The following is a 59836-nucleotide window of genomic DNA, read 5'->3' on the forward strand; positions in this document are numbered from 1 at the left end:
CTCCATTTATGGTAGCCGCACGATAATTATGCTATTATATATTAAATATTAGAACTTCAATATGTTAAAGAATAATAACACCATTATTAAATCAGAATTGGAAATAATATCATCGTCAATGATCGAACAGCGGTGAGAACGTTCGAAAAGGTTGAACGAAACAAAGGCACGGAGAGTATATTTGAAAGAGTGGTTTGGAGAAAACAAACGAAACCGTACAGACATATTATCACAGTCATTAGCGTGGACCGAGGAGATTAGTATGAAGTAGATTAGAAAGGTAAATAGAAGATCCTGAGGCAAGCACTTTCCACGCGAGTCAGTGCAAATGCTAAAATCCGTCTTCCATTTCAGAATGCATCAGCAGATCTCGATAATCCCGATTCCGAAATCCATTGTATCGATGACGTAACGCAAACAGTTGCAAAGAATCTGATACCGTTAAAGATAAACGAGCTTTGTTAGCGAACAGATATATGTTATGCGTGTACCATCGTCCACGTCATGATTGGCTATGATTGCGCTAACGACCATTACCGTGAATGAAGCCTAATAGTTCCTGAAAAGAAGCACGTGCAGATTATAGCAAGTAAAAGCACAGTTCCAGCTTCATATTTACGTGATATCACATCACCTCGCGCCGCCAAGCAATCGTCTTCCGCGATTGTTACTTGGATAATAACACAACATCGGGAACGCGACAAAGAAAGATTCGTCAACCGCAATTTTCAACGTATATTAGGTAATCATACAAGAATATTGTTAAAATTGAGTCCGCTGCAACCCTCTCTGTTCTTAAAACTCTATTTATTATATCCGAATAAAGTATCACTAGGTTTAATTGAGCACGTGCCTATATACTCAATGGAATAATTTCACTCGATGCCCGACCGACTATAGATTAAATGCCTTGGGTACATAAATAATGGAGCGTGAATGGTAAACATCTAACCGTTCCCTCGATTCTTCGTAACTAAATATGTGTCTCTTTGTCCCGGGGAGGATTAGTCCTCGGGCGTCACAAATATGTACATGCATCATATGAATTATAAGTTATATGTAATATACACCTTTGTACATTTAGAAAATACGTGTTACTCGTTTACGGTGGTTCTGACGGAGTGAAGTTCCAATCAGCACTCCATACACTTGTGCCTGTATTTTACAGGCCGAGAGTTCCGATTAAAACGAGCGTATAGGGGTCTTCCACGAGAGCGTGGAAGAATCCTGCACCATTGTCGATTACATTACAAGGGGAGGGTTTGTGGGGAGATAAAGTCAGCTATTGCTTCTGAACGCGTTCACCGCCACGTTACCTTACCACATAATTCCTCCTAACAACAAAATATTCTATTATTCACAGATCTATTTCGTGGTTTACACTTCTTTCCTTTAAAAATAATGATATTTATTCAACAACAAACATTGAGAATACGACGGAGTAAACTTTCTTCAATCACCAACATGGCGGGGAACGTGTTCAATCGGTTATATAAAATACAACGACCAAACTGGTGCAAACTAAATTCATTAAAGAGATTATAATCGTTTAATTAACTGTTCACAGTCTCGTAAGTTTAGCGTGTTTCAACGGAAATGTCAAAATCCAGACGTTTTCCCCCTAACCCTCGAAATACTGAGCGTTCACACCTCGATCTTGAGATCTGTTTTCCCGATTCCGTCGAAATTCTCTTCAAAGCGTTCGTATTATCTATATTATCGTTTTCATTGGGTCCTAAAAGTTTATTGTTATCGTTTGAAAATATTCTCGTGTCCCCTGCATTTCAACTCCACTTTTTCCTTCCCCGCGGCGTTTTCTCCACCCAGAAATGATATGTTCGGCCATCGGAAACGTGTAGGCCGTCGAACGAACGGATATATTGGTCGGTATTAATTAATCGATCCCTGGTTCCGTGTCTCGAGCAAGACTTTCCCTCGCGAATAATGCAAAGTTCGCGAAATCTTACGTAAATTTTCCGTTTCGGATCTCGGACGAAACGAGAGCGCGGAAAGCATTCGAAGTGTCACGCGATCTTATTAAAGGCCCCGTGTTCCCGCGACAAGTGGAGATCTCGAGGATTGAGAATCGCTGCCTCGGGGTGGAGCTCCCGTTTAATTGCGTGGATACGGATAATTTCGGGACAAGTTTTAAATGAATCCGTGGGAGCGGGAAAAGCTGGTGTGCACACTGTGTGCGCCCGCTTACGTAAATCGCAATGAAAAGGAAAACCGCCACCGAGTCGACTATGCGATTTAGAAAACAAAAAAAATAAATAAAAGGAAAACATCGTCGTGACCTGGATGTATTCCCCGTAAACGCGACACGCGAAGGTAACGGAAAGAAACGCAAAGAAAAGAAAAACCATAAATTCCAGAAACAATTTTTAATTCGTACAGAAACAGGCCTCTATCGGACATTGTTAAATCGAATGTCGTGTCCGAGTTAGAAAATTCAAATGCAAACTGACGTTCCAACCGTCGCCGTCGGCAACATCCTGCAGACACGTCGGGGATTAAAGTGTTTCATTTGCTCGGAACAGCCGAGGATTACCCCGTCACTTCGCGACCCGGTGCGTTTATCTTCGCTCTCCTTGTCACAAAAAGGAATAATTCACGACACATCGCAAAGTGAATCGGGCGTTCTATATTATTATACGTCAGATACCATTCAACGCCGCCCACAACTGTAGGTCCCGTGCACTTTGTTTATCACACAGAGGGCCACGAAATCGAACTCTATGGAATCTGGATCCAGATAATCGGAGGAAAGGAGCGATAAGTATACTTTCAAGCATCAGCCTGTTGAACGGGACTGCCCGAAAAGGGACATCGATAAGGGTAACTCGTTCGACCATGGATATCAGGGCTAATTTTTAAAAGGGACTGCTTGGTAGAGCGTCAAACTAGGTAGTCGACGAACCTTTGCCCTTTCCTTCCGACGATCTCGATCGAGATACGACCCCGCCTCGATCGAGTCTTGCGACGGAAGAATACGCGTCTTGGTATAATGATGGGGCAATATCTGATCAGATTTCGAATGTAGAAATATAACCGATTAAGAGTATTCTCGCGCCACTTTTTCTGCTGGCTGAAATTTCATTTCCCTTCCCAGGGGCGGTTGACTTGTTTTTTTTTTATCGGATATCGCTTTGTTTTATTTGTTTTTACATCATTGGTCGCTGTGTTGTTTATCCATATTCGTCGTGGTGAGTGCAAACAAAAATGGAACCGTTGCGTCAGTAGCCATTATTGAAATAACTAACTGAACGCAACGTATGCGTCGCCAGCAGTGAAAGTGTTCAGAAACTGGAAACCGGCAATCTTGAATAACCCGTTATGTTTGCCTCGATTGTAACAGAGATCATCGGATAAAATCGAAAGTAGGTATTCGAAACAGTTGATTTTTTACGACAGTAAAACTCCCATCACTAGTTCCGCAATATTCATCGTCGACGAACGATCGCCGTCTTCGTGCGCGGCACGTTCCACGACATAGTTATCACATCTTTCTTATCACGGAGGATGAAAAAATAAAACTTTCTTTTTCGTAAACGTAACTCCGTGCACGGAGCTCGCCCCCTCCGAAGGGTTAATTGCTCGCCTTCGAGGGCGACGCGCGCACGTCATCGTCCGTTAGCCATGAGACGCCTCGTTTCCGAGGATAACATCGTTATCCAGGGACGTTCATCGAAGAGGATGTGGTAACATATTCTCTCTGTAGCAACACCTCGTAATCACGAGCTGTGCATCCTCTGACATCGTGGTTCGTAAAATTTCTCGCGGCCAAAAATATCACATAAAGATAAAGTGTAGACGCAGAAACGATATCAAATAGGAGGAGCTAAACGGTCGGAAGACAGGGTAGCAAAATGCTACCGAACAGAACGATAAAAAATTAACAATTATACTCTGTTCAACCGGACGTGAATTAACAAAGTAATAATGGCTCAAGAAGCGTACAAGGGTTGACGGGGTGAGGAAAGATCAATTTACTAAAAAGCTTTCATGATATATAAAATGGTCAGAGGACAATCCCATGTGACTCGGTAACATTCCCCTCGCGGAAACCGTAATCACCCGATTGAACGTGAGACGTTTCATCGGACAACACGCTACGCCCCGTACCTTCCTCCCAGCATCCCTGGTTGCTCGATGCTCGTCGCCGTGTCGTCACGTTTCCAAAGGCCGAATCTCGTCGACGCGTCGTGTCCGTTCGACGTTGCGTCGCCGTACAACGTGGATGAAAACCGCGGGAACTAGAGCGCCTTCAGCAGGGCGATCATCCCGATCAGCCAGACCGCGCCCTGTTCCGCGATCCTCGACGATCCCGCGGCGATTATCAGATCCGGCCCGGTCCAGTCCGCGTCCGTCCCGTCCAGGCACTCGAACTCGCAGCAACGCTCGCCGACCCGAAACCTCTTGCATTTCTGTGACAGAAGGATCGATTGACCGGTCAATTGCCATTCAACGGGGCTTCAACGCCGGGAATCCAGGCCGCGTGGAATAGAATAGAACGGTTGGAAAGATGATGGAAGATACCATCGGCAAACGGGAGGGGTTGGGGGACGGATGAAACGGATCTGGATGGCGGGAACCACCGATGACGGCTGGTTAGATTTCTTTTTCATCTGGAAACCAGCCCCCGCTGACGGAATGGTAATGTCTGGGAAGGGAATTGGGTTGAATCGTTTTTAATAGGTTCCTCGGAGAATTCCGTGGCGGCTATTAAGGGCCTCCAAGATGGTAAACCTGCGGCTGCTCTTGACATTAGAGTCTGAGTTAGGTATTTAACGGATAGGTAGTTCCTTTAGTTTTGTAAATTGGGTATGGTAGACCGAGCGGTTATCTGGGAGATTTGTTTCTTAAATGGTTATACGTGTTTTTGACGGGCCGAATGGTTAAAGGAACGTTGCTTTTCCTCAAGAGAGAAGCTCGAGTAAAAAGACCATATACACACACCGACACCTAAGGGTGCATACACTTGGCTCGAAGCCTGCGCTTCGCTTTACGCTACCGCCGTATTCAGACGGATCTGCTGGTTTATCCGTGTGCAACATGAAGAAATAAAAATGAACAGAACATAGTCAAACCGTCGTTTCTGTTGTGTGCTTCCTATTTTCAACAATGCATGTCCCTGTTTCCTGCCCCCCAAAAAAAAAGACTCCTCCTCTCTTGATGCTGCAGTCCGACGCGGCGATTCGCCCGCAGTGGCCTCGTATCTTATTGCACGCTTAATCGGCGGGCAACTGCGCGAAATTATTTACGACCGAGACGTCTACGAGCACGGGTATACAAAATAAAAGTATGAATAGCCCGATGTATTGTCCCGAAATATGTACATACTTCGCTGCCAGGAAGTCTCGAGCAGATTCGAGTTATCCATCGCTCGAAGGAACGGGCACGGTGTATCAGACTTAATGGATCACGAATGAAATGTAGCTTGAAACGTTCCGCTTCGTGTAACGGTAAGACGGTGAAGAATAAGAATCATTCAAATCAACATGTTTGATTGAAGAAATGGAAGATATCCAAGAGAAGAAACTCGAATTACCGCATTATTGCAGAACATCCTTAAAATCCATCCTTTAAACACCCCGACCTTCAATTCATTCTTTAAGAGGTTCGATATGTATGTTGTATCTCGTTATTTTGTAGTCGAAAATATGGATACTAAACGGATACTAAACAGACCTATGTAGGATACTACACTGCTCCACGGAACCCTCCATTTTCAAAAGATGTTATTTGCTCCTTTGTTGGGTATGTAGTTCCCGATCCCACACCTATTGTTTTTCTTTTTTTTTTTAATATAAACTACTAACTTAAATTAATTATCAGAAGCTGTTAAGTTGAATGAGATTCTCGAAAACTCGGTGTCAAAATTACACCCCAATCGTCGTCGTTCGAGAGTCAAAGGAAAGCTAGAATCACTCGATCGATATAGGGATTCGAAGACTGTTGAAAATATAACTGGCAATTAGTAGAATGAACGGGAACGATCGACGCAAGATTTTCCTAATTGATCAACAACGCGTTCAGAAGTGCCGCAGAGCGCGCGTTCCGCGAGCAACGAGGATTTATATCGGATACGGGGCGCAATACCGCGTTCTATTTTCGGTTCGAAACTGGCACGAAGATGTAAGAATATGGTTCAGCGAAATCAACCGCGGCGTGGGTACGTATATCGTGCAGGTATCGCGAGTAGACTGCGTCGTCGGCGGGCACGCAACTGCCAGTTTAGTCGTTTTCTTGTAAACGGGTGAAAGATATTGTAACTGCGCGGCGGCGGGATTAGCATAAAAGTCGTCGCATGCGAGAACACAGGCGGGTCTGGTTGGCCTGAATATCGGGGGAACGGGAACGACTACGTGATTCGAGGCGTTTAGGCGGATGTTAACTATTCCTAGCTACCGAGATACGAACTGACGCCACGCTGATCCTGCTTCCTGCTCAACGGCGAAAATCCCCGTTGAGAAATACCACTGGCACGCTGAGAAGAATGCCTAAAGGTCTATCAGAGAAAACAGCTATATAGCGTGCACACGAGCCTCTCCGAGAACCAAACCGATCGATTCTACGTTTTATCTTAATATTTTTAATACACTGATTTTTAACATTAGAATCACAGAAATCGTCAAAATGACGGATTTTAAATTCCTTGTTTTACAATTACTGAAATGGTAAAGGTCCTCACTTGTTGACTTTTTATTTATTGTACATTTTAGATTACAGTAAATCCTGGATCAGTTGAATAGAACTTGTAATTTTTAATCTCATACGATTCCTATTTCCTGTTTTGTAGCAATCATTTAGAAATAAACGTTTAAGATAAATGCATTATCTAACGAACAAGGCTACGCTTTGTACGGAACAAACATTCCGTTTGCATATAGTATACGCCGTCACTAAGTGCCCACGTGTCTACCATATCGATCTCGCATGGTTTTCCACGCAAACACGGGAATTGCGCCGTGAAATGAAATTTTCACCCTGGGCATACTAACGTCGTCGCTCAACCACGGCGATTGTTCAGAAACGCCGAGCAGGGAAGTGGTAAAGTCTCTCGGTACACGTGTAATCCTATCAAGAACGAGATTTCATCGATTAGGCTCACGAGTTGAAAACCCGTGAGTTGTACGAGCCATTAAGTAGAATTTTCCGACGTGATCCTTCGTTTCAACGGCAAATACATTTTCCATGACCTTACTCGAGTGACTCGCCCATTTTTCACGAAACTTATTTGCGTTATCGATCATACGGTGCTTCATAAAAAAAAAAGAAGATAAATGCTGCACAGCGTGCTATAATTCGAATAACTTTCGAATGCATTAATCTGTATTTTATCAGAATTTGTTGGCCATTCTGTTGGGAATTTGCGAGTAACTTTCGAACAGGCGAACGAGCTTTCAGCCGTCAAACTACGCGACAAAAAAGCTCCGAAAATATTCCCCGCTTCTATCAAAAATAATTTCACGGGTGATGGGGCAGACGGATTCTGTCATGCTCGGTGAACAAGGTTGGAAGGATCAATTTCATGCAAATGTTGTGACGCTTCGCGTGGTCGCCGACGGAAGCACAGAAAATACAACCAGACTACCGACAGGGGAAAAATCACGTTATAGGGCTTGACGATGTCACATTAAGTGAAAATTCAATAAAGCGATTACTAACAGCATTACACCGTCCCGACGGCAATCGTGTTACCGCGATTCCGTAAATAAGTTAGATGTCTGTTTACGGAAACATCGGGTGGAAACACGGCAACCCTATCGACCACGGAAGTACCATTAATTGGCCCTAGAACGGAGAAATCCGTCGGCCGTGACGGCTGTCCACCTTTCAACCGATCGAGTTCGTGACTGTAATCGGCTAATCGTTCACAAATGTTCGAGTAAAACCTTATTTTTTCACATCACGCTACACCGTCTGATATTTCACGAAGCTTGAAGGGCAAAGATAAGAGAACTGAATGTATTTATCACTCGAAATAATTCGTTAATTCTCGTATTAAATAGAAGCTGCACCAATGCAACACTCATAAAAGTGCATCAAATTTGGTTACCGATTAATATCTAACGTTTTCAGTTGAGAAAGTCAAATATCTACTCCCTCCAGAAATGAATAAAAAAAATTGAAAAATGTAAAAAATAGGTCTGTTGAATATCTTTATTTAATTAAAGGGTTAATCATTCGTATCGAGTGTTCGTATTGTAAATTTCCTACGTGTTATTCGTGCTTATATAGGTGACTAGAAATTGTCTTCAGTGATACGAAACTGATTTTCTCGAAAACAAAATCGATTACAATAAAGCTATGGTCTGAATTTTATTCTCTTATTTTAGTCCGAGAAATCGTCCTATTATCGTGTGCACCGCCGTATCGGTTTCCTCGAACTTCCATTCGTCAAAATGACATTTAACGGTTCTCACATTTCACGGTTTCGCTAAAACGGCGACCATTTCCTGAAAAAGAAATTGACCGACCGGGTTCCTCGCATGCGGCGTTTATTAAAAACTATCTTCGATCGCGAGGTCCGTTTATCAGAGATAAAGCGTCTGGAAGGTTTCGTGCCGACCGTGGTTCCTAACCCCGATCGTAACTCGTATAATTACCGGGAATGTCGTGTTTCCGGCTGCGAAAATGGAAACGACGCGTTTCACGGTGGATGTTTGCAAATGAGCCCGCCGTTCTTCGTGCTATTCTAAAATTTCAATAATCTCGAGAACCATGTCTGCGTATTTACTGGCGTCGCGTTCCTTTCTCGATGTTGGCTCTGATTTATGAATATAAAAATGAAATTTATTATGACTAAGTTTTAACTTCCGAACACAAAAAGCTTTCAGAGGCGAAGCTTGAACACTGAACGCAGGAACACGAAGTTTAAAACTTCCAACGTTGAAAAGGTCGGGAAATCCAACAAATTTGATTTGTTAATAAATCATGATTAATCGTGCAGAAAGTTCGTAAAGTTTTTACAAGTGCTTAATTACAACGAAATAAAAGGTTTCACGAAAATCGTTCGTTAACCGATTTTAAGTCATTAGGATTATCAAATTTCGCGGTTGTTACCTGTATACTACGACACATAAATAAATATCGTCTGCTTCCCTTATAAAAATCCTGCTATTTGTCTATGTCGCTTTTCTTTTTTTTTCACCGATCAATTGAAACTAATTGGACACCCTGCACGTGTATTCTCATAGTAAACGATTGGAGTTCGATTCGACTGCGTAAAATACGGACGAGAAAATTGGAATGTAAAATCCACGCGTCAGAACGCCACTTTAGATGGAGACATTGATTGCGAGATTACGTATAGGTATTGATTTCAAAGGAAACCACTACAGTCGCGAGCCGAGGAATTTTCATAAAAAAGCCCGCTACCCCTTTACGTCAAAGCCGGTGAACGACTGTTTCATTAATTTCTAAGTACCGATAATTATTACCGTGTTTTTTTCCCCCTAACGAAGACTTTTTTCTCTCGTTTCAACGTTGCAATTTTCTGTTTGTCGCTCGTATTCGTTTAACATCCGGTTCACTTGCACCCGTGAAAGCTCTCAGTTATTGAATTATTAGCGGAAACGAACTACCCCGTTCTCCGTTCATAAATATCGCATAAGGACTCTCGCAGAAATTGCGTGTGTACCGATAGAAGTCGGTGTATTAGGCGATCAAGAGGAATTATCCGAAACGGAAAAGGTCGAATCATCGTCGCCAGCGTAATTCGAAGACGTTCTTTGCGATAATAGAATTTCCTGCGAACGATACAATTGATTCAAGGGAAGAAACTTTAACCACCGTTTCGACTCCTTGGCGGTAGAAACAAAAATATTTAACGAAAAACAGGGGGGAAAGATCTTACTCTACGAGAGTATTTTCTTCGTCCGTTACGAGAGAGGCGAACGATAAAATACTACTTCACATTGTTTCGTTGGGCAGCAACTAAACTGTTTGGACTACCGAAGCGTCAGAAGAAACAAGCCTCTGTAATAAGGGTTCTGGATAACCATCGAGAAAGAAAACTCATTATTCTTCCTGCCTGGACAATATTATTCCAACGTTCCCTCGGATTAATCCCTTACATTGGAAATACTTTGCCCGCTATCCGACATAGGCAAAAGTTCTCGCGGTAAATGCAACCTTCCCAACGAACGGTAATTAATTTCGGGAACAAACTTTAATCACAACTCGCAGTCTTTCCCCGATAAAATAGATTCGCTGGAAACGAATGACGCAAAGACAAAAAAAAAAGCATCGACCCGCAATGAATACCCCCGTTAAACGGATGACACTCATTATTTTATCCCCGACTCTTTGAACCCCCACGCTTAATAACATCGGAGAGCTACGGATAATACGCGTAATGGCCGTTAATTGCGATTCTCCAGGCAGACCTTTCTCATTAAACAACAACAAAAATTAATATTCGAAACCACGCGCATAGACATTTCATCTGTCCGCCATCTTGGAATTTCGTGAATAGATTTAAAGTCGACTGGGACGTCCTGCACAGAATCGAATTCGACCTAATAATCAAAAAGTTCGTCCAAAAGCATCGTCGAAGGGTGTCGAAGCCTCTAAAAGAGGTTCGCGCGATGATTTCGGCGAGTCGACGAATTCAAAGAAGCCTCGCTCCGTTCTGCAATCACCGGCGGAAAACACGTTGGGTCGAGTGGACCCTCTAATTCGTGGTTTAATTAAATTATCTGGCAATTTCACGGGCCGCGAGCTCAGAAACGTCAACCATTCAAAAGGCAAGATGTTCTCGCCGCCCCTTCTTCCTGCTCGACAGAGTGCCGAGTAATTGACCCGTTAATACGGTGATATTTTTACGACAATTCGACAACGACAGCGCGCGTGCTCGCACACACCCCTCTGAACCGGGGGACCCTCGAGGATTCGGAATTTCATCCGCGAAAGCGAGCTCATTAAAATCATTTACACCAGTCGCATCCGTGTCGCGTAATCGATTCCGCACGCTTCGATGCGACGCAATTCCCTCACGCTTCGAATAACATTCCACCCTTTTCTCTCTCGCTCTCTCTGATTTTTTCGTTCCGATCCATATATGCAGCCCCATTCATTTGTTCCGGGCGTATTTCAACGGATAATAAGCGACCGGAGCGGTGAGAGAATCTCGAAATCGGATGACTTTTTTTTCCCTTCGTTATCGGACGATAGGATCGAATAATTCCCGTCCGAACGAAGGACTTTTCGACGGCCATCTGTTAAAAGAGTATTCGACAGGAGGATGTTAACGGTATTTTTTTTTTTCATCGTAGTAATAGATACGAGGTCTGATCAAAAAATTCCAGGACTGTTTAAATTGCGCGCCAACGAAAGGTCGGAGCGTGGTGAAATTGTTTTAAATGTTAGTCCTAACCTTCCTGAGGACGACCGAGTTTGCAAAATTTCGATAATCTTCTTGGGTGAAAATCTACAGCTGTTTCAGTGAAACAAGATATTTGCGTTCAGCGATTTTAAGATGAATGAAAAAGAAGAACAACGCATTTGTGTGCAATTTTGTGTGAAATTGAAAAAAATAATCACGGAAACTTTTCAAATGTTACGGGAGGCTTTCGGGTACGACGTCGAGACCAAGACCCAATCATCACAGTGGACGTCAAAATCTTCTCCGAGACCCAAAAAAGCTCGCCAGGTGAGATCGAATGTGAAAGTCATGCTCACAGTTTTCTTTGACTGGAAGGGTGTTGTCTATCACGAATTTCTTCCGCAAGGTGAGACGATTAATCGTTTTCGTTACCGCGAAACCCTGAGAAACTTGCGCGAGGCAGTGAGGAGGAAAAGACCTGAACTCTGGCAAAGCAGGGAATGGCTTTTGCATCACGACAATGCACCCGCTCATTCGGCCCTGCTCATTCATGATTTTTGCACAAAAAACAGCATGACAGTCTTACCCCAGCCCCCCTAATCTCCCGATCTGGCCCCTGCGGACTTTTTCCTGTTTCCAAAGCTTAAGTACCCGCTGAAAGGAAAGAGATTTCACATGATTGACGAAATACAAGAAAAATCGCTGATGGAACTAAACAGCATTTCAGAAGAAGCGTTTTCCCGATGCTTCCAGCAATGGAAACAGCGATGGGAAAAATGTATAGCTTGCCATGGGGAGTACTTTGAAGGGGACAGTGTTGAATAACTTGTACGAATTTTCAATAAATTTATAAAAAATAAGTCCTGGAATTTTTTGATCAGACCTCGTACGTCATTTTTAATACGTTGCATCGATTTATTCCCGCGATCGCGTTTTCACGGGAATTGTTCTGATCGGATGGAAAACCGCGAAATCTTTTATTCAATCCTCGAGTTTACAGAACGCGGCTGACACGCAAGATAACAGTGACTTAATGGAATATCATAGGAAGGTGGATGTAAATTATAAATGGTTAACCCAGTTCTAGTCGGAGGTACAATCGATCGGTTTAATAACGTCGGCACTCCAATTATTATAAAATATTTCCCTGAATGGTATTTTTGTACGTAGAGATACATGTGTACCATTGATGATTCGCGGAATTAGAACAACTTCGATGAATCCGTGAGAACTGATCCTAGCGTAAGTTAATTCGATCAATGATTTCTATCGTCTATTAAATTTGGTGAACGTCATAACGATCATTCTGTGGAGATTCTACGGAGCCAAACAAAGACATTCGTTTGGTTAAATAAGTTTCGGTAGTCAGCGTGTAAACAGCATCAACAAGTAGTATTGAATGAAAACCCTCTTGGCCCTCAAAAAATAGACAATCGTTAGGCCCGTACTAGTTAAATAAAGTCGTTGTAAGTTCGAGTTAAAATTAACCCAGGTGTCAAACAGTTTGACTGTTAAAGTTCCGTTTGTAATGGAATCCAAAGTTTCTGTCAAGTTGTCGCTCGAAACCGATAAAAACACTTGGAAGGCGCTGTCGACAAACCGATACCGATTCCGACGGGAATACTCACATAGGGTGGCGTGCAGTAGATGGCTTGACACCACATTGGCTCCGAATGGTAGCAGACGCACAGACTGCAAACCGCAGGTCCTGGTACATAAAGGAGGCCGTGTCGAACGGTTCCACCTTGAAAGTCCGTACAGTTCTCCTCCAAGGCGCCTGAAACGATCGTCGACAACTGTACTAAGACCGTCAATGACCATGCGCGTGGCTTAATTGCATTCTGGACAACACAAGGTATATAACAATAGATTTCGTATTCCTCTGCACGTTATTCAAAATGTCACGTAGTAATAAAATTGTTGACGCATAATCGAATTTCCCATCGACGTTATCATCCTCCAAAAATGGAGAAGATTCAGTGGAAGATCTGAATCTATTTTCAACCGAGACGTCGGAATAACTAACCAGCCTACAAATGCCACCAACCCATTGAAATTGATTTGAACTTCTACCTTCCAATATGAACGAATGATTGACACGGGAATTATCACCGTAATACATGCTTCATCCTCGTAAAACATTCCCGTTGTTCGATACATCAGACGGAATGTTAGTCCGATAAATCAATTAATCATCGATGAGGATTAACTTGTTTCCATCAACGCTAAGTCGATTACCAATCGCACCGCTGTGGAACACACGTCGATTCACATGTTCGAGTTAATTATCGAATGAAATACAAGACACATATACTGTTTCAACTTATGTCTGATGCTTCCTACGGAAACCGTAATAGTATTCTCGGTACATTGCTATGGTAGGTGTTCGATGTGCCCCTTATCGGCATGCAGGATCTTCAGGCCTAGATTGAATCGCATCGCATGCATTGTCCACGCATTCTCGCAGTTCCTCGAACGTCTCTGTGCGCTTTCAACAGAAGGTCGAACAAGCACGTTTATAACGGCTCCTCAACATTCATCCCCACCAAATTAATACCTGCTAATTGTACTATCGCTTCGTATCTACCAGGACTATCCTCTTTAAAATCAACAATCCGAAACATCCTTACTCTCGAGTATTCTAGAAACACCAGACGACACGCCAGTTCTGGTAAACTAGGTGAAAACTCTTGAAATCTGAATCTTAAGGTCTGAATTACACAGTGTTCTCTATAATAGGGTAACATAGTTATAATCATTATTAGGTTAAGTACCAATGTATTTTTATATCTATCTGAATTCTATTCTTATACGTTTAAAATGAAAATCTCCATAACGTTTTAAATCAAATATCTCACCCGTATGAATTAAATTAAATTATCTTTATTTGCCCGAAGAGAACCAATCGAAAGCTCGTATCAAACGGTCCGCAAGTTTAAATCGCTGTTGATCGGTACTCGTGGTAATCATCCTACTTACTTGTCCTCGATGGTAGAAGTAGAACGGCGAACAGGCAGAAAATCCAAGCTAGGAACCTCGAGTGGAAGCTCGAAGATCTCTTCATGGTCCTCGGTTGGTCGTTTAGGCGATGCCAAAGGTGGCGATTTATTCGCTGCCGTGCCTGCGGTGAATCGACGTGAACTGACTACTCCAGCAACCTCCGTCGACGCAGTGTGCCAAGGAGCATGGTATCTGCCCGACAGAAATCAGAATAATCGCGTATATTTTCCACGCCGTTCGGATCAATTTCGCGTGGGACTCCTCTGATTGATCCTAACGCGGGATAATTGTCCTACGTCGCCGACGACCTTAACCGCTTGATTGCCCGCAAAATGACACGCATTATCGCCAAGACTCTTTCGAGATTAATCCCGTCATCTTTGATTGCGCATAATTCCTCGCGATCTAACGGAAACAGTGACCCAAAACCGTCGAAAACATTATCACGCGTTTAGGGGGCGATGTTTGAATCATCTTACGACATCTAGTGTCCCGATTAAGAAACGATTTGACAGGTACAGAAATTACGTTTCACCCTCTTCAAATGTTGTATCACTAGACTACGAACTTTTATGTAAAATGTTATTGTCTAAAGTAATTCATAAACACAAAAACCTACGTAGGAATTTTTATCTTTCGTTAAATATGTTATTGGATTCGGAGTAAAATAGAAAACTCGTTACACTTGATGAAAGTCTCGTTCTATACTATTTCTCAAAGAGCCCTGTAAGCTATAAATTCATAAAATCCGCAGTCTATATATCGCCGTGCCCGAAGGAATAATTCGTACGTATAAATATCAAGTACAATAATCCCAAGAGGCCACCTGGGAGTCAATAACGGAGAAAAAATATTATTTAAGGGATGATACGATACAACAAGGGTGAATAAAACTTCACGGAGCATTTTACGGATTAATTATCGCGAAATGTTTCCCGCGTGTATCTGCCGAAAAGAAAAAGAAGAAAACAAAAACTTAAGACGATGTTCGTGCCGCTTGTCGAGGATTTTTCAGGGGACGTTCAACAAAAACTCCAGCATCCCCGAGGAAAAACATTCGAAACGGAATTAAATGAAGCTCGCCAGAGTTCCATCGTTCCCCGAAACACTTGAAGGAAACGGTAAGTAACAAAATGCAGAGTAGTCCGGAGATAAACACAGAAATTCCACCAGCTACGGTTACCGAGCACAAAGGTTTCCGGCGTAAATCGCCCGCAGGAACTCGTTTTCTCCCGTCGAAGCGTTCCTGTCGAGGATCGCGACACGGGCTGGTTCATATTACGGGAATTTTCCTCCAACCTTCGGGAGGATTTAAACTTTTCCCTCCAATCTTCAGCCGGCTACTTTTCTACCTCAATCGCGACAATAATAGAAACGAAATTCAATTGTGGTGCAATCGTTTCTTGGACTTTCACCAGCCCATACCTCATCCAACGGGACGAGTCAGTAACATTAAATAAAGAAAGGAATAACAAACTGATTGCTCAACAATTTCGTCACCTTAATCTCGATCGAAACTTTTTTAGAGCTTACGACGCGTGGTATACTTTGAAAAGGAGTGCTTTCAGGTGGTCCTCGCGCAAGCACACCGCGAAAAAGGGGTGGATTTCACGCGTGCCCTCGAGATCTCTCGTTCCGCTATTTTTCGAGGCGGAAAACCGTTTCCGCGACAACGAGAACGCCCGGAAATAGGGGTGCTGCTGCTGGTGATTCTGTTGCGCGACGACGCGATTACGGACCGGTTCCCGAGAATCAAACTCATTAGGAAGCCTCGGGACATTTCTACATTCTCTTCAGCTCGCCAAGGAAACCACGTATACATGGCCACGATAATTTCTGGTAAAACCCTTTCAACCGCTTTAACTGTTTTAACCCGTTCCCCTATAACATCGAGTCAAACTCGTGTTGACGATTTGAAAATCGATTCAGCAAAGAAGAATATTATTCGGTTCTCTTTGAGTCGAAGTGAAGTACCACGTTGCTGGTATTGATATTTAACATTTACAGTAAATATGCAGTTGTGTTGAGTACAGAATTCTTGTTCAGAACAATGTACATAATCCGAGAGACTGCAGACGTCAAGAGAATCAGGAGATTAATATTAATTACACGTAGTTGCACGGTGAAGTGAGTACAGAAATAATCGAAACTAGATTGGAATAAAGTATAATGTGTATAAGAAATAATTAAGTTGTTTAAAATAACGTGTAAATATGAAGCACAGCTTAGAACTGTGTTACTTTATTAGAGCTTGTAAATCTACAACTTATGTAGTTATGTTGTTGTCAATCCAACGGTCTTACATAATTAAGATGAATATCTATAGAAAAGGAGGAATCACTAGTTTCAAATCCCATTTTTAATACCCTACGGATGCCGAAACACGACGAGCTTACATGTACGTCCCGCAGCTGTTACGTTGGCGGTTTACATAACGCGATGAATCCTCTAGTTCCTCGAGAATTCCTGTAAAATTGCGGATAATACGATTGCACGATGGTAATATACTGGAATAAACTACTAACACAGATTTTTGTTCGACGAACTTCCTAGATCTGCGAACGATTTCGACTCTTTTGACCTACGAAATGATAGGCTACCGGGAAACGAGAATTAAGTGACATATTTTTCATAGATTTAACGAGACGAAAAACGGTGTTAAATTGAACGAAACATAGAGGACAGGAATGTCTGTATACCGTGCGCGCGTTATTAACGAGAAGGTCTATTCTAATATTTATATATGTTATTTTCAGCGCTCACACATCGACTTTCCCGCGGAATGGTCGATCAGCAACCTCGTTTTATTTTTATCATCGTGTGAATTGCACCGTAGAGGGTACACTTCTTGTAGAAAGTGTTCCAATATTAATGGCGAAAGACACGATTATCCACGATTCTAGAAAATGGACTTCTGGAGCATCTCTGGTATTGATGGCGATACATTTGAATTGGTACCCAGAGTATATTATGGGTATCGATACTTGCAATTAAATCAGAAGTAATAAAATCCATAAATGAAAATAAATCATTTATTCAAGCAGCTATTTACTAAGGCAGATTCTCCGGACATAATGTGGAAAAGAAATCGACCAATCGCAAGCATTTTGGGAAGCTCGTGATTGGTCCATTTTCCTTACGACCTGTTACGTTGCCTCAAATGCACCGATTGCATCGAAATTTCCATACTTATGAGTCAAGTATCGATACTAAAATATATTATCACATAAAATATCGATACAAATTTGAAAAGTATCGATATTCATATAATGTGACGACATCCGTATAATGTGGAAATGAAATCGACCAATCGCAAGCATTTTGGGAAGCTCGTGATTGGTCCATTTTCTTTACGACCTGTTACGTTGCCTCAAATCCACCGATTGCATCGAAATTTCAATACTTATGGGTTAAGTATCGATACTAGAATATATTATCACATAAAATATCGATACAAAATTGAAAAGTATCGATATTCATAATACCGATACTGTATCGCCAATCACTAATCTCTGGTTCACCCCCAAAACTTAATATTCCCCCCCAAAGCGTGCTCGACACAACCATTCGAAATAAAGAAAACGATCGACTTGCATTTCAACCGTACGACAAACGAAGCGATTACATTGCTATTGTTAATAAATCATTCAATAATATAGCGAACTGCCTATCACATGAAAGACAACAACCCCGTCGAAGTCGGTGGCGACGTCCGCGAACAAGCACTCGAGTTCCCCACGGAATAGAAAACTTGCTCGAAGTTCGCCAACGACCGTCGATCCATCGTCTGATTAAAAAACGGAATTACAGGCGGCCACGGGGACGCGTTTTCATCGGGAACGACCCGGCCTTTGAACTTACAAGGGCGATTCCAAGTCCTATACACACGGCCTACACGGTGTGTGTCGAGCTGCAGGTAGGCTCGCGTGATTGCCGTCGTACTACTCCATTATTCACGCGTCACACATTCACCAGGTAAACGCGTTCACAATCGACTGACGTTTCAGCCGGTGCTGGCTTCGAAACGCAATCATACTGGCTCGCGTAATAAGTTGCATTGAGAAATACGTGGTATCCTGTAACTGACGATATACTACGAAAAGAAATGATGAGATATGTATACTTGATATGGGAGAGGATAACAGTAGGATTTGTTTCCAGAACCCAATCCCTGATCAGTTTGGTAGATACCGTGTAATAAATTTTTTCCAAAGAATTACTAAGTAATTATTAACGCGAGCAAACTAGACTTCCACTAGGGGAAAAAGTGGCGTAGGGGAGGGTCTCCTATCACTTGGTATCGGGAATGACTGAAATTTATGTGAAATTAACACTCGATTTAACATTTATTTCAGTACTTGAAATAAATTTCGTGGTAGAAGGCCTTTCTTCTACGCCACTTTTTCCCCTAGCGGAAGCCGAGTTTACTCGCAAATATACAGTTTGATAACTCATAGAGAGATATATGATTTAGGTGATCAGAAATCGCTCCCTTTGCAATCCCTAGAAAATTATCGTTTCATGGTAATAATCGAGTGACTCTGGACGCTAATAACTGACCGTCTTATAAAACAATCGGTAAAAATCATTGGCGCGATACATATTCGATGCCAGAAACTGTATACACATCCATTCCCTGTGGTAAGCTGCGTCGTACACTTTTCTTACCCCCGGCAGAGCCTCGGAAACGAAATTCTTAACCCAAATAATCGACCTTAATACGGAAATTCTGAGTGGCTGACGTCAATGCCGATACTATCAGTTGCGCGTCTATTCCGAAATGATTGCAGTGACGGAAACCCCTCGTTAATGAAATTAATTAGAAGCGTAACAGCGTCGCGACATGAAGGTGAGCCGACGATTATTAATAACGTTTCGTCGAGTATCGCAGCACGTTCGGGAATTTAGAGACCGAGTCGAATCCAATTACCGTTTCTAAGCTTTCGTGCATCGTAGCTACGCTCAGGTTCGATGTATACAATTTACCGTCGGGCACGCAGGGGAGGCGCGAAGTCCGGAAAAACAAACGCTAATTAATTCGGGACGTTAATACTAGTAATTAACTAGCTTGCACGTCACGTTAATTGCTCGCCGCGAAGAGTGCCGTTGAAACCGTATTCCAATAATGATTTCGTAACTTAACGAGGGACTTCGGATGGAAATTGATGAAGACTGCCTTATGCTTCTTTTGTTCGAACACGTTGGCAAGTGAACAACACATACTATATTACATGTATCCGTGATACTTGAAGGGGTGAGAATTTCTAACGACCGACGCGTCTGATGAGTGTTAAATTACATCACTGAATCGTGGCTGTGGCTCAGTGACCAGAGTCAATCGTTTAAAGACCTTAGCACAGTTCGAGAACAGCCGACGCTCCGAAAATTTGATTTTACGTGCAAAGTTGCACTTGAACTTAAAAACACCGAAACTTAAAAAAATAGTGTGCTTCTGAAAACCTGACAAACGTAACATTATTCAATTTAAGAGAGAAAAAATTTGGCAGAGTTTTTGATTTACTTCACCTATACTGTTTTTTTTAATTAACTAAATCTACACGTGTGGGTCTGTAGATACTGAAGGAGATTAAGATAAATCTTGTACGCTTTGAAAAATAGATTATCAGTAGGGGAATGCATTATTTATGAACATGTAGTTGAAAGTCTGTTTAAAGATTTATCAATGTTGCGAATTACTTCCCGCTTTTTTAACAGCTATTGCTGCAACACTCTTCCGTGTGGAATCTAGGACACTGTAAAAGTGATTCGTTGAACTTCGTTAGGTTGTCTAGCGCGGAATACGGCAGTATGTTGTGAGAATAGTTTAGAATCACTCTATATATCAGTCGCCTCTCTCCCTCCCCGACTCCAGAAACTTTCATCGCAGATGCAGCGAATTAACCCGAACGCATCGAATCTGTCGCACGCGCTTCAACGCCTACCATTCAAACCGACCTGAACTAGCTGTAAATAGAATAAAGATAAACCCAAAGAAAATCGAAAACGCATAAAAAAATCTTCAACAACGCGGCTTAAAAATCAATGGGAAAAATTTACGTGGATAAATACCTACAAGAATACACGGTGCTCTAATGATTACTGTGTCAGACTGAAAGTCATAAAAATAAAGAGAAAAATGTTCACCCTCGTAGCATTGGAAATTTTAAAGAAATTACGATAAAAAGTTTGATTTTTCGGATGATTTAATATACGAACAGATACATCTACTAACAGAACTATCCTAAGAAGGAATAATAAAATTCCAATAACTTGGTAACTGTTGATTTCTAGACCCACGTTCACCAACACTGTCGTCCTAGCCACACGGTTCTATAAGTTCCATACAACTTTACATTATACACTCCTATTTCAACGGTATCGAATAGACGTACACTAAACATTAACGATCAACAAACTACAGCCTCAACCCCATTTTAACCTAAAGCCCCAAGGAGTTCCGTCAGTCCCCCCCCCCTTTATAAATATTAGAAACAGTACATACGTTCACAGTTGAATAACACGAGACTCGAGATCCCAGAATCAATCGAAAGAGTTCCAGCGTCAAAATAACGAAAGAAAAAAATTAATAAATTACCTCTAATGTGCATCACGCTGTTCCCTCCTTCGTACCTCGTGTCTCGGAGTCCATGTGTCCCAGAGACACTAGTCCCACGAACGAGCGTTTTCGCGCGGAAAAGCGAAAAGTCTGCGAAAGGTGTTTCGTTTCTGAAAGAAACCAGTCGCGAAAATCAACGGTCGATCGGATATGATTCCGTGTGATCGGTAACCAGTTGCCCACGAGGGTACTCGCGAGTGTTCACAGGGAAACGAAAGAGAGAAGGAACCTCGGCTCGGACTCGACGGGCTCGATGGCCAAACAGCGACTGACTGAACTCTGTCGCAGTGTGAGGCCACTCGGGCCGCGTTCGCGGGTCGATCGAACACGTTCTGCGCCTCTCCTCGGCACCGGCGTCAAAGCCACCCTCGACGGACGCAACGCAACCGGTGCAGCCGATGCACCTGCAGCGGGACCGTTTCCCCGTTGAAACACCAAATGTCACCCGTGTCTTCGCGCTACCTGCTCCCTCCCTGCGATCAACAGAGGAGCTGTTCTCATGCGAACCGATCGAAAATCGATCTTTAACAACTTGGATCGGCGAATGGAACTTGGAGGGATCACGAATGCAGAAGGTAAATGGTACCTATTGGGGGACGTTTCACACCTGACGGATCTAGACCGTCGTGAACATTGTTAAGCCTTTGGGTACCGATTTATTTGAAGAAAATTTCGCGTGAACATATGGAGGATGTATGTACGCGGAAACGATAATTTTCCGCTAACCAGAGTTGTGCACAATTTATTTGAATAATTGAAAGTGAAAAGCACCAGTCTCTAAGATTGTCTCCATAACAGTTAATGAAATTAAGGAATTGTTTGTCAAGTGTCCACTCATTCAAGAGGAAATGTTATTTTATTATAAAAATTAGAATTTCCACGTTTAATTAATTGAAATTGATGATGAAATTTTCTTTATCTTTTCATTGAGTTTGCCCGTTTCTGCCGCTAAAGTACTAAGAAAACGACGAAGGCGTCGGACAAACGAATCCACTGGTGGTAACAAAAGCGTTCTTAAAAGAAAGTAATACTCACCCATCGAATCATGGAACGAGAACTCTGATGGACCCATCGTTTCTTACGTCCTCTCTGACTGAGTATACCGTATGGAGATCATCTATCTTCGCGTTCGTTTTCCGTGATATCGTACATTCACAGAAAAGCCCGAGGGGAACCGGGAGCCTCGTAACGTGCAACGGTGAAGAGTATCCGGGGGCTAGTTGCTTCGACAAAGACAAGTTTAAAAGACCCAAGGACGATGGATCCGTAAAAACAACAGAAAGAATGCGTTAGCTTTGATGTCGAACTAAAAAAATATGAAAAACCCACCCCCTCCCTCCCATTGGACAATATTTATCAAGATTTACGTTTTCTCAAGACTTTCCTAAGAAACGTGGGAATTACACGATCGCTGAACAATCACTGGAAAACTGTTCCACCTCTTTTAGTTATTTGAACGATCCTTTTAATTTTTATTCCAACGAAACGTGTCGTTTCGCTGATAAAAAAATCATCTTGATAGCTCGAATTTAACGATATTACGGAGAGAAAAAACGATCCTTTCGAAATTGCGTTTATTGCCAATCCACTGCTCCCTTTCAATTCCTATATTCAATTCGAGTGGGCTTTCTGAAGCATCGAGAGAACTCGTTAGAATATATATCCAGGAAATTTCGACGCGTCCAGACAACGCTGGAAAAAGGATCTAACGAGGACAAAGTACTCTAAATGAAAAAGAGAAACAGAGACAGGCGGACATATTGGAACATCGTCAACATTGTCATATATCAACGAGTTAAGTAACCCTTCAATACACAAGATACTCGATACATATGAAGGTATTGAACTAGATCAAAATCTAGAGTAGTAGCACCAAATACATATGAGGTGATAGGGTCCGGGTACACTCAACAAGGCGGGAATCTGTCGTCGATACGTTTTTATTATGCGTCGGTCGAGTTAGAAACGGCTCGAGCCATTCCCTAATTCCCTTCCGCGGAATTCGCCCTATTACGCAGCGCTCGCCACACATATATGTATATTAATCTGAAAATTCAATGAATATATTTCCCACACTTACAAGGTTTTTTTTAAAAATAAGTTAAAGGTACAGAGAAAGAGTATCGATGAGATATAAATCGCACTCCTACATAAAACTGCGATTTAGATTATTGTCCGTGGACTTATAGCTGTATTGTTTCTCTGACTACTGGAGAAGATTGTAACGATTTCAGAAGTCCTGTGAAGTTTAAACATCCTAGTAAATTCATTAATGAATTTCTAAAGAAATATAAATTGGATTGGAGAATAATCACGTCCATTCAAAGTCGAATCATAGTGTCTTTTTTGAAAATAAAATTTAAGGATATATAATATAAGGCCTGACCAAATATGTGTACATTAACAGGTTGAATGCCACGGGGGTCACCGGTGACCGACGTGCCCGGATTGAAGAAAAAATAAGAAAGGTAGACAAAAGACAACACTTATAATTTCTTATTATTATCATCGTTGATGTAGTGGTCTGAAGAAATGAATGCAGTATAAAACATTTGAAAATAGTTTTATTTATACATTTAATATAGTTTTATTATGCGCGCACGTTACGATGTGTCGTATTAAAACATTCTAAACAAAGGAAGGGTGAACCAGCACAGTCTTTACAATATGTCACGACTTTTTTGGTACAGTTTTTTGCAATTATTCTTCCTAGCTTCTTTGAATTTTTTTGATAACAAATTTTGCAAAATCTTCGCGCCGTTCGAGCTTTTCCCGGCATTGCTTTTAATTCATGTCGTGGTTTTTTCAGCAACCTTTCATGTGGAGAAATGGAAACTTCAGCTTCATGATCACGACTGATTGTTAACAGTCTCAAAAATAATAAAATCGTAACAGTATTACTGTACAATGCGAAGACACTATTTGAGATAAATGACAATCGCGCGAAATCGTACTCCAGCGCCACGGGGGTCACCGGTGACCCCCGCCGAAATTAACATGCCAATCATGTTTATACGTTGTAAATTATCTATTGTAGATAATATTTCAACATTATATGTATCGCTAAATAGAAAGTTCATCGTGGCGCCACGGACAATCCCGGTAAAATTGGCGTGGCATTCAACCTGTTAATTATAGAGTTTTTATTTCCTGAAAATCCATAGAGAATCTTTCTACGAAACAAAGATACTGAAAACGAATTAGAAATGTAAATTTTCACGGTGTGTCACGTTTCACTTCTTTTTCACATCCTGTGAACTCTCTTCCCTTTGCACGATTCACGATTGCTACCTAATATTGCCATAGCAACGGATCGGTCCTGTTTTGTTTCAAACAAGCGTTCCAGCAAGGTCGGCAGCGGAACGGTTTCTTCGACACTTCGAACGCTAAATAACGATATTTCGTTTATTCATCGAAAGCAAAGTCTACTTTAAGCACCATGAACGGGCTCCATAATCTGCTTGAAAAGGTAATTCATGTTACTTGTTCTTCTCTCTTAGACTATGTAAATACATCGAATTGAGTACATTAACAATGACCGAACGAATGATGTGGGTCAATTGAAACAAAGAAATTAACACAGAGACAAATATTAAGGTAAACGAAATGTTACGTTATTGCGATCGTAACATTTTTTCTATTGTATCAGAAAAACTTAAAGTCTAATTTCAATCGTAGACTGAATTAAACTATCATCAGTTACGGTTTTTTGTAAGCTCTTTCGTTGGTGGAACATACTGAAATAATTAATTAACATCTTTATTGTAAGAATTAAACGAATTATCTATCAAGATACTACAACTTGTTACTTCTGTGTAAGGAGGAGAAACGTGTACGAGATCGGCGTCGACATCTTCTTCACCTCATATCTTCTTATCTGGAGAATAATGGGTGAGCCTGCCAAAGTTTTAATTCCTCTTTCGGAAGTGTGTACCACCTCCCGTACGTTCTCTTTTTTCTTATACCGACTATAAAACTACCGATCGAAAGAAATATGAATTCGTAAAGTACAAGATTGGTCCATTAATGCTGCTATTAAATAAATAATAAGTAACGCTAAAACAAGTATAACAAATAACAATAATACTACTAAGCATTTCGAACCAAACACGATCGTAATAATATTGATCAGATATATATATATACACACACGCATATATTTAAGGAAGAATTTACTGTTTACAGATACATAAAGTCTTCCGATGTGCTTGCACTTGAAGCACAGCTGTCCGACAACATTCAAGTCTGCGACAATATGGATCTGGAAATGATTCTGACCGAATACGACAACTATTACAACTTGAAATTCAATAAACATCCTATCCTTTGTAAAAAGGCCGAAACGACTGTGTCCGCAAACTCGATGTAAGCAAATGTTTATTATAACAAAAAAAATTTCATGAAATTATTTCCGTTATTCGAAAATATTCTCCGTTTTTTAATCATTAGGCTGTGTTAGCTATCTTTTATCTCCTTTTAACCCTTCTCGGACGAGTATGCATACGAGAGTCAACAAATGTAATTACTAGACTGCGGATATTTATTGCTAATTAGATTTCTCTAGTCTAATTTATAGAAACTGTAATTGAATAAAAGTTTCTTTACTTTATGTATTATTCTACCAGATTCCAAACAATATGAAAACCTTAAACTTTATCAAACTCTCAACTAGAATGAACTCCACACAATCGTGTATGCTATAAATGCACAAAAACTGCAGTCTAGTAATTACTTGCTATCGTAGGTGCGACTTCCGATTGTCAAAGTGAAAATATGATATTCCTTATTTGACGACGATTGTCTGCAAAGTGCCACTAGCGACAGTGCAAACAATGTCCGAAAATACCAGTACTGAGAACAATTTTACAGTACATATCAAGATATTACGGTTAAGTGTCTTCTTTATTTTATTACCTAAACATTCAATTTTCCAGGGAGAAGAAGGCGAAGGCAACTCGTTCGCTTAAGCAGAATGAAAATAAAAACGCGAATAAAAGGGAACCGGACAAAGAGAAGAAGGGGGAAAATATTAATGACATAAACCTAGCAGTGACAGTGAAGCCCGTATTTTCCAGCGGACCCGAGAACCAACCCGCAGCCATAATGGATGGACCGGAACCAGCTTCAGGATCAAAGACATCCGTGTCCATCGACGATCTTTATCCGGAGGATTCCGAGTTTCGAAAGATAGCTGAAACAATCTCGAAAGTAGGTAAAAGGGAGAAAATTATTTATGACGAGATGCAAATTGTCAGCACAGTGGGCCATTTTTATTCGGGCAATTGAATACAAGTCGGCAGCCACTCGGCTACCATCGCTTACAATATTTGACGTCGGTACCCTACGTGCAAATATCGTAACGTTCTGGTACACCTAAGTGTCTGAGCAGGTAGCATAAATCAGACATTATGCGTTTCTGGACACATATATTTCAAATTATACACATAAATATATAAGTTCAAATGTTTCTCGCGGATACACGAGTCTCAGTTTAGAATTGTCGATACCGAATCGTAGAATCACTGATTACATTTCTATACAGGAAATCGTGATGAAAAACTTGAACGTTCATTGGGACGACATAAAGGGACTGGCAGATTGCAAAGTCGCCATTAAGGAGGCAATCGTCTATCCCATAAAATATCCGATATTCTTCCGTGATAAATTTACCGCTTGGAAAGGAATTTTACTATACGGAGCACCTGGCACAGGTAAAACATAGTCGACCATCTCTTTTTTTTTTTTGCGTTTAAAAAATTATAAATAACACATTCACGGTGAATCCTCGTGTCTAGGTAAGACCATGTTGGCGAAGGCGACCGCAACTGAATGCAATTGCACTTTTTTCAACATATCAGCTAGTTCGTTGGTTAGTAAATGGCGAGGGGACTCCGAGAAATATCTTCGTGTAAGTAGACGTGTTCGTTTTATCATTAACTTCCCATAAACTACCGAGAATTTACTCTGTATACTGAATTATACAAAGTGTAAATGATGCTCAGCATTATTCTGCGTTTTTATTATTTCTTCTGGATAGAATAATCATTTTTCGTGTTTGCAAAAAATATGAATTTAAAAATATTCATTCTGAAGAGTTCCAATTGTTCGAATAGACTCTTTTCGATGTTGCCTACCAACGATCGCCAGCGATTATCTTCATCGACGAGATAGATTGGATAGCCACAGATACGGAAAATGGTCCATTATCCGAACCAGCTAGAAGATTTCGAGCAGAATTGCTCGCCAGACTGGATGGATTAATATCCGATGAAAATGCAAATGTCGTGTTATTAGCTGCGACTAACTCTCCTTGGTACGTAACATAAAAAGAACAGACTTCTATGAAAAGCAATCTGACAATGAAATTTTTAAGTTTTTACAAGCCATTTACCCAATTAGTGATTAGGATAGGAAGCTATATTATTTATACACCTGCTATTAACCGCAGCATAATTAACGACCATACATTTTTTTCTACTAGGATCATCGACGCCGCATTACTGAGACGCCTGGAGAAACATATATACGTACCGTTACCCAATAAACAAACTCGACTTGATATGCTCAATACCTACGCCTGCGTAGACTTAGCAAATTCACAAGACTTACACAACATGAATGTAAATTTAAACCATTATTCTGGTTCTGATATAAAAATGCTTTGCAAGCAAGCATGGATATTACAAGTGACCCCAACTATTGAACGTCTTGAAAATAAGGAAATATCCATATTAGACGTCCCATATGAAATAGCGAGCATCGATCACTTAGAGAAGGCGCTCGAATTAGTGAAACCTACGATTAAAAATAAAGATGATTACTTAGCTTGGATAGCAGGAAAGAAGGAAAACAAGCAACGAAAGTAACACAATAGAGCTATGAACGAAAATTATATTTTAAATAAAAAACCATTATACAATCAGCAGTTTTTCCTTTTCTCTTGATTATTTCTCACTTGTTTTAAACCATGATAATAACCTGCAGAGAAAACTGAATGGATCAATTGTACATGTAAGTAATACAAAAAACATATAAAGTTATTACCTGTATGAAAGCCACTGATATACCATGACATTAACATACTTGACAATGCATCTGCATCATTGTCTGGAAGCCTGAAATATTTTTTAACTGAAATTGCATATACTTTTCTAATTACGATTTAAAATTAAAAAACTTTCAATATGATATTTACTGAAAATTGCTAGGAAAAAATTGGCTACTTACTTTGCCATTAGTTGTGGTGGCAATGGAGGAGCAGGTGGCATAATGTCTACTGCTGAAGTAAAAGATGGCCCAGGCATAAAGTGTTGCTTATATGCTTTTGCATCCTCAGTTTCGTATTCCATTTTTTCCCCATTATACTTTTTAGAATGGTCACTACTGGCAACATACGTCTTTTCTGTCTCCACACTTTCTTCATTAAGTTTTTGTGCAATAGCATCTTTTTGTTGCGCTATCTGACTTTGTAAACCTTCAGATTCTAACAAAAAATATAACCCCACTTTCTCTGTATTACCATACCCTGAAAATATTGGAATTAGCTTGTTTGATAAACACGCACAATCTATAATGTTAGATATGATTGAAACTTTTGTTAAACTTTAACATTAACTTTTGTCTGTTAGAAATTGATCAGTTTGAAAGCATTACCTACAAATTTTACAATACAAGTCCCACTATTCTCATAGATTTTCGATATTATAGCTTCATAAATTTCTCCATCCTCTGAGTATATAGCTCGACAGGGAGATCCTACACTCCACTTCTATTTGAGTAGAATATACACAAAAATCAATATAATTAGATACACGAAGAGATCAGTTTTAAGTCCTGAATTTATAGATTCACAATTGTATTGCATATTCAATTTCTGAAACAATTACAACCTTATAAGGTGTACTTGTACGCTTAGACTGCTTGGAGTTTTGTGTCTTTTGCTTTACTTCAGTATTTTGAATATCCATGCCCATTCTCTTCGCGACTTCCTCCTTCGCTAAATTCACCGCTTTATCGTAGGCTTTTATTAATGCGCTGTCATCCCAAACATCGTCGTTATCCGTATTTGTTCCCTTAAAAACGAAAGTGAATATTGTATAACACACTCACACATTTTATTTCTGATCTTTTATAGTGTACACTATCGACTTGTACAAAGAAGTGTAAATAACAGTAATTGCAGTACTTTTTAAAGTATACAAATAAATCGAACATTTATTTTTAGGTGGCTTTATAAAAACCATGACCGTGACTTAATATTAAAAACACATTCATACATTTCCGTTCCCCCGAACAAAAAGCACGTTGTCTTCTGCCATTACATTTAAATAATTATATCTTAAGATAGAATTTATTTACGAAAAATTAATTTGTTACGTCCATTTGAGTGTGACAAATGTAAATGCTGTAAACCATGGCAACAACAATCACGACTGTTACCAAACTGTCATGGAAAAAATTCAGTTATGTGGCGTCATCTAAGTAGTTATTTACACGACCGGTATTTCAGAACTTAAAACATCCCTAACGCTAAATGATAACACCACAGACGAGATATAAGAATAGACCTAACATGCAATGTAAAGTTTTTGACCCATGCTTCGAGGGCGTCAGAAGCCCCCTTACCATTTTAGTGTCAATACCCGACGTTACCGATAAAGCATGAATTCTGAGTATTATTAGCACAAATGAAGTGTTATATATTCCATTCATATTGCGTGTATCTATATGATTTGACGGGAATAAAAATATCCGATGCTTCACTCGAATGGATTTAACGTAGTTCACAAATTCATCGTTCTCACAACGTAGAGGGCAGCAGAAAATCCCTGACTTTTTACACTATCGGTATTTCAGAACATGAGACACGAAGTCCCATAAGATGATAGGTCTATCCTATACCTAGTCGGTGATAACACTAATTGTTTAACAGCTTTAGAGTTTTACCGTAGATAGCGCCGTGAGTATGTTTCGTCACTTTAAAATGCCCTACCAATAAGATACAAACTCTTATATGTATCTGGCCTATGTATAAAAAATTAATTATGCATTGTTATGAATTAAGAATACACCTGGATCAGTAGCTGTTAATAACTAATTCACGGGATTTCAAAATGTAATTTAGCTTTATTAGAAAAAATATTTTATCATAATTTATGCGCTTTCTTTTCATACTGTTATCTGAAAATTTTGCTAAGCAACCTTGGGTGTAAACATTAAGCTCCTGTAAATAAATTAGATAATAAAGTATGCTTTGTTGAGTTTTGATTGTTGTGTCTTTGTTTTTTGTTGTATCAATATGTCCAGCGAGGATGTTGACTTCATCAAAGGATACGCGCTACATGCAGAAAATAAGGGGGAACAAGATCTAAGTCTCGGTTATGCTTATCCTACGATAATTAAGTTAGAAGATGCCAATGTACTTGTATTAAATAGAAAAAGCTATCGAAAATCAAGTCAGGAATCAATATTAAGGGAAGATGGATTATATGTTTCTGATAATCCTTTTATTTACAGTGACATTGAACCACAACTTGATCATATGCAAATCTTAGAATATCAGAGGAAACATAAATTCTCTGGAAAACTTGTAAAGATTGTACTTCGTAAAGTCGATATTAATACTTTAAGAGATCAATCAGATACAATCGAAATTACATCTGTTTATTTGTTGTTTAAGAATAAAGTTATATGTAAAACAAATAGACCTTTCAATAGAAAATTACATAAACTATTGATCAAGAATTCAGAATGCAACAATTTATTTATACAGGTGCATGCCAAAGGAGGACAGTCTAGTATATTGCCATTGCCATTACCTAAACGAAATGTTGAAAACAATAAAGTAGACATAGACTTTGCAATAAGTGATAATCTAGGTAGAATACATGGTGGCACAGTCACATGTACCATTACATTAAATAATTATGGTACAAAAGCACAAGAACCATACACAACACATTTTTACAAATTAAGTAATGATCCAAATGATCCACAAATTAGTCTATCCTTACTCAGACCAACCAAAACTATTTGCAAAAAACAAGTTAAATATTTTTTATTGGAAGATCCAGCATTGACCTTCAATAGTGATCCAGAGGTCACTATTTCTAAAAAAGTTCAAGTAGATGAAGAAAAATCACCAGATATAGTTGTAATCGAACAACCAGCATTTTCTTTATTTGACATATCTTTTGGAGATTTGTTTCAAGCTAAGAGACCATTAGAACTACCAACAAGTACCCGAAGACACCATGCAATAGGAAAAACTATTCTGACTGTTAATGTGTTACGTGGAATAGAAATACCAATCAGAGAAGAATCTGCATTGGTTCAACCATTTGTAGAAGTTGAATGGGGTAACACAGTTCACGCAACAGTTATAGCAGAAGGACCAGCACCTGTGTGGCAACAAACAATGCATTTTGAGTTACCAAAACAAAATGATGAATACTGTATAAAATTTCGTTTATACGATCAGCATCCTGTTTGGGGTCAACAATGGCTAGGTGAAACTAGAATTCCGATTGAGCATCATAGGAATTATCAAGAACTGGAACGATGGATCACATTATCTACTTTGTTCAGTCCATTGCTATTATTTGGATATGTGCAAGCCAGTCCTGGTCAATCATATACACGTATTTATGTTTTAATTAAAATGGAACATCCAAGTACTCAGTCTATGGAAAATACTACTGTAAATACGTTATTGAAAGGAATTCCAAGATGTCTTGTTACACCATATAAAATTAATGATTTGGAAAATGCAAAGGATGTTGCAAGACTAGCGATGCTTATACCATCACTGCCAACCTATTATGGACCAGTAACACCACGTCAGGCATTAAATATAAAGAAGGTAGATCACTATGGAAGAGCAGCTTTACTCGCATCATTGTTACAAGGCTTAAGTTTACAAACATATGTTTTATTAGGTATGTAGTACTATTACATGTTCTTTAATTTTCCGCTTTAATAATGTAATTGATACAATAGGTTCCTCGCAAATCAGTAAGTGGACTGCATTTGTTCTAAGTATTAGTGAAAATGGGATATACACATTGTGGGACCCAGAAACAGGAAATTATCATAAAATGGATGATAGTCATTGCCCCTTAATGAAGGTTTCCCGTTTAATCAATCACTTTGGTGTTAGTATTATGATTTCTATTACAATTTAATTTAAAGTAACACACACTTTTATTCTTATGAATAAATGTACAATATTGTTTCAATAGATGTGGGAAAATTTACAAAAATCTATTTTACCTCATAATCTCAAATATGATGTGAAATCAAATAAAGACTGGCGACCCATTGAATCAACTTCAGCAAAAAGTGATCATACAATTCAAGTACTTGAATTAAGTATTACAGATGAAGAAGTGAAGCAATTTAAAAAAGTGTCTGTGGAGATGGAGCAACATTTGAAAGACAAATTGGCTGAATGGCGTAGTATAGTTGGTTTGACAACAATATTTAATCGACACGCAACAACTGTCTTACGAAATTTTATTTTGAAGATAGAACCTTCTTCAGAACCACAGCTAGATAAAAGAGATTTGAAACAATTGCACAGAGCTTACCATATACATGGCTTTGTGTTGAATAAGCGTGATAGCAATAAGAATGATTTAACTGAACAGTTAAATGCAACAAAAATTCATAACATTACTGGTCCAATTGAATTTGCTCTGGTGTGTCACATACAGCCTTATGTTGGAAAAATATGTTCGATGTGGTTGGCTGTTATAATTCTAAGAAGTCGTGATTAAGTTATTTGTATGTAAGTGTATTTGCTTATTACATATATATTTGTATACTCCATTAAAAGTAATGTTACAATGCGTACAAAGGAGTATAAATAACTAGTATTTATCACAAAAATTTTTTGCAAAAAATACAGCTTCAAATATAAATCACTAAATATACACTTTCCTTAAAATTTCGTATATAAAAAGATATTATGACAAAAAATCGCATGAAGAAGAGATTAATCGGAGTCGTTTAAAAAATAGTGAAATCCTACGATTTTTTGTCAGTAATACTTCATTAAACATGTAGTTTTTGAAGTGACATTTTTAATAAAAAAAGTACAAAGTTTTGGTAATAAATCTAGTCAAGACTAAAATTTTTTATGAGTGTAGTTTTCGTAATGTCGAATTATTAATAATGCATATTGTTTGTATATGGAATCGAAAATTTATGATGCTAATGTGTCATGAAATATTTGTAGAAAATCTTTCACGGTATTGACTCATGTGTACATTCAATATTAATTTCGTGTAAATATTGTGTCTTGTACTCTGCAGCATTGTAGTTTCATATTGACCCTACGATGAAGAATGAAATTTAAAGAAAAAGTGTACCTGTGTTGTAAAAATTTTTAGTCCGATTTCAGTACACACACATACAACAATGAAACCATATAGAGACTAATATATATCTAAATAACATTCTTTCGATATCGATTCTTTTTATATTTTTACAGTTGCACTAGAAAGGTTTAATGAACAAAAATGGTGGGTATAAACGTAATACATCTTTATGTTTTTTGCATTGCGCAGCAATGCCCTTTTTATAACAATTGTAATTTTCCTTACATACTGTGACAATAATAAAACGTATTAACAATATCGTATTGCCTAAAGGTTTTAGAAATAGTTCAAACAGAAAACAAACCTGTGCAAAATGAACGAGATTGATTTGTACTAATCAATAATTATGATCGTACATTCTATCTGTTGCATTTTGACTGCAAACCGGATATAAAAATTTTTGCGTTTCCATTAAAAAAAACAGGTGAATGGTTTCCATGGAATCTCCATTTGTGCGACATTTTCAACTATCTAGATTCTAGAAGATTCTGAGTGTTGCAATTTGTTGAATTGAAATTACCACGTATGTAAAATATTTATCGTAGAAAAATGTTCGTGTATATAAATGTTCATCTAACTTACAAAAATTCAACCAAAACATTACCGTAAACTCATAAATACTCTCGTATCATAAATAAACAAATTTCTCAGAAAAAATTAACAACGAGCGTGTTTCATTATTCTAGAAATGCCTAGCAAACAAGATTCATTAAATAAGACCCCCCTATAAATACAGTGTTAGGCATGTGTCTGCAAAATGCAAATAATCCTTTCGTTTGCAAAACGCGTACACCTCCGTTAATAGTTTTCTTTTTCATCGTGTCAGAAGGTGTTTCATTTCCAATTTATTCAAAACGATCGTTCGCAGAATACAGGCGTTCACAAAAATATTGTCCCCCAGAGGATATTAAAAAAAATAAATAAAATCTGAAAGTGATCGTTCTATGCCAAGAAGTTCGATCTTGAAGAACCAAATATATTATTCATGGAATATTTCGAAATATAATCTACATAATTTCTCGAAATCTTAGATGTTTTGTGAACAACCGTATCTGCGTTTAACTAAAACGACCAGTGTGCTACTGCATATTAGGTACAACCATATTGTGACCGCCATGCTTGCATTCTAAACGTTAGATCTACGACGGGAAACGAAAACCTAAAGGCAGTCCCTGACTCGACGATCCGTTTTCATTATCTTTTTACAAGGCAGATTTCAACCGTCGGCCACAAAAAGATCGCTTACTTTAAGCTTACATTACGCAACGCTATCGTACTCGATCGAATACACGATCTCGTAACTCCTATTGAAGACTAAACTTTTATACAGGATGTTCCGGAAGTCTTCTACAGAGCGTGGTTCGTTATTGATGGTACAAAACCGACGAAGCTTTGATTCTACATGAAAAATCGATCGACACTCTCGAATAAAACTCTTGGACACGGGGGCTTTATTTTTGATGAAAAAAAATTACTTTGAAAATTTATTGTTTCTACTTGTTTCAACTACTGGTTGTTTCTATATACTTATTGCGACCGTCGAATGCATGCGTATCACATAAATATTCAAGAGCAATTTTCATGAAAACATGGACAACACGAACAACTTTTATTCCACACTTTCGACTAATCTTTCATAAAGAATGAGACTCTCTCGGCGATTGCACCATCAATAACAAATCGCCCTGTGTTCTGATGAAATATAGTGAACTCGCGTATGGCAAAGACATTCGCTGAAATCCATTTTACCACGTTCAAACGGATAACGACTATTCAGAACACCTTGTATATTTGACTAATTTGTATTTACAACATCCTGGACCAGCGATCTAAAGTTTGTGCTATTGATCCAAGAGAAAAACAAAATCGCAGGCCGGTAAGTTAACAATCGCGTTGTGTTAAATTCGGCCCTGGAAACATCGGATTCTCCGGTGAATCGCCGATTTTTCCAGGACACAAGAGGGTATTCGAATGTCGTCCCAATCACGTACAAAGTTGTGACTCGCTAGCAAGAACTGAAATTCTGGCCGAATGGGTTTCCGATTCCGACGTTCTCGTTACTTGAAACGAACTCTTGAATGATATTTCCTCTTTAATCTTTCTTTATCCTACTTGTGGCTCGCACAACTCGAACGACAGCAGTGCTTTAACGAAAACCTTAGGAAGTATGATATTTATTGAGTCTTTTTCGACACTCCGTTCGCGTATCCGTTGGCGTGACCGTTCGTGACTTTTCCGTTGCATGTCGCTTCCTTGGCTGCTGCACCTTTCGCCTTCATTTTCTCTAATTGCCGCTCTGCGTACGCTTGCTTGCCCTGCACAATCAACGTTTCATGTTAAACAATTTCGTAAAGTCTCCTGAATCTTGAGGCTTTTAAAACTCTTCGATTCAAGGTATAGAAAAATCTCGTTCGTAACCTTTGAAAACAACTCGTAATTCGAGTTAAGTCTAGTCGAATCGAATCGAATAACTCAAATATCAAGGTAGTTTAATCGTCCGAGCAAAACTTGAAAGAATATCTTTTTCGATGCTGTGTCTTGGGAACCGTAATGTGCTATCTCAAGATTCATGTACCTTGGCGATGTACGCTTTAGCGTAGAAGTTTCCGAATAGCACGATGAAGGAGACCATGTAAATGACGAGAGCGTATTGCATCCAGAGCGGGAAGTCGCAGCCGGATCGAATACCGTTGATGCCAAGGATCAAGGCGGTGGTGAACTGTATCAATTGGAGGATCGTCAGGTATTTCTTCCACCAAAGGTATCTGGCAACGGTCGGGCCGAGCGCGGCCAATCCGTAATACGAGTACATGAGCACGTGGATGAAGCTGTTCACCATTGCTGGTAGGAAAGCTGAAAAATACAAATGTGTTTCACTTCAATCTCGACTCACGATACAGAAGTTGCTCTTCATTGGCAGGAAAAAGAACATTTCATTCACGCTGCTTCCAACTTTCATTTCTTCGATGTACTTAATGCACAAAAGATTACACGAGAGTAAAAGTACAGCGAATAACGAAAGTATTCGAGTAATAAGACAGCCATTACTGGACACTATGCGACCAAGGTATGCATACGATGGTCACTGATTTATTATACAAATATCGTATATGCTTTAAATAAAACACAAATTATAATCCTGTTGTTCGAATACTTTCGTCACCACAGGCACTTTTGTGATTTGCAATATTTATTATTTACTGTAATGAAGCGATCAAATTCAGTTCGAACGAATGGATTACAATTTGCTTTGCAAAAATACACTGTGTATCCAACTTATCCACAAATCGCGATGTTTATGGATACGACTTTATCTGGCGGCATTAATAAGTTCTGCTTCAGTGAAAACACGCGTGCCATCGCGATTTCTCCCTTAACGACTCCGAAACAGCCAGAAACTTATATGTATCGTGACCACGTGGAACTTTCTACAAAAATTTATTATGGATCAACCAGAATGATACGGAATCAATATTCGAGCAGAATTTCTTTAATGTGATTTTTATTTAATGTCGCCTGTATAGAAATGAAAATGTTATCAATATTAAAGTTTTAGATTCGAAGTACGAATCTATTGAAAAGAAACGGATTCTGACTGAAGTAGAGGAAAAATTTGTACGATCGATTGTGAGCTACTTACTCGATCCGCTCGGGACCCATTTGATGCCGATCCACCACAACGAGAACATCGTGGAGTGGTGGTAAACGTGAAGGAAGCTTAACTGATTGTCCTTCTTCCGTAAGATGAAGAAGAACGTATCACAGAACTCGAGAAGCTTGCTGAAGTAGTACCACCATACCGCGTGTGCGATCTGAAACGAAAGTAACGGTGCATTTCAATTGACATTGATGACTTTAACGTTTGTATCGACTTTAAATTAACGCACCTGTAACTCATCTGGACGCGTCACGTGCCTGATTGGCTGGCAAACGTAGCTGTAGCTTAATCTGGTAGACGCAACGAACAACTGAAAATGTCAAATGTTTAGTATTATTTCTATAAGAATACTGATAAATTATACATCAAGTACAGGAAACAGTTTTATTAATTTAAAAAGAGAAGAATAGCCGTAATTTTCGCTTCAAAAGACTCATAAGTATTAGAACAGTTATCGAATATACAGTTACGAAATTGCGGAAAGTTTGAAAGAAATAATGTTTAAGGGGTATCAAAGCTCGACGGACAACGCTTGTGCTACTATGAAGTAATAAAAATGGCCTGAAATATATCATTTTTACAAAACAGTGCATTGTCTTCGTACAGATCAGGTGTCCTAATACTCATGATCGGTGGTGTAGGTCGTGCAAACAGTCAATAGAAGTTAAGTGTGTATCAGTACAGTGTGTATCTGTCGAGACATCTTTTAATGAGTCTCCGTACAAATTAACGCGAAACGAGAAGTAGAAGAAATCAACATGTAAATCGAGGACAAGAAAGATGACTGGTGAAAATCAGGAAAGTACCTGAATGGCAATGTACGCGTTCAGGCAGGCCATCGCGAGATTATAGGGGACGAGAGCCCACGTCAGCTTGAAGGCTTTCCGATTTCTCATAATCTTTGGCCCGGCCCATACGATCAGTAAATACAGCATCGTGTATATCAAAGTGGGCTTCGGAGAATCGACCAGCAGCCATCCTCTCGATCTTTCGTCTGTACAAATTTCAACGTCATCGTATTAATCGGCTGCAAGCTTTCACGCCACTGTGAAAGTTTAGCTTAAAAAGAGAAAGCAGCCAAAGCAAAGGTTTCGCCGTTTTTTTTTTTTATTACGAGCAATTTAATATTAATTTACATGTATATTCTGCGAGGATGTCTTACCGGCAAGGGACAGAGTCCAGAGGTAGTAATCGTAGGCATCGTTTATTAAAGTCGCCGTGGAATTAATTATGTTCGCCATTGCCTGAAACAAATACGTGGAGTACGTTTATAAAATGGTCGTGTAAAATCAGTAGCGAATCGTACGAATGCAATGACAGACAATTTCGTAAAAATGGTTTACTGTACTTGGAATTCACCTCGAGGGAAATTTGCACGCGAACTGACGAAAGTGGATGTACGATAGCAAAAATTAACTCGAAAGTAATTTTCCATATCTTCCACAATCAAAATTACCTTGACCGGTTTTTAGTCACATTACGCATTTCGAAACGCATAGGAGACTGAAAAATTCACACGGAAGTTCACTTTAAAGTACACCCATCTGTTTATCTACGTGCTTTAGATATCTCGTGACTATTATATTCCAGACTATTTCAGTAATCTTTCCGGAAGTGAAGAAGCATTACAATATGTATACGTATCATATTCATACGTTACAGTATCACTATCTAAGACGTTTGCAGTGAGTATTCATTGAAAAAAAGACAAAGAAAAGAAACCAAACGAGCAATCGACGCCATCTTGGAATCTACCGAATAAATTCAAGGACTCCGCGTCCGGACGAACTCTTCAAAGCATCTATTACCCGTTTGTTCTTCACTTTTATAGCTCCAAAATAGAACTCAGTTCGATAGATTCCAGAATTGATCTTCACGAACAATATTTCTCATTTCTGCATTAATTGATTTTCGCATAAAGATTCGAAGAACGCCGCCCTCGGGCGAAAACCATTCAACGTATATCTATTCATTGTCTATTTGTCCAGTCAGTTGACAATCATTTCGACGATACGGTGAACGGTCGACAAAACTGAAAGTACATCCGCTGGAATTAATAAAGCTTTCCAATGAGATTACGTATTTCCATTGAGCTTTCTTTCGCGGTGGCGCCGATGCACTGTTATTAGTCGGGGCGCTTAACTGGCCAGTTGATCGACGAACGTTATCCGGTCGTTCCACTGGATGGAAAACGTCATATGTAACTTTCACATTAACGGGCGAGCCTCGTGTGGCTATCTCCTCGTATCCACGGGGGAAAAACATGTTTCGTGTGATCTTTTCGAGCCCGGCTTGGATATCAAACGCCGCCCGTTCGATGCCCCCCCCCCCCGGTGTGCATCGTCTGGAATGTATACTTTCATTTGCGGTCTGGCTTCGCCGTGATCTTGTAGCAAGTGCAAGTTCACCTTCCCCCCATTCGCGCGTACACTTGACTTTCGTCTAGGTTTCAATTGACACGCGTCGCTGACCACTCGAGGAGTATATTTGTACTTCGGGCTGGTCGAGATGAAATGGTTGCGGTATATAAAGGGTACGATCTCGAATTTGACTGGTTGATAAGTCATCATAGGACTACAACAAACAATTTAATTATTAGGTAATTAATTATTGTTCTTCAATTATTGTAGCGGTACAAAAGTCTATTCAACTTTTCACTAAGTAAGACTGGTGTATGAAGTCGGGAAATCGGTTTTAATATGAATGGAACAGTATAGATCCTTGACATCTACAGAAATACCGATTTCGCCAAGAAATCGTGAATTACTGATTAGCACAGCTGATATAATATTGTCGTATCCAATTATGTGATTCGCCAGTCCCCGTTATTCAAGCTCGAAGCCATTGGTCCGCGAAACCGAATTGGTCAAACGAACAGTTTTTTCACTGGAGTTTCGTTAATGACGTAAACTCTACAGGTTATTAGTGCAAGCTTATAAGTTACACTAATGCCGAGGATAGTCAGAATATATATCAGAATATATGGCCGTAAAAGATACCGAGTATCAATTAATGGACATTCCGCTGTCGGTGTACAAACTATTCAGAAGTAACGGGAAAATGGTCAGAATCGCGAATAATTTCACATGAGCTGACGTAAAACAGTTTAGAAAGCCATTAGCGATTATACAGAGATAGATACAGAAATAAATGCTATCTATTGGGTCGGAAATCGTGTAACAAAGACTATTTACATGTCTACCTGGTGTAGCCCATACATTTCGGAGACATTTTCTGATTATTCACAATACGGGACGCCGTTAGATCTCTACGCGTTATAAAGTTTTATAGTTGCCGTTTCTATGCAGGCACAGGCAAATCTTGAATAATCGACACTTATTCAGACAGACAAGTGTTGTACCCGTGTGCCACAATCTTCTCACAAATATTTTAAACTCCCGTTAACTGCAGACGCTGATGACACATTTCTCTATCCTTATAGTGACGGTGTGACCATTTTACTTGGGTGTACCGTAACGATTCCTTAGAAATCACCGATTAAGTACCGTGAAACGTGTTTTCCCACAGAAGAAAATTGCATTTCAATGAAATTTCAATGAATACTTTACTCCCTAGGAGGTTGTATGAAATGTTACGGAGTTCTTTCTTAAATAAAGAAAAATTAAAAATTTTTGTAGACGTTTTGAGGGAAGTTCCGAAGTCAGTGAACTTCCAATATTATTTCATTAATATCTGACACTTTGTGTTTAAATATAAAAAGCACTTTCATAAATGAAAGCACATCCAAATTATAAACCGGATTAATCGGAATAGTTCATTTTCTACTATTAAATCATCAGAATGGCCTTTCTATTTTTTTTCTCACTATACTTAAGCCATTTTTCACTATAAGAATCGTTGTGCGACACGATCCGTAACGATCGATCGTGTATCACGGCCGTACAATGGCATTGATCTTCGAGCAGCACGACGCCAGAATTGATCTTCACGGTGAAAGTTCGATAAATCGATCCATGATCTCTGGAAGCTGAGTGAAATCACTTCGCGGATCGAACGTTTTTTTTTTCTTCTTTTCTCGTTCCTGTGATCACGAGGAAACATTATACATAAATGCACTTTTGTGATCGATAGTCGAAAGCGAGGCCTTCGTTAGTGGAATATAGTCGATGATTACAGAATTAAGGATCATACAATGAATTTACCTGGTGCATGCCAATCCTCTGCTTTCCACCATTTAACGTTTCATCCGCACGAAATAAAACCATTCGTGTTTGCACAAATTATCATTCATTATCAGATTATATGTATACTAATCGTGATATCCAATAAGTTTTATAATATATACAGCAACATTGTTGCAACGAGTAATCAATATAGAAAGTGATAAATGATTTTATGTTTGATCCTCGTGCAGCTGATGAAGGAAAATAGCGGAAGTGCTGAGAACGGTACTTTTGTGTTCAATATTACTATTATCCCAATATGTAAATTGTTCCTTCAGAATTATTCGACTTTTACTATTATTTATTCTTTTTATTGTGCATATTTTAGTACCTATATAAATCGTTTCTTTTATGAATGGTTTTGGTGGTTACGCGAATACCGATAAGTGTCGGCCATTTTGGTACTCCCTATACAAAGATTCAGCATAGGTTTACTGTGAGTATGGTCTTCGAGGGTTTTCAATCCATAAATTTTAATAGTTCTATAACAAATATCGCCATTTCGTGCAATAATTCGTACACACTTTGAACGCGTTATAGTGTTTTCCTTAGTACTTGAAAATAATCTAATCTTAACAGTTAATTATTAGTGTAATTATTCCGAGAGGGATCAATACAAAAATTGCTTTTACTTTGAAGTGTCTGGTTAACAGCCCAAGAAATGATAAACACATTTGGCTATCTCGCGATTCATTATCCTATGGATTTCAAGGACGTTCGAAGAACTAGATGTTGCTATGAAAAAAGAAAATAATCAAAATGAATAATCTATGAAATGATAGGTGACACATAGCTTCTGGCGACTGATACTCTGTACATATTCTCATATTTTCCATCATGAGAACTGTAAATCGATGAAAAAGAAAAATTACGGAAGACGCGTGAATGTATCCTGAGAATGAGTTGTCGGACGCTGAGTGTCCCTCGTGAAAGGTCTCTCAAGAGCTAAAGACGGTGAAGCGGGAGATCCATCAGGGGCTCGTGCGAGAATGAGACTTCTCGTACTTTAAACGACACTTGAACGACTATTAAACCTGACTTTTCAAGCCTTTGTCAGCGACAGAGTAGCACACCGTTTCTCTCTCCATAATCGTTTACGAATAATTTCGCAAAATCGTCCGAGGATTAAATTCAAACTCAACACTTTCAATTATCTCTTTTCTATCGGTGTCTAACTAAACATCCTCATTATTGTCAGTGAAACAAGGACATTCTATTAACCATTATTACTCCAAAAACCAGTAACAGAACGCGTGAAACACATCCAACGATCGAAAATCCCTAAAACGGGTCCCCAAGGACCTAAATAAATACAACAGACCAATCCAACAAGCTCTTACCTCAGTGACACCTGGACAGGACTCAGACTCCGCAAGGTACCCAACCACGGATCTTCTCTCCGTTTATTCTCGCGAACGAAGTAAAAAAATTCACGGATAAAACTGGACTAACGACGATATATCGCCTAAGAGACACAGGTGTCGTAACGACGGCGACGAAGGAACACCACGATCTCGTTGTTGTTTCGGAGTCGGCGGTGGTTGTTGGCGTTCAGGTGACACACCAGGCCGGAGGTGGCCGAGATCCTCCCAAAGGGGCAGCTCGCGTTCGGCTCCGGGTTGAAGCTGCGGACCCTGATACGGCGAGGTCGATGAGCAAAGTGGCAGCGGTTTGTGCCCAGCTTCGACGGTCCGCTTTATAACTTTTGGTCCCCGCGCGCTCCGTTGTATTCGGTGTATCCTCCACACCTTTCCAGTCGCGCTATCCAGCAGGCGCTCCTCCAGGTGGTTGTGTCGTGAGAGAGAGACGGTTGGTCCCGACGATGGTGGTGTGGTGGTGGGCACGATATGTGTTCGGACACGTTCACGTTGTCGAACGAGGCCGAAACCGACCGGCGTGGTGGGATCGATCCGTGGGGATAGATCGTCCCGAATCGGTCAGGACGAAACGATCGAGCTCTCTCCCTCCTTCCACCCTCCCTCCGCCCCTCCTGGGGACGGCTGACGCTGTTCCGCCTATGGGGACGATGGATCCCCATCGCGGACCTGCTGTACGTTGCCACCACCTTTGCTAGAAACGACGACCGTTTGTGTAACACCGGTGGCCGTCGTCTCGAACCGGCAACGGGTTTTTCGGATTTTGGTAGCTGGACCGTGTGATGCTGCTCGCTGGATCATCGAACTCGATCTTAATTGGGATTGTCCAGTAGATTGTACTCTTTATCTTTGAAACCGTGAATCGTGTCTTAGACGAAACGGGTAAGTCGAGCTGGTACTTTTCAGAAGAGTCGTGCTCTTTGGGTTATCGATCTTGTTCGAAATGAAAAAATTGATACGGCGGAGAAAGCGTGAGAGTGCTATGTAGTCTTCTGGGTTACTCGAGAGACTGCGTATCTTTGAATTTTTACGTATCCGAGATATTCAGTGTCACGGAGGTACTGTATGATCCTTAGCTTGAATTAATCACTTTTAGATTGAGTTCACTTGGTCGAACGTTTATTTCTGTAAATAATAAAATTGTTGTTGTGCGGTGATACTTATGTAACTTGGTAGAATTATTCTTTGAATTTTTCGTGACTTCAAGTTTTTTCCAAAATGTCGTCGAGAGTCTTGCGTAATGGCAGGTGTAAACCATTCATATTTATTAAGTTATCGATTTTCCCTAGCAGCTAACAAATCAATTTTTATAGTAATGCTGGTAGTATCATTGTAAGTTTCTGTCCTCGTAGGTCTACGATATTCTCAACGTCGTAAGTGGATTATTCTGTCCGCGCTCCAACGAACACAATAGAGTCATGCCCAGCACGAGATCTCGATCTTAAACACGCCGATGGTGTTCCTCCACCTAACCCATTGTCTGCTGGTCCCCTCATTGTCCTGCAATATCCATTTTTCATCTCTATCCGACAATCCGTTCTACAAACGACCGACTAATCTGTTTTTCTCGCGATACGATACGATTGTGAATTTATTGGACGCAGTTTACTATTGATAACTTTCTTGGACACCATTTGCCATGCTCGAATTTATCGCCAATAATTAGATTGAATCGATGGAACGCTTCTCGGACGAGCTTCAAGTACCTTCTTTTGAGTTTAATTCTAATTTATCGAAGAAGCTGATGCCAACCTGGTGGTCCAGGGAATTGAAATTCATAAATGTTCATGAACCGATACATTGTGCTACCGACTCCGTTCATAGAAACGGGATGAGAAACGATGATATTTATGAAATGACCTAATAGAAAGCAAAACGGTACTTTAACGGAACACCGGAGCAGGTCTTGAGAAGCCCAGCAGACGTCACCTCGTGGAGAGCCGATCTATCCAGTGTTCGGGAACGGACGACGAGTTTCGTACGGCGACCTTGACCCACATTAGAAATCGAGGTGAATAGGGTTGAAGGCTTAAATCTGGTCTAGTCCTTTGTTCAGGAAGAATCGATAATAAAGTGGACAAATAACTCGATAGATATTCGACTGAAAGATTAAGAACAGGTAGCGATAACGTCTTCCCCTTTCATACTAACGTAATACGAGAAAGAGCCAGTCACACTTAGAAACGATAAATCAAAATGGTACAATAAAGATCCATTAAAAAAAAGCAAAACGGAGTTGTAAATGCAAGTTTCCAAAACAACCTGTGGTTGAATAATATTAGACATAATCGACTATTGTCATTTAATAATAACGCTATGTATTTCAAACTAAATGTGTGTTCCCGATCTTTCACCGATCAAAAGCAGCGTCGAATCCTGGAAAATCATGATTAACATAAATGAAATCGTATAGATCCTGGCTTCTATAGAAATGAGTACCGACTTCGCCGAGAAACGGTGAAATACGTATTGGTACACGTAATAAATAATTCCCGATCGTTTGAAATTATTCACACCTCATTCGAGATTTATGTAGAATACGCGTTCAAAATCTTGCTGTAAAGCACGGCTGTTTTAAGAGAGGATCCGCGGAACCGGATGATGTAAATATGAATCCAAGAGAAAGCGATGCAAGGCGTAAAACTCTGCCTCCACAGAGAGACAGATTAAAACGGGTCAGTGGTCTTTTAACCGTGAAACGCGTTTCCAAATTACTCGAATCCGTTCACCGATTTCCTTGCCACCTAGTCCGTCATCACCTTTTACCCATACTCTCGTTCAGGCCATTAAATGGACCGATAGAAATTGATGGTGCCGGAGCCCAGTGTTTCTGTGGACACGGTGCCAGAACGGTGACAGCCAGCTGTCGACGTATTATACTTCAAGGTAACGACACAGCCGGGTAATAAACCTGGAGGAACCATAAGGAAAGGTTAGGACAGTCAACAAAACGGAAACATCGCAACAGGGTCTACAGGAAAGCCAGTAGGGAGCTAACACCTCTCACCAAGTTCTGCCCAAAGCATTTCCTGAATTAGTCTTCTTTTGCGTTTCGTCCTAGACGTCATATTTTCGAAGTGCTGAAAACAGTTCTTTGTTCTAAAGATAGCTTTTTTCGGATGGTCGAGTTCCTGTGATTTTTAGCCTACAACGGTATATCCGTAAGTATCCTGATAATCCCGCTATATCGTGGAATGTGCCAGCTACAATTAGGCGCGAAATTTATTTCTTACAATATAGATACCTGTTGTCACTATTCGCTACACGTTGGAGAATTTTTTTAAGTGTTCTTAGCCACATTGTGTGATACTCTAACAGATTCTACGGGGATTGTCTGTAGATATTGGAGAAAATATTTAATTAGTAGACCGTAAACGTTTATGTAAATTCATACTTTCATAGGCTATTTTATGATATGACACGTCACCAATTAAGAGACTTATTGAGATAGAAAATGGAAAATCTTTATTCTTTTTGTTGCTTCATCATTAAGAGCATATGGTTTTGCTTCGTATTTTATACATGTGTATGATCAATAAAAATGGCAAATCCGTAATCTATTGATCAGGTTTGCTACTTTGTAACTCAATATGGTAAACGAAACTATCGAAGAATTCGATATTACCGCTACATTCCTCTCGAGCTTCCTGAATTTCCTACGTCTTTAAAATTAGAAAGATACATGGAACGTTCGGACACCCGCGGTCCAAACGAGGAAAAAATGTAACCTGATGTACGTTTGAATAACATTAAGTTAACGGAAATAGTTCCATTCACAAACGAACGGTCAGCAGCCACACGTTGTGCCTGTTTCAAGCCTTGAACTAGTGGGCTATTACTATTCATGAGATACATAATCTGTAGATCAGTATCCACGAAACTTTTGGTGTCAACATGCTAATTATTGCCTTATCTTTAAAAAAAAACCCTTAAATACGAATATAGTACCTAGTGTCTCGATGCTAATGCACTTAATGTGTTCATGTGAGCCTCAATTCACTTTAGTCCTCGATGAATCGTGCAGAAAATAATAGATTGTAAGTAAAGCGATACAACACATTCAAAACCATAACCATTGTATTATACAGTCATTATTGTTCAATACAACTATTATCAACCTCTATTCTCCAGATAACTTCACATCACGCAAAAAGTTATTGCCTCTTCCGTAAAACTAAAAATCGGTAACGAAGGCTACACAAATTATATAGGTTATGTCATCGGGCACGTGACTTTGTAAATCGATTCTTGCGGTCCTTTCACGTTCAATCGAGACCCTTCGACTTGCGAATCGATTACTCAGAAGACAGTACTGACAGGTACGAGTCCGTTACGCGTCCTTTCGTGAAGGTGAACCTTCTTGCAGAAACAAGAGATCGGAAACGGTTCATTTAGTTCCCGGCGAGTCGACATAACACACGCGTCCTTTCCAGAAGCCTCCAGGCGGAAGTGCCGGAAACCCGTTTGTCCTACTGGGTCGGTTAGTGGGCCAACTGGTCGAAGATTTTCGCGAGAGGGGGGACGTATGTTGTCCGATGATCAGTGTCCATGATCACCGTTTCGTCGGATTCACCCTTTCCGATTGTGTCCATGGCGGGAACAGAGGGGCGGAAGAATCGAAGGAATCTGGCCGCGGATGGAGAAAGCGAACACCCGGTTACTTTCGTCGACGCACCCATCGGTGCTTGGCTTCTCCTCCTTCGTCATTCTTTGCACATTTCGACTTCACGAAGGTAAACCTCACGACCACGAAAATCTACGATCGAGACCTTTTTAACCTTACCTTCGTTCTGTTCGTTTCGATCGCGATTCACGTTCCTTCGGTGGAATTTGGTGGATTATTACTATGTTTCTTTACTATTCCTTTTATTGTTATGTGCAAAGACATACAGAATGTTTGTACAAGAGGTAAGATATCGTACCAAATTTTCGTACAATTAAGAATTCATGGATTTTTATGTTAGTAATTTAATGATTGTTTTCCTCCACAAGTCGGTGTGGAATGTTTCATTGCATAACCAACTAGGTGGATGATTGCCAGACCACGGATTTTTGTGCAATATCACATTTTACAGAGCGATGCGTAAAAACAAGAACGAAAATAAGGTATTTCTAGCTTTCCTTAAAACTTAAAAGTAGGTGAAATTTCAACCCCATTGGTATATTATTTCAGTACTATCAAAAAAACGTAATAACTGGTAACACTAATGTTTTAGGTATTTATTCATGTTTATGATTCCTCTCGTATTTTTCAATAAAGGTAACCAATCAAGTTAGTTTGGTGTTATTTTTGTAGTAGCTTTTAAAGGTTAAGTACTGCATTGGGTTAAGAATATCAAATTAGAAAACTCGTTGCATGTGATGAAAGTTTTTCCTTTTATTGTATTTTATAGACCCTTACAGACTATGGATAGCATACACTCGGCAGTCTAATTGTTAGTATTATGTCTCGATTGACGTGTGCGAATGGATTAATGGACATTCCCAAGAAAGAAGCTCAATAGGACTCGTGAGCGCCCGCGGCGAACTTTCATCTGAAGTTCGCTTCTTTTCTCTGACACGGCGAAGTCGTGAAGCGAGTGCCGCGACTTCTGATAATGTAACAATTGTCGTTGCGGTTGTAATAATTATCGCTGATAAAGTGGAAATTAGCAACAAGGTGGAATTTTAACACTTTTGGGAAGACGATGATTGGGCGGAATTGAAGTCGCTGGACTTTTTTTAGATCTGAAATGGTTAGAAACGAAAAGAGGATTTTTTTAGATCTTATAAACAACGTTGTTCGACACATGTGTGGTAACGTGTCGTACTCATTCTTGTTGGCATAACTTTTACACACTCGGCGCATTCCTTTATGTAGACCACTCTAAAATTTGCTGACAATACTTGATGTAAAACGACGCGTGATCCACTAAAAACAACTGGTGGCGTAAAACCTTAACGGATCCGTGCAATGATCTTTTTAAGTATGTAGTTCAATATAGTTTTCGAAATTTCCTTCTATTTTTTGAAAGGATCACGGTCGCTGGAAACTATCAACTTTCTATACAATGTCTCTTAGATTAAACAAAACTTCAAGGTCAAGCTTTAATCGTGGTAAATGAGTTATAAAACATATCCTGAAAATCAAAATTCTATCACAGCACTAACATTATCATTCCTCGAATAAAGTTTGTTTGAACGCCATCGTGCTCTACCAAGAAATGACAATACATTCGATAATGTCACTGCAATTCCCGTATCCTGTTCAGCAGAAGATTCTATTGTGGTAACGAGTCAATTTACGTGCAAAGAAAATCTCGTTAAGATTACACCAATCTGTTGTCTGTTCTCAGAGGACGTGCATATAGAGGATCGTATAACGCCACTCGTTATACGACCTCGTTCGTCGCGTCGGAGGAAATAGAGGCTTAACATTCTCTGATTTTCAGCCAAACCATTCGACGAGTCACTTATTTTACGACGATCTCGTTAGCTTGGGTCTTCGGTAATCCACCATTTTCTTGTTACGTTTACGACCTTAACGTGAAACATCTCTACATTTCGTGTGTAAAGAGAACGTTCAGACATATTTATACAACTTTTGCATCGATCGGAACATTATATTTCATACCAGTCGACCACAACATTTATTCCTCTATTAATTAATATTTATGATATTTCTAAGATCAAGGCACAAACCGAATGTCTTAACTTTCTAAGTGGAACCGTAATTATAATTGCAATTACAGTGATGATCTGTTGATTCTGAAGATCGTTTTATTGTGAAATAAAAAGTGCACACGATAAGAGGCACATTTGTACCTACAAATAACGCGATAACGTGATTTACCGTTGCCGAAGATTCACTCGTATCTGCTCGCGAACGCTCGTTTTTGCGTGTGCACGCGAATTATACGCGTCGTATAATTCGCGATGCAAGCGAAAGCCTGGTTGTTTATTCGGCGAGAGATGCATTTTTCGAGGAGGCATCGAAACTCGTTTTCAAGTGCGTGTGCAGGCGTGTAAACGAGTCAGTGAACAGTAAAAGATTCGCACCTTCGTGACCATGATCGATCATAATCGTGGATGAACGATTGGTTATAGCATTTCTCTCGGTGACATTCCTTTTAATATCATAGTCGACGGCACACATTCAGCTGAAATCGTCATCACGTATCACGGAAACGTGTGTTACGGAACGTTGGCCGAGAGCGCGGTACATCTATGAAATAATATTTAACGTGTTCGACAAACGTTTACCGAGCGTTACCGAGTGTTCCGAGAATCGATCATGCCGCTAAGCGTAAATATTTCCCTGTTTGAAACTCGTCACCCTTTTGTCGTTATTGAAATCGCGCATATCTCTGTGCAAACGCGTGTAACTACTGGCATGGACGTTCATGCATTCACGATATGTACAGGAAATGATTGATCCATGGGTCTGTGAAACCATAGTTCTATAGATCTGTAGATCCACAGGTCCATAAATTCAAAAGTCCATAGATCCAATAGTTGCATAGATCCACAGGTCCAAAAGTCTAGAGGACTTTCTAGTCCATAGATCCTCACACCAATAGACCCCTACAAACTTGATGCACGATTCTTGATACTTTAAACGTTGAACCAGTGCCATTTGACAATTCTTTACACATCTCGAAAGATTTTTTCTGAAATTTCGAATCGTACATTTCCAGTTCAAGGTATGTACAAGCAATCAGCGGGAAGTCTTCTCCACTTTATCAGATCACGTCGATCAAATCTTTGCGATCATAGCTCCTTATCATCTCTTAATCAGTACATATGTGCGTGGAATTCGATCCAAAGCCGTGGAACGAGTGAAACCCACTCTTACGATGCGCGGCGCAAAGACTCGCCTGAAACGAAGGGAAAAGTTGTCGGATGTAGAGAGTGGCTTGCACTTCCTTTCTCCCGCATCGACGTGTCAGGCCCGTATCTATCGTAATCATCGGAATTTCGTCGGGTTAGCTGTGAAACCGTTATCGTTCAACGGACAAACGTACCCGTGTCGATAAGGAGATATCGGAAACATTCCGCTCACGATCGCCTCTTCATAGTTCACGGCAATTAATTGTCAGTCAATGAAATCGACTGTCAGACAACAAAATCAATTAGCAAGAGGCAAAAAACATCGGAAGCGATGCGAAACGTACAGCTGACGGGTCGAAGTAAAAATCTTGACAACACTGTTTTCCAGAGTGAAAACACGTAGGCGAATGAAAAAAGTCTAGCAGGACCGGTAGATCTCGGTGAGGTATCCTATCAGATCAGGTTAGACTTTATTGAATGTGGTGGGAGTCGATCAAACGAGTGATGGATTTCATTGGGTGGTAATCAGATGTCGAATACTTTTAGTATTTTTAAGTAGATTACATAGTACATGCTAGAATTTTTAATTGGGCTTAGGTAAATCTGAGAGTCAGGTTTTATGGATAACTAACGCCCAGACCCTTAAATTATTATTTCAAAATTATGAGACTGATATATAGATCGTATCTTGTTATTTTTAAGTCGAAAATGTCGATATTAAACCGACCGATTTTTAAAAATTTATTTTTCGAGGAATATTTGAATTTCTCAACTGAAAACGTTGAGATCTACGTCACATCAGTGACATTACGGAACCTTGCTGACAAATGTTAGATATTAACCAGCGACAGAATTTGACACACTTTTAAAACAACTGTTGCATCGGTGCAACACTCAGAGTTAAATGGTTAAGTATAATAAAACCTGGATTATACGAGACCTGGAGTTATGGTTTAGGTATGCAGTGGATAAGTTGCATACGTATTAGCTACTTTAATAAGAGTCATGTTTGTTTGCATACGTGTCAGGTGAGTCAGGTCCGGGCTGTTTACAGAGTGAAAACACATAGGCTAATGAAAAAAGTCGAGAAGGACCGGTAGATCTTGGTCAAGTGTCGATTAGATCTGGTCAGGTTCCATTGAGCTACGCTGCAGCCTTGGGGTTAGACTCTGTTGGTCGCTAGTTGGCTCTATAAAGACACTACTGAGTATCTTAAAATGTTAAATATATGCTAAACACTCTAGATTATTAAATTAAGCGTAAGTAAGTCTGAGTTATGTTCCATTGATTATTAATTAAATATAATAAAACCTAGATTGTAGGACGTGCGATTAGAATCGTGTTAATTCTGGGTCAGGTATGCGTCAAGTGGATCGTGTACGTATAGATATGAATTGCCAGAGTTAAGATGTAGGATTAAATCTTGTTATATACCAGTTAGCTAAATCAGGGCTGGATAAATCCGTAATTTTTACAAAGAAAAAAAAATCTGATCTGAAATACGTAAATCGTTCCATACGATGGACAAAGTATGCTTAGGCTAGAATCGAAAATAGGGACAGGACGTCATCCTTTGACTTTTGTAGATCAAATTTGAAATAACTGAAAAAGTAATCACTGCCATTTTCTCTGGTGATTTTCTTGGGGGAAAAAAACATGAAAGACCACGGTGTCTGGCCGGAGACGGATTTCACTACTAACATCCTCTGATCCGCTTACGTGGGACATCCGAGACTATTAAATTTCGCTTTCTACGTGAACTGAAAGCGATACATTGCGCGGAACCCGCGGCATATCTCGTTATCGTTGCATTTCAAACTGGACGTTATTGACGATCAGCAAAAATCGATTCGGTGTGGTTTCACGTGGCGTTCGTGTTATTGGAAAAGTAAAAGTGGAGCCCGTTGTTTTCCATTCGGACAATGTTGTTCGCGAAATTGTTGTTATTTCACCAGTCGCATTTCTTCAGACGTTACGTGAACGTTTGAAGAATATCGCTGATTCGATAAGATTTCTGTACGGCGTATGTTTTACGCCTTCAGACGTTCTTGTCGAATCGATTAGGATCTACAGAGGAAGTCGAACTTTGATATTGACTCGAATTATTGGATTATTAAGGGAAACTCTTTTCATTCTACTCGATCATCATGTTCTTTTTTTGGCATAAAAAAAGAGCAACTTCTATCTAGATCACCTTTGACTGTCTACTTTTAGGCCTACTTTTTCAAACTCTCACAAAGTGTTTCGCCTGGTGGGGAATATCTGCAATAAAGAGCGTAGAATTCTGCTCATAAAAGTGTATTTCACTGTTCGTAGAATAACGTTTTCATGATATGAACATCATGCATACATTGAAGGCAGAATTCTACTCACATTTCTTCTAGACACTGCAGAGTAGAATTCTATTTCTGTAAACGTACATATGTTACTCTACTACAAGAGTAGAAGTTTCGACTTTTTTTTAGTAAAATACCACTCTGCAATGAGTAGAATATCTTCGCACGAATAGAATTCTATTCTTCGATTAATTAAAGTACATTCACACGAGTAGAATATTATCTTCGAATAATACATACACACAAGAATTTTCCTTGAAACCTTTATTAAGACCCTCCATCACTGTCCAATGCTGCCCCTAAAATGTCTGAATAAGCCCTGTCCGCAAAAGAGAAAGTCGATAAGACCTGAAATGCTCAGCTTCGATCGAACGAGTGAATCGTAAGTGCAAGATCGCGAGACACACGATCGTGTTAATGGTTCCTAAACCATTTATGTACACCGAAGCCACCTCCGTTCTAATCGTCTGCATCCAATGTTAGTCGTGTATAGCATGTGCCGGTCGAGCGATTCACTTCGATTCTACCTACCTACCGCAATTAAACGAGCGATACACAACGATCGCGAGGAGGCTGGCCCCGACGCACTTTCTTCTCTGCGCGCGATCGACGTCGCTTTCGAGGTCAATGTCTAGGCCCAGGAGAGAAACACACGGGAATATACAGGTTTTGCCGACTTTCCTTGATCGTCGATCAATTACGTCGATCACCCCTCCGCTATTATACACTATCACTGTCAGTATATCTGTCCACGAACAATCGTAGCAGAGTACACCTCAGAACCCTTGGAAAATGAAGGAATAGGCAGAGGATTCGCTGGGTTCAGATAGACCAAATTAAATACAAATTCTTTTCTTGATTAAATGGAAGTAATTGTACGCTGTAGGTAGAATTTGTATACTGGAATAAGGTGCTTGACAGTTCTGAAATCTTCGATCGAAATAGATCCAGACATCACCGTTTGAGAGAATTCCGGAAGCTAATATTCAAGGTGGTTTTTAAATTATAAGACGATACATTTTACCTTAAAAAGAATTTTCTGAGTAAAAATGGTGTAGGATGTGGATAAACTTTTCGGAAAGATTAATACTAAGTTCGTCGAGTAATAGTGGATTACGTATTGGTACAAATGATGTTTGTGCAATTATCTTGAAAATGGTTACGATGAGAATCTATTCTGTACAGAGTTAATACTGGAATTACTAAATTTGTCAAAATCGTAGATTTTGAAACAAAAATTTTATTTTGACTTTCAATTTACCTTTTTTTTTGTTGCATGCATTAACCATATTAACATGTTATACAATTTACTTTCCTGTACATTCGAGGCTTGTAGTTCTAGCGTTAATGCACACTTTGTAGGTAATGAAAGTGAGTGTGGTAGCGTTAAACCGTGCAAAAGTCACTTTCAGCCGTGCAAATACATAACAGATGTTTCTAGTACCTATAGTCATTCCAGCGATAAAGTTGCGAAACTGCAAGTAATTTAATTTCTCAGCAGAGAAGAAAACCACTTTGTCAATTATTGTAAAATCTCTGGTATACCTGATTTTACCCATGAACTGTGCCGTTTACGTTTATTTGTTGGTCCTCCCAAATACAAGTTACATAAATAGAAACAAATAAATCATATATTTTCTCATCGTGACCAAAGGTAAAAAAAACTTCTCAGCCTATAGAGCTCTATGAAATACAATAAAAGAAAAAACTTTCATCCGATACAACGAGTTTTAAGTGAAGACATTCCTACATTTGCTCTCGTCTTCATGAATTACTTCAGAAAATGTGATTTTACATAAAAATCTGCGCTGTGGTGATCAGTGACGAAAAATAAATACGTTCGACAAAGCAAGCTTTCTAACACCCTCCAATTAAATTCCCATTACCAGTTAAAAAAAAAAAAGTAATCACAACTTTCGATCCTTCCTGGTCGCCGCCAGTGATCCCGTAATTCGACTATTATTCTACGTGATTCTTGCGATCGTTCATCATCGTACAGGCAGAGAATTTCTCTGGTTCCAGCAGAGCCGGACGATCCAAGAATCAGCGAAAGTGAAATCTCCTGGACACGAGTGACCGCGGAGAGATCCGTCGTGCATCTAATCGTTTAACGTAATTCGTTTAGTTTAAATAACCTGACCCAACTGTGGCGTTCCAGACGAGCGACTGGACAACGAAAGTTACTTAGAAGGAAAACGATCCTTTGAGAATTAACATCTAACAAATATATTAGTAACAGAATGTACGGAGGTTTGCAAGCGACAGCTTCGATTCTAGCGAAGAAAGTTGGGGTTAATTGAGAGCGATAGAGCCTTAGTTTAGTAGTGGCTGTTGGAATGCTAGGATTATTTCGTGTATCAATAAGTAATATACGTTAGATATATCGGTAAGTGTCAATACTTTGTAAGGCAATCGAAAGCTTGCGCTGTTCCAATTATGTTTGCCCTCGTTTTCCAACAACCTTCGCCATTTTTAAAGCCGACAAGATGTTCGAAAATCAGTTCATCGAAACAAATATCAAATTACTTATTGGTAGATTTAATAACCGTTAAATATTTAAAAATATTCATTCTTTCCTTCGACAAATTTCCCTATTATTTTTCATTCGGTTTTGTCGACTTTTACGCCATTGTTATCGCGTCTGTTTTAGAATAAACGAGACACGAGAAACCCCAACGTCATATATACTGTGCATATTACTATAAAAATTTCGTCTAATATCATTACAAAACACTCTCCTATTGTCTGGTGGAAGAAAAAATTATTGGTCGAGCAAACCTACTTAAGCTATGTATTCGCAGGTTTCTTCAATGTCATAACCAAAGTCGTTAAAATGACGGATTTCATATTTCTTAGTTTTACAAGAAGTGCTTTTTGTCGAAATTTACATTGACTTTTAATTTATTATATATTTTACGTTATACTATGTTCTGTTATTTTCTATTACATATTAGACATATTATACAATTAACACCAATACAAGATACTGGAATATCGTTATAACTATATTACGACGTTAAAGCTACTATTAAAAATTAATTCTCATGCCCTTTCTGTTACGATACCACTATCGATTACTCGCGAATTCAAACAACCCCGCGAATTGTTACATATATCGACCTTAACGAGTCTCCAAACTCGCAGGAGAAAGTTTCGATTCGTAATAACACCGTGCGACGAGATAGAAAACGGAAAGCAGGAATAAAAAGCAGTGAAACTTTTGAATGGTCACGGCTAATTAAAAAAAAAAAGGAACAGAGGGAAGTTGATCAAACGCGTTAAACTTGATCATGACTTTCACACCCACATCGCTCCCAATGAAAGAAAAACAAAATGGCATCGAAATACATCGACTTCCGGTGATTGTATAATTCACGCGGTTTCAACCATCGAAACAGGGTAATGTATTTATCATCACGTTCGTTGATATCACGTTAATTACAATTATCAAAGTTTAAGCAGGACCTTGGCCCGCGTCAAGAAGATCCATTATCAGTGGAATTAGCGAAATACCGATAGAATTATCAGAAAATCAAACAGTTATAACTGCATTAACCTCTTAAGAAACAGACACACATATCAGTATAGTTTCTCTTTCACTTAAGCATGATTCCAAAGGAAAACATTAATATAAATATTCACAAGGAAATTCCTCCACAAAACAAACATATATACCAATTGCTAATCATTCGTATTTATAAAATATATTTTACATTGTCGCGTCGCGTATACAGTTTTTTAGAAATACCGTTATGGTCATTTTACCGTTATGGGGTTTTCTAGCAGCTGCTAAGACCAAGAGTAGGATTTGCTACGTGACTTTTTCATTAATTTCATACTGCGAAACTCGGGCTTTCTTTAATTGCTTTATGACCCTTTATGCCTCGAGTCAGGCAAAGAGTGTTCGCCATGTGGGCGAATATTACCTGCGACGGAAGTCCGGTCTCCGCGCGGACCGACGTTACCTTGCCGTCGAGTACAATAGAAAAGGACTTTCCACCAGTCATAGGGCTTGTAGCTTGTATTAGCCAATGAAAATATTCACTGCGCTTCCCACCTACGCGTCAACACACCACCAGCGCCACGTACACCGAGAGACTTTTAATTTGTTAGTTTGCTAAGCAGAACAACACTGTCCGTCAACAAGTAAACAGTACCTCCGATAGTCGTAGAGATTCTTGTACCAGATTTGTTATACTGTAACTCACAACCATAGTTCAGACTAGTTGATTGTTTAATAAATAAATTTATACAGTCCACTTTTCAATACACTCAAATATCATTAACCCGACGTTTGAGATACGCGGAAGAGTTCGGCAACTAAGTTGAGCAGCCGCGTACGGTACATACATAAATACAACTAAAAAATAATATTTCTTTCCGGTCTTAAGGAATTCGTCCCTGAAGAGGTTAAACCGAACGAGTAACAGACGACACTAAAAAACGTCAATTCCTTGAAAGCTCACGGATAAAATCATGCAATGAAAATCCTTATAACACAATCTATGAGTATAAAATTAATTTCAAAAGCTTCCACAAAACCACCACTATTTTTTACCGATTAGTATGAGTTAAAACTGCATAAACATCGGCACTCTAGCGATTCGTTTCCAGCAGCATATTCTCTACACACGTACATACGGAAGTGGCCAACACCAATAGGGTCAAGAACCCGGGGGTTTTGTCCTTTGTCGTCATTTGTGCCACGAGCCAGTCAGAACTCCTTTTGTTCCTGGTCTAGCCGCACACACCCGTCTAATTCCGTCGTCGGTAGCTTCACCGGTAGTTGCAATATAAATTTTCACGTTCGTAGAAAGAGAAAGGAAACGCGCACACACACAGAAGCCGCCAGGAGGGATCGACGCCCTTCGGCGTTCCGATGCGATCTACAAACGGAACCGGCGAGAAACGTCCGCGTCGAGCTACTGTGGTATTACTATCGGATTCGATTAATTCGTTAAGTACTCACGGTTCTGTCTAAGACGAAACGGAAGTCATCGCCAAGAACATTGACACTTGTGTCTACGTGAAGGACCTCGCGGACACGCGCATCGTCGACCAGAGAGCTCTCCCAGCCTCAAAAACTGCTGTTCCACGAGTTCTCGACGATCGATCGTCGAACCGTCTACCGTTTCACCAGCCACGAAGATCGTATGATATCACACCGTTTAATTTTCACAGATGGTCACGGCAATACGGACGATGTCATCGTTGTATCTCGCGGATAAACACACGGGAGCAGCGAGATCCTCTTTCGAGGTTCAACCAGCGCAGAGGGTGCAGGCGCGCCGGCCGACCGCCATCATAGAAATCAATACGACCCTTCGGGGGAGCCTTACTTCGTATGGGATTTGATCAAACACGGACGGTAAACTGTTGCCAGAAATGTGTATAAATGGGCTACTCTTTCAAAGACTTAGAATTAGTTAAACAAATGAACGATTTTTTTTTAAATGCTTTTCTGTCACTCCAGAAGCACAGCTTTATGGGTAGTCTAACTTCTTATTTGCAAATGTACATCGGGGAGAAAATGAAGTGGGAATGTCGATATAGATTGTCTGAACTTTGAACTTCGCGGTAGTTAAATGTAACGCCGAGTGGGAACGAAAAACATTGTTTTATTAGTAGTTAGTAGAAAGTGTTATGTCTAACTCAGGCCTAACCTCTTTACCTATGTATCGAATTTAGAGTTTTCGGAGATATAACATTTACGTAGATATAATGTGGTCTTGATTGCAACATATAGACTGTGGATGTTTATGCAATTATAAATTTTCATGAATCAGTTTACGAAAACTATGATCAAATAAACATCAAAGGCTTCCACAGCTTCCAAAGTAAAGAAGAATCGTGTTGAACTCGATCTTTTTTACCGTACTGAAATTTGAATAGATTATGCTACAAATACATAAAAACCACGAATGATGAATTAACAACAATATATTGTTAACAGCTGTGAACCCAAACAAATAAAAGGATCACAATTGAAAAGATAAAAACGCTATTGAGTCGAAAAGGACCCGTAAGCTGTCAGGTAGTTAAAATTACGTTGTCTACTAGAAAGTTCTTTTTTTTTTTTTTTTTCAAAATTCTATAAACTAATGTTCCGAATGAAGTCGAGAAACTTCACTCGCAAGGTGCATCGGAATTCCCTGTAATTTTTATCGTTGAGAAACTTATAAATCAAACGGACGTTCAAGTTCCCGCAGACAGGGGGGCAATTTTGAGAGAGCAACAACTGAAGTAAGCGTTTACGGCTCGCGTTGGATTTATGATCGCTCCATCGCCAGCAGAGCCGCGGCGTCCACGTCTGGACCCTGGTTATGGTCATCCTTTCCGCGAGTTCCTGGGCCGTTTCGGCTCTCGACATGATTTCTACTATAATTGGACGGTTAAGAGAGCCCCCAGAACGGTTTTTGTCGCACGGGAAACCTAAGAGGAACAAGAAATCTGTCTGTCGACGGTGAAATAGGGAACTACGGGATGGGACAAAAATCACGGCGCGAGTCCAGGAAGAGGAAAACTGATTCGATGTTACGGGATAAATTTTTTTTCCTCGGAATTCCTTGGAACTCACATTACTACTTGTTGTGTCACATGTTTCTTCCTGTCCTTTTGGTCTTTAGACTTTTTATATACATACCCTGATATCTTGCGTTCTATTTTCCATTCTTTTTTTTCTTGTAATTTCTGTTGGTCATTGATTCCATGTTTTTTTTATACTGTTTAGTAAATACCCAAACGATATATAAGTAAATCTAACGGACATTCTAATTTGTCAGTAATTTTAAATAAAAGAATGCGTGAAAAGTGTTTTCTGGCTAAAAGGTACCATTTTTCCGTAGGTATCAAGGTATGTATAAATAAATGAAATTGAATTAAAAGTCGTCACGGACATTGTAATTTGTCGGTAATTTTACGTGAAGGAATCCTTGAAAAGTATTTTCTAATTAAAAGGTACCATTTTTTAAACGTTTCACACGTTCGACAGGCATACACTTTGAGCCGCCAAGAGTTCGCGCGCCACTGGTTCGAATACAGATTTACATGTAACGGTAGCAGCGATGTTTTAGAATAGAAAAAATACCGGATTACGTTACGCTTTCTCGAGTCATACATTCTTGGGGGGGCTTGTGTGCATTGTA

The 59836-nt window shown here is 39.6% G+C and overlaps 5 protein-coding genes across 5 annotated transcripts; 2 read left to right on the forward strand and 3 right to left on the reverse strand.

Annotated features, from left to right (window-relative positions):
- Positions 1-3707: 3707 nt before the first annotated feature.
- LOC107193721 lies at positions 3708-21016 on the reverse strand. Its single transcript, XM_015583227.1, has 4 exons — positions 20928-21016; positions 14312-14524; positions 12961-13109; positions 3708-4427 (listed from the first exon to the last, which is right to left on the reverse strand). The coding sequence occupies exons 2-4, from the start codon at positions 14394-14396 to the stop codon at positions 4257-4259; spliced, it is 405 nt and encodes a 134-aa protein (XP_015438713.1). The 5' UTR covers positions 14397-14524; positions 20928-21016; the 3' UTR covers positions 3708-4256.
- Positions 21017-24345: 3329 nt separating this feature from the next.
- Positions 24346-27814, forward strand: LOC107192294 (katanin p60 ATPase-containing subunit A-like 2). Its single transcript, XM_015581540.1, has 8 exons — positions 24346-24417; positions 24769-24839; positions 25134-25313; positions 25883-26156; positions 26491-26659; positions 26744-26856; positions 27062-27261; positions 27430-27814. Exons 1-8 carry the CDS (start codon positions 24388-24390, stop codon positions 27812-27814), a joined length of 1422 nt encoding a protein of 473 aa, XP_015437026.1. The 5' UTR covers positions 24346-24387.
- Positions 27815-27851: 37 nt separating this feature from the next.
- LOC107193742 (survival motor neuron protein) lies at positions 27852-29391 on the reverse strand. Its single transcript, XM_015583249.1, has 6 exons — positions 29225-29391; positions 28838-29020; positions 28602-28716; positions 28176-28473; positions 27993-28063; positions 27852-27926 (listed from the first exon to the last, which is right to left on the reverse strand). Exons 1-6 carry the CDS (start codon positions 29264-29266, stop codon positions 27868-27870), a joined length of 768 nt encoding a protein of 255 aa, XP_015438735.1. The 5' UTR covers positions 29267-29391; the 3' UTR covers positions 27852-27867.
- An 855-nt stretch (positions 29392-30246) lies between these two features.
- On the forward strand, positions 30247-32725 carry LOC107193827. The gene is made up of 3 exons (XM_015583342.1): positions 30247-31885; positions 31947-32101; positions 32189-32725. Exons 1-3 carry the CDS (start codon positions 30247-30249, stop codon positions 32723-32725), a joined length of 2331 nt encoding a protein of 776 aa, XP_015438828.1.
- Positions 32726-35502: 2777 nt separating this feature from the next.
- LOC107193757 (elongation of very long chain fatty acids protein 4-like) lies at positions 35503-38227 on the reverse strand. The gene is made up of 6 exons (XM_015583264.1): positions 38149-38227; positions 37793-37980; positions 37216-37296; positions 36969-37140; positions 35904-36181; positions 35503-35643 (listed from the first exon to the last, which is right to left on the reverse strand). The coding sequence occupies exons 1-6, from the start codon at positions 38225-38227 to the stop codon at positions 35503-35505; spliced, it is 939 nt and encodes a 312-aa protein (XP_015438750.1).
- Between the last annotated feature and the right edge of the window lie 21609 nt (positions 38228-59836).

The sequence above is a fragment of the Dufourea novaeangliae genome, unplaced genomic scaffold, assembly GCF_001272555.1.
Source record: "Dufourea novaeangliae isolate 0120121106 unplaced genomic scaffold, ASM127255v1 scaffold1, whole genome shotgun sequence".
NCBI classification, from domain to species: Eukaryota; Metazoa; Arthropoda; class Insecta; order Hymenoptera; family Halictidae; genus Dufourea; species Dufourea novaeangliae.

What these genes read in the sequence shown, in the direction of transcription:
- LOC107193827 (XM_015583342.1), top strand. Translation starts at nt 30,247, where the DNA reads ATGTCCAGCGAGGATGTTGACTTCATCAAAGGATACGCGCTACATGCA. An exon ending in ACAAACATATGTTTTATTAG is followed by an intron (nt 31,886 to 31,946) that starts GTATGTAGTACT and finishes TTGATACAATAG; the next exon opens with GTTCCTCGCAAATCAGTAAG. An exon ending in GTTTAATCAATCACTTTGGT is followed by an intron (nt 32,102 to 32,188) that starts GTTAGTATTATG and finishes TTGTTTCAATAG; the next exon opens with ATGTGGGAAAATTTACAAAA.
- LOC107193757 (XM_015583264.1), bottom strand. Translation starts at nt 38,227, where the DNA reads ATGGCGAACATAATTAATTCCACGGCGACTTTAATAAACGATGCCTAC. An exon ending in CGCGTCCAGATGAGTTACAG is followed by an intron (nt 37,141 to 37,215) that starts GTGCGTTAATTT and finishes CTTTCGTTTCAG; the next exon opens with ATCGCACACGCGGTATGGTG. An exon ending in ATGGGTCCCGAGCGGATCGA is followed by an intron (nt 36,182 to 36,968) that starts GTAAGTAGCTCA and finishes TGTATTTTTCAG; the next exon opens with CTTTCCTACCAGCAATGGTG.
- LOC107192294 (XM_015581540.1), top strand. Translation starts at nt 24,388, where the DNA reads ATGAACGGGCTCCATAATCTGCTTGAAAAG. An exon ending in ATACGGAGCACCTGGCACAG is followed by an intron (nt 26,660 to 26,743) that starts GTAAAACATAGT and finishes CCTCGTGTCTAG; the next exon opens with GTAAGACCATGTTGGCGAAG. An exon ending in GCTGCGACTAACTCTCCTTG is followed by an intron (nt 27,262 to 27,429) that starts GTACGTAACATA and finishes TTTTTCTACTAG; the next exon opens with GATCATCGACGCCGCATTAC.
- LOC107193721 (XM_015583227.1), bottom strand. Translation starts at nt 14,396, where the DNA reads ATGAAGAGATCTTCGAGCTTCCACTCGAGGTTCCTAGCTTGGATTTTC. An exon ending in ACTTCTACCATCGAGGACAA is followed by an intron (nt 13,110 to 14,311) that starts GTAAGTAGGATG and finishes CGATCGTTTCAG; the next exon opens with GCGCCTTGGAGGAGAACTGT. An exon ending in TCTACTGCACGCCACCCTAT is followed by an intron (nt 4,428 to 12,960) that starts GTGAGTATTCCC and finishes CTTCTGTCACAG; the next exon opens with AAATGCAAGAGGTTTCGGGT.
- LOC107193742 (XM_015583249.1), bottom strand. Translation starts at nt 29,266, where the DNA reads ATGGCAGAAGACAACGTGCTTTTTGTTCGGGGGAACGGAAAT. An exon ending in GTACAAGTACACCTTATAAG is followed by an intron (nt 28,717 to 28,837) that starts GTTGTAATTGTT and finishes CTACTCAAATAG; the next exon opens with AAGTGGAGTGTAGGATCTCC. An exon ending in TATCAGTGGCTTTCATACAG is followed by an intron (nt 27,927 to 27,992) that starts GTAATAACTTTA and finishes TTTTCTCTGCAG; the next exon opens with GTTATTATCATGGTTTAAAA.